The sequence below is a fragment of the Cyanistes caeruleus genome, chromosome 6 (genome assembly GCF_971803275.1).
Source record: "Cyanistes caeruleus chromosome 6, bCyaCae1.hap1.1, whole genome shotgun sequence".
NCBI lineage: Eukaryota > Metazoa > Chordata > Aves > Passeriformes > Paridae > Cyanistes > Cyanistes caeruleus.
In genome coordinates this window covers 38,953,875-39,025,963 of record NC_141706.1, presented here as the reverse complement: position 1 = coordinate 39,025,963, position 72,089 = coordinate 38,953,875, and the positions used below count along the sequence as shown (strand labels likewise).

At 38.0% G+C, this 72,089-nt stretch overlaps 2 protein-coding genes and 2 long non-coding RNA genes across 6 annotated transcripts; 1 reads left to right on the top strand and 3 right to left on the bottom strand.

The window, feature by feature from the left end:
* Positions 1-26,230: 26,230 nt before the first annotated feature.
* Positions 26,231-30,414, bottom strand: LOC111930052 (uncharacterized). 3 transcript variants are annotated; one of them, XR_015287923.1, is made up of 5 exons: positions 29,996-30,414; positions 29,793-29,929; positions 29,209-29,400; positions 28,743-28,815; positions 26,231-27,164 (listed from the first exon to the last, which is right to left on the bottom strand). It is a non-coding gene; the product is annotated as an uncharacterized LOC111930052 (long non-coding RNA). The 3 variants fall into 3 exon arrangements; XR_002865014.2 differs by having other exon boundaries at positions 30,266-30,353; XR_015287924.1 differs by lacking the exon at positions 29,793-29,929 and having other exon boundaries at positions 29,996-30,353.
* Positions 30,415-31,516: 1,102 nt separating this feature from the next.
* Positions 31,517-33,904, bottom strand: LOC111930334 (ciliary microtubule associated protein 1A-like). Its single transcript, XM_023928355.2, has 6 exons — positions 33,414-33,904; positions 33,092-33,292; positions 32,770-32,871; positions 32,294-32,415; positions 31,740-31,877; positions 31,517-31,629 (listed from the first exon to the last, which is right to left on the bottom strand). The coding sequence occupies exons 1-6, from the start codon at positions 33,517-33,519 to the stop codon at positions 31,534-31,536; spliced, it is 765 nt and encodes a 254-aa protein (XP_023784123.1). The 5' UTR covers positions 33,520-33,904; the 3' UTR covers positions 31,517-31,533.
* A 1,628-nt stretch (positions 33,905-35,532) lies between these two features.
* Positions 35,533-38,444, bottom strand: LOC111930337 (ciliary microtubule associated protein 1A-like). The gene is made up of 6 exons (XM_023928358.2): positions 37,428-38,444; positions 37,106-37,306; positions 36,784-36,885; positions 36,308-36,429; positions 35,754-35,891; positions 35,533-35,643 (listed from the first exon to the last, which is right to left on the bottom strand). The coding sequence occupies exons 1-6, from the start codon at positions 37,531-37,533 to the stop codon at positions 35,548-35,550; spliced, it is 765 nt and encodes a 254-aa protein (XP_023784126.2). The 5' UTR covers positions 37,534-38,444; the 3' UTR covers positions 35,533-35,547.
* Positions 38,445-54,805: 16,361 nt separating this feature from the next.
* On the top strand, positions 54,806-58,299 carry LOC111930338 (uncharacterized). Its single transcript, XR_002865123.2, has 3 exons — positions 54,806-54,889; positions 55,356-55,385; positions 56,431-58,299. It is a non-coding gene; the product is annotated as an uncharacterized LOC111930338 (long non-coding RNA).
* The last annotated feature ends 13,790 nt before the right edge of the window (positions 58,300-72,089 follow it).

The following is a 72,089-nucleotide window of genomic DNA, read 5'->3' as shown; positions in this document are numbered from 1 at the left end:
TAAAACTGAAAGCACACTTTTAAGAGTGTATATGTAGCATATATAAGAGAGTTTAAATTAAGCAGCACAAGCTCTCAAACGTGACAGACCCAGGATATGCAAAGGGACTGTTAGTCACTTCACCTGATCTCAAATTAATTTCATAAACTCTGCAAATTAGTCACACACCTGTTCCATTTAACAAGTCATGATGAAAAAAATGACATGTAAAGTTAGTCAACAGGCCATGCATTTGTCACATGTGTCAATGCAAGCAGTAATAATGTGTGTAAAGTGTGAGTCCAGGTGTGTGGAAAATTCTCTAGTTCTCTGGATTTTTTGTGAGTTCAGATCAGGCCAGGAGAGACAATGCTGTCACCAAAAAGCAGCACAGCCTGATTAAGGAGGTTGACTAGAAGTAGGCTGGTTCCCATTCCAGGTCTCACTGATTCCACATGCTCAGTCTGGTTGGTCCTCCCTACTGGTAAAGTCCAGAAGTCAAAATAGCAAATCCTCTCTTTTTCAGTTCTGATTCTATAAGCACTAAAGAACTAATTGGCAAAAATTCTGCAATTGAACACAAAATTCTGTTTATGTAAAATACCTCTATACATGATGAATAACACCCTAAATTGTGACAGCAGGTACATTCACTAGTTCACTAGTTCCAAATTTCAGACATTTTAATTCCATTTGAACCATTGAGCCCTGACTCAGTATATGACATCTAAATTTAACATGAAGTGTAAGTTTCCTTTACGAGTGACAGCAAATTGTTCTGAAATAGTCATGGTATCAGAAATAATATTAGGAAACCTTGTATTTGACCTCCCCTTTGACAAAAATGGGCAGCATTATGCAACAGTACTTTACAACTGAAAGTCTGCAGATCTTTGAAATTGTAACATAATTTTTCAAGTTCTCAAATAAATTATAGGATATATAAGCCCTGCTTTGGATTACTAAGAGTCTCAAAATTAAAATTTTTGTCCATTCCTTTGCATCACTGTTCCATCTTGTAGTGACTTCTTATAAACGAGTCAGAATCTTCTACATTATCTTAAAACTGCAAATATTATATTTGCACTTATTTGAAATGTAATCTGTAATGTTTCTGCTAGAGAAGATTTTCAAAAGTTAAATGATTGGACATGATCTGTAAAAGACTAAATTTCAAGGAAAAGTCAAAATATTTAAAATTTTGAAGGGCTCTGTGTCAGCATTCAGAAGCATAAGAGGAATTAAAAAAAACAAGTAGCAAATTATTTATTATTATTAATATTACTATTATTATTACTATACATTCTCATTAAATCATATTGATTGATTTATTCCAGCACATATATCTAAATCTTATATTTTTTTATTATATGAATTGTATGCTATAGACCATAAGTCAGAAACTACTTTAAATAAAGGCATCATTTGACATATCACATTTTTTCAATGTAGTATAAAACTTAATTTTAGACTGGAATTTTTCTCCCTATCTCTTCTTTTGCCTTGTTTGTTTTGTTTGTTTTTTTTAATTGGTATAACATCTATGCTAACTGATAATACTGTCTTGTTCTCCTTATGTTTTATCTAAATTAATTTTTTTTCTGTTTTCCTGACGTTTTCTTGCTGTTGCCTTCTTTACAATCTTCTTAGCATGGCTAAATCAAAATTCTTATCTCCTCCTTTGAATTTGTGTATACTCATGCATAATAATGGAGTTTCTTCATCTGAAATTTATCATTCCTTTCCACCAATATAATCAATCTGTGCATCAGCTGGGGTATCAATGAGCACCCCTGTACTTGTGTTTGGTGCACATCATCTTGCATTATTCCATACTGGCCAGTGTCACCTCTCGAGGCTTTTACTAAAAACTTCTTAGGGTGGCAATACCTTTTAAGGATTAAAATTTAACATGAGCTATTTCTGGCACTGGGTGTCTAACACACACTGCCTGCAGAATTGTTTTGCCTACTATCACTAGAAAGCAATAACTAAACCTTTCCCATTCTCCATTTACCTTTATTATGCTGATAGTATCCAAAAATGTCAAGGAAGCCATATAAAAATAGCTATCAATCTGTAATAAGGCTTTACAATGTATTACCCAAAATTATGACTTTTCCTAGTTATGGCCTGCTACAAAAACAATATACATTAAATAATGCATTCTTTTGGGAAAATGTGAAGTGATTATGAAATTTAAGACAAATATGTAAAAAGAGAGCTAGCAAAAAATAGCACATTACAAAATTCAGATAAAATTAGGGTAAGCTAGGTTGAAGCTTTCTTCCCAGAGGAAAAGTAACCACGAAAATGTAACTAAGAACCATAGCAAACTATATGAAAAGACCACTGAGAGGCATTATTTAGACTCCTGCTATTTTTGTACAAGTTATGGAAAAGTGAAGCATGGGAAGAAGGCAGAGCTACATATTTTTAGCATTTACTACTTCATTGCTCTTTCTGTCTTTCACTGCAATGTGTGCATACACATTTTAAAACCATTTAGAAGCATCATAGATTGGTTTGGGGCATAATGGAAGCTTTATAAACTGTATGTAACAGAAAATTACTAAAAATAATTTCCTTATGTGATCTCTTTATAATGTTCAGTAGCTCAGGGAGAGCACTTTCATGAGTTTTCTCACCTCCAACAAGGTAATTACTAGGGGAAAAAAAACCCATAAACAGATTTGAAATTATTTATTTGAAAATTCATACAACTGGAGACACAGGCTCTAGCAGCACCAAACACTGTAATCTCTGATTCTTGTGATTACCACTCCAGCTGCGCTGTTCTGTCCCAGCTTAAATAAAATCAGGAATGCATCCTGTCCATTGATCTGTGCTTGAAGTTCTGCAAAGACACTAACATTTTATGCAAATATACAACCTCTACATTTGAAGTTTTGTCCGTGGATATTGACATTATGTATCCAGGTAAAATGGCATCATCTGACCTCAATGAAATAGCTAATTTTGAAATTGTAGGTGTACAAGCTACTGGGGGAGAATTTTTTCACTTGTTTCTTTCTTAAATCTTTCTTAATCCCATGTTAGCTTAGGTTAGACAATATTCACATTAAAGCAACATTCTTGTTCATGAAAAAATGTTTTCCTGTGAAACAAGTGAGATTCTTTGTGATGGAAAACCCAAAAATTTTCCACCATTGGTAAAAATGGCTTTGCTCTTTGAATGCCATACATCATCATGCCTCCACAAAATACAGACAATGCACCCCACAGTATTGTTATACACTCTGATATCTTCTTACATTATTTCAGGCATTTTCAAGTGTGTGAAAAATGTTGCATTATTTCTCCTGCAAGTCATTTAGATGCAAGCATATAGAACCAGAAATAGTGTATCAGTGATGTGCTCTTTTCTGTTCATAGGGTTAATTTTTTGCCTTTTGCTGATTTTGAAAACAAAATAGATCACATTAGCACTGCATATATTCACTTAAATCTTGTCATGTACTCTCCAGTTCATCCTGTTCCCAATCCACAGAACTTTAAGTTTGCAATTGTTTCTGCTGGAGGAGGATTTATAATAAACCGAATTAAGTTTTTTTATTCAAGGAACAGTATTTTAATTGGTTTTATCTAGACCTTGTAGTAAGAGCTCACAGTGTCTTTTAAGGGAATGAAATGTGGAGTGAAAATGCTTGATTTTTGTCACACGTTTATGTGACCTGCTTATCTAGAATCATTACTGTAATTATTAGCACAACTGAAAGCCTTTCCTTTTAGGTTCATGTTTCTCCATGTGTAGCAGCTGTAAACCACAAGTGAAGTTTCTTATGTTAGACAAGGTGTAGCCATTAGTTCCGCTATAAAGCTCTAGCCACCAGTGCTCATTGATTTCTAGCTTCATATATCTTTAATGAGGAGATTAAATACTTGTTTAGGAAGTAGAGTCTGGCTTAAGTGGTGTTTGCTCATATAGCATGGACAGTCAAAGACCTCCCTAATATTTCCCTTTGGTAATAGAAGTGAAAAAACCTTTATTGCCCCAAATATAAACCATTTAGCTCATTCTGCAGCAGCATGGAATGTCTTATTATGGAAAAAATAATTAGAGATTAAATGCTGCAGAAAAAAAAAAGCGCACTTTCTAATTGATAATAGACCTTTTCTCCCTGTTCCTTTAATTCTTTATGAACACCAGGGAGTATGCTAAATTACCATTTCAAACCAATAAAAGTGAAAATAAATAAATAAATAAATAAATAGATAAATAAATAAATAAAATAAAATAAAAATCCCAAGTAAAGTTTTATTTTCTGGTCAGTCATTAAAAAGCATAAAGGCTCTGTCCCAGAAAATGAAGTTTAATGCAGTGAAAGAAGTGTGGAGATGCATCAACTAGGACTCACTGAGGATTTAGAGTGAGAAGAGTAAGGAAAGGTGGGACAGACACTACAGCAGGAAATACCTCCATAATGAGGGTCAAACAATAAGACCTGAGAAAAGCACAGAATCTCACTCTATGGATAAAAGCAATGAAAACATTCAGAATCTGATAGGCATACATGGAGAAAAAATGTAGGGCTGTCCTTCTGATTAGTTTGCTCTACTAATGTCAAGTTCCTTTGCTTAGGGTACCAAAAAGCTTTGGTAGTGACAAAAAGACCCCTGAGAAAATACCAGAATCCAAATATTACTTTTGTCTGTATTATTTGCCCCATACCACAGCACTTTTCAAATAGTATCAAGAGTAGAAAATTGGTAGGGGAGAGGATGAATCTTGGAGATCAGCATGCCACTAAATTGATACCATGTAAACACCATATAGTATTGGAAAACCACTGCTGGGGGTAAATGAAATGAATTCACTGGGGCATCTAATCCTATTTCTGGAACACTTAAAGTGTTTAAATGCACTGGAAAGCAAACAAACTTCAAAGTGATCATTATACCCCTGACACTAGTACTTGTGTGGCTGAAATCTTTATGAGATTAAACCCCTACAGAGAAAGGAGTTGAACACAGTCAAAACCACTTTGAAACTGTCAGGAGGATACCAGTTTGAGAGCTCAGTGTAAGTCAGAAATGAAGCTAAATGCTGAATATTAAAGATGGTTCAATATGCTGCGCAGACCTCCCTAATACACCTCCAAGAGCCATAGGCATTGAGTCACCTCCATGTCCGCATTTTGTTCCTTACTGATTCTGTAAATGCTAACATCAGCAAAGCCTGATGTAACATCAACAATTTCCTGCTAAGCAAGAAAGCTTCAATCACAGTTCAGACTAAATACACACATGAGCTACCCCACTGCAATTCAACACTCTTTCTGTGATGAAAAAGCTCAAAACTATACAGCCACCCCAGCTGAAAAGAAACTACTAAAACAGTTTAAAATCTTCCCACAGCATTAGAATTTCAATGCTAAAAGCATTCTCACCAAAGGCATAAATAAATTTAAATATTGAGTGTGTGGATTCTATGTTTTTAGCATGTGTGCATATATGTGTATATGCTAAAAAAACTACCACAGTTGTGAATAAAAGATATGTTTGCACCTTGGAAAACAATGAAACACTAGTTTATTTATTACTAGAAATCATGCTTCACACACTGTTTCCAACCTTTTAATGAACTGCATTTAATGTTCCTTTGGTTTTGTAGAGAGTGCTCTTTTTTGCTTTTCAGTCTGAAATCTTATCAATATTTGCCACTGCAGCAAAAAGTTTTACACAAATGAACTGGTGAAATGGAATGTTAGCCTATAATAAAAGTCTGTCACAAAACAGTCACACTGGAGGAGACCTACCATTGATTTTTCAATAAATACAGAGAACAGTGAAAAATACAGCACACATTCCTCAGCAGTAAATATCTTGGTGACTATTTTTCTTTTCTGCTATTTTCAGTTCCTTTGTCTTCTGGCAATACTTAATAAAATATGGTTTCTTTAAATATAACTTCTGCAATGTGACAACCAGTTGGGAGCTGTATGGCAAGAGGATAATTACCAAGCTATTCATACTGCAGGGATGTTTTGCACTTTCATTCATTGGCAAAGCAAAAAATAACAGATTGTCAGTGATGTGGATGGAATGTAAAAACAGAAAAATCATATTAACTATTCTAAAAAGGTAATTTAACTGTGAATAAGGATTGCAAAATTTTAGCTCTGATATAACAGATTTATACTTCTGAAAGCTGCGTATATGTATTTTTAAACATTTGGGACTATCTTCACTGATATACTATAGAAATAGTCTTGTATGCTTTTTTTTCATTTCCTGCTGTAGTGACTGCTGAAATGTTGGGGTGCAGATCCAAAACTCATTGAATCAATGAAAGATGGACTTAGACACACCTCAATGAGTGCAGATGTTGCTGCAGTCAGCCCCAGGTCCAGCCCCCAGTGCTTGGGCCCCATAACATGTCCACCTGCTCCTGGCCTCTCAGGGTCTCCTACAGCCTTGAAGAGTTCAGGAGCTCTAGAGGGCTTCTCCCATCGCTGAAACTCGTACTGTCAATGCAAATTCTAAATTTTGCAGGATGCCTCTGGCCCTGATTATTTCCATATTTGTGAATATTTGTGTAAACAAAGTGCATGGTGGGGCCATAGCAAAACTATTTTAGAGTGACAGCTCCATCGCTCTATATGCATGCATAACCAGCTGTGTACACACTGCTCTTGCACACACTGCTCCACAGATCCTCACTAGTCACACAGCTGAAGCTTATTTGAAGGCCTTCTAAAGTGGACAAAAAAGTAATTCTTTTAAAATATCTATAAATCTGTAATTAGTGTGTATTACTAAAGGTCCCAGTGTATGCTATGGTGTAATGCTGCTTGAAGTATGAGAATTTTGTTAGGTAATTTCCCTTAACAAGCAACACTTCTTTAAACTACACTTTAAGTGCATAAAGTGTCAGTAGAAGCATTCATTGCACAGGACTTGTTTTTCTATACGAAGAGGAAATATATTCTTTTAACAGGTTTGCTCTTCTGTAGCCTACTTGTTTAAGGGGTGTCCCATGGCATTCATTTAGCTACAATGCTTCATCATAAAAACACATGAAAACTGAGCCTCTTATTTACTATGAGGCCCTGGAGAGAGAAAACAAAACACAAGGGAACTACCATTAAGAAAACTTCTTATCACCATGGCACAAATAAACATTAAGGGTTGGCATCTCTTGGCAGACTTTGAAAATTAAGAGATGATTGATCAGAACCTATGTGTGTTGTCTGCAATTTAATTTCCTCAATATTCCCTGTATCTTCCAATTCAGTTGTGCATCATCTGTTTGTAATGATTAATTAAGATGAGTAGTGGCAGTAAGTGATAAGTCACAGAAATCTAATTAATGAAATAGAAAAAACACAGTTCTTTCAGAAATTCTGCAGCTGACTTTATCTTGGAAAAGCACTGATATACACAAGATCTTTCTTCAAATACAGTGGCCTCAGTCATTATTTCACCTCTTTAATTGATTTAATCTACATAGTAAATACTATGGTAGTCTATGCCAAGCATTCTTCCATTGCTTTGGAAGTTGGATTATTTGCAGTTGGATTATTCTGTAGTATATTTTGTAGTATAACATATTTAGGGGAAGACTAAATTGACATAACTGCTTTTGAAGCGATCCTTGCTGCTGTGACTATTCCCAAAGGCTAACCTCAGCCTAGAAAGGACAATTTCTCCAGGCTCCCTCTAGTATAAATAGGGAGAGATCATTTGCCTTAGAAGAAATAGTGCAGGAGCTTATATTTGAAATCATTTTCTAGAATAACCTGTCTGTCACCACTGACTGGAGGCTGAGGCTAGGCAGACTAGCAGCAGCACGCTGACTTGCGTCACTACGATCGTTTTAGCACTTGTGAATATAACTTCCTTTCTCCTGCCTCCAAAAGGGTAATTAAAAAAATATGAAACCTATCTTTATGTAAACTGGCAAACTTACACACATTGGTAGGCTTTGGAAGATAAGAAGTTGGTGGTGACAGAAAGCTTCACTGTTCAAAATCATGTAAACTTTTCCTTGCCTAGGGCATCCATCACTATTAGAGTGGAAATCATGGGCAAGCTGCGTGCCTGCTAAACAAATAAGAAAGCCATCTCGACCCAACTCATTGTTCTATACCTGAATGTAGAGGAAATGAGAGACTGACTTTTAATATCAAGATAAGAAGTGAAAAATCAAATCTCCTTAAAATTTGCAGCTCAGTAGGTGTTATGTTGCTTCTGGCCTCTAGTTTATTTGGGTAGAAGAGACTTCAGTGTTGGATGACCACAGTTCTTGAACATAAAATCCTGTTTGGAGCTAACCACCTAAGCTTAAAAGTTTTCATTTGGAAGAACTGTGTTACAAGACACATTTGTAATGCTGGTTACAAATGGTGGGTGGCAAATGAAAGCAAATTCTCTCTATTTCACAGGACATGTGCAGCATGATGTTCAAGTGTCCAGCGAAAGCACACAGCCCAATAACCTGGTAGCTGGCTTTCACTATTGCCATGCCTCACACACCACACAAGTCATCTTCTTTGCTATGCTGTCAAGCTACCTGCAGGTTTATTGTATGTCTTTTAATGCTGCAGAATTATTTCTAGAAAGTAGGCTCAAACCCAGAAGCCCATGGTGGGAAGACATGGTATTAATCAGATAAAGAGTGCCTCTGGCCTAGTGTTCTGCTTCTGCAGTAGTCAAAATCTTCTATTAATTCTGTAAAATTACTTTTATGGAATAACCTCTTTTTCAAAATCTGACAGTAGAATTAGTTCCATGAACTCATTCTGAAATCCTCCCATTACTACATTATCTATGCACATACAAAGCAAAAATCCTACTAAAATAATTCCTCATGAAAATGAGTTTCACAGAGCCTAGCATTTCACTATGTTTAGAAAAGAACTTCCAAAATAATTACTAAATGTATAAATTTAGGAAACAAAACCTGAGAAAAGGCGTATTTTTAAGGGTTTTTCAAATCCTCTTGCTTCTGGTTTTAAGCAGTGTCTGATATATCTTCCCTATTCTGTTCATTTCTGTACTTCTTTGTCTTTACAGAATTTTGCTGCATTTTAACAGTACACTCTAAAAGATTTCTTCCTTTTTTAGCTTTTAGGAGGGATGGTATCCAGACACAGATATTTAGCATGAAGCTGTGCCATCTATTTATTTATGTATTTGAGTATTTCTATTCCAATTTTTTCTCTCTTCTGAAAAGTAGTTCTTCATATATTGCTTGCTTTTAAAAATTTCACTGTATAAAGAATATTTTCAATCAGCTATTAAAATGATTGCATAGAGCACTCAATGCTAGTTCAAAAGCTCACTAAGCCTAGTGCTTGTTATATTTTTCAGTATGTTTTACATTTATGTTACAGCACTGCACTGCCCCTACCATCACATTATCATTCGAAGATCTTTTCAGTGTATTTTTTTTTCCTTTTTTGAGCCATTTAAAAATTATGTCAAATAAAAAACTTCCTGCTTCACTGGCAGTCCTTTCCAGTTTTCATCAGTCCTGAGATATGATTTTCATATTTTCATGTTTTAACTGTTTGTTGCAGCTCATGCTCTATTTCTTCACTTAGTCATGTTTCTGAATTGTTTAACTATGAGATTTTATCATAAGAAATTAAAAACTCCAAACAACCTACTTTTTAACCCATTCTCTTTTGAGTAGTTTTTCTACATTAATTTGCTTGCTTGTCTTTGTATTCTAAGCTATAATTTTGTTTAATTTTCCTGTACTTTTATTTTATTTATTTTTAACTTTTCTGTACTTTAATTTTCCTGTACCTTTTCACCTTTGTACAGCTGAAAAGCTGTTGATCTGTATTGCTCTGCATGATCCATCCTTCAGCTACAGGAGGATAAAAGCTGTTACCCTCTAGTCCTCTGGCATGGTGACCAGTTTAAATCAAAGACAATATATTTGTGTTAGCAGTTCAACAACTCAATCCTAAAATACTTTGGAATTCCTTCACGTACAGCATCCCATTGCAAGTACTTTTCTTCCTTTAAGTTATCTGCTTGATCCAGTATATTCCCAATTGAAAATCTGAATCCCTGGCAGGCCCTAATTTTTCTTAAATGGAAACATTAGTCCTAATACACTCTATCAAAAAAACTGTTTAGAATTTTTAATATTTTGATGCTCCTTAAAGTCATAGTTATGCAATTCGCAGGTCACCAACTCACAGTTTTAGCTTTGCTGTTTTTAATGCAGGCAGTCTTTAGTAAATACAGAATCCACGGAGAATATACAAATGAATCTCTAATTGACATCTATATTCAAATTTTTATTTTGATACAACTGTGTTACTGGTATTAGGGAGGTTCTGCTTCAAGGGAAGCATTATTTACTTTTAAGTGTTTTGTGCCAAGAAAGTGGAGGAAAAAATTAATCTAAACATGAGTCTGGGCTTACAAAAAAAAATTAGTTTGTGTTTTATTTTGCAATCCATAACATTCAGTATCTTTCTAATTTTCCAACTGCAATGAATGATGTATTTACCTAACAAAGCAAAATGTCATTCTAGCAGGTCAATCATGTTTTATGTGTCCTTGTCAAAAAATAGACCCACAGGTTTGTGTGGACACGTCAAGGTTTTCTTTTGTCCAAAGGAGTTGTAGGTCAGTTTGCAGTTGTGTTTTGGGGCAAAAAGGAGAATAGCCAGCATGAAAATAGTGAGTTATGTTCAAAATCGTTGTTCACAGCAGGGGAGGAACAGTTGCTGGTTTTCCGGTTCCTGATGAGTAGCCATGTGCAGATCACAGACCATAGTACCATGGTAAACCCAAAATTACAGATTCAACATGGCTTCCTTATCCGTTGCTGGTTTCCAAAACCAAGTCAAATTAGAGAAAATACCAGATACCAGAGTCCTCTAAACTACAGCATGACATTGAAATACTGCCTATAACACACGGCACACTAAAATTTTCAGACAGTTAATATTATCTATGAACAAGTCTAGAGTTAGTTTGAAGCATCAAAAAGATTCAGGAGTTCTGAAGTATCACCAAGAAAAGCTTAGTTTTTAAGGAGACATCATACAGAAGAATGCTGTACAGTATTTTTACTCCACATTTTAGTATTGTGGCCTTAAAGTGGAAGTTTTGCATTCTTTGCTTTTCATCTCCATTGTTTACTATCTAGAGCAAATTAGACAAGTCACTCATCATTTCCAGGACAGGTGACAAGGGAAACTGAGAGGTTTATTAATATTTGTTTGTAGAGAGATGTTATTTGGATTAACTTCTATCTTCCAATTTAAATAGGATTAAAAGGATTAGCTTGAATAATGAAAGCATGCAGCACATTACAAATACTTATGCTTCTTCTAATTAATAGGTTTGTATATGAACATAAGATACATCACATTATTCCAGAATAGTCCATAATTACGTTATTTTTAAATAATAGAAAAGAAACTCATGAGTCATTTATATGACTTTGGGAAAAGGCAAACTCATTCAGCAAATATAATGTTTTACAAGTCATATTTTCTATTTATATGTAGAGTTAATAACTTCTATTATGAAGTCTTCAACTTAGAAGCATGTGTTTGGTGAGAGAAGCACTTTAAAACAGAGATTTAATTACATGGTGTGAAACTCTCTTGGCAATATCAAGAGGGAAGAAGTAATTTTTGTTTTAATGAAATGTTCTGAAGGAAAGAAACTTTAGTTAAATACTACACAAGTTTCAAGCTGTAGAAAAAGCATTTGGACTTCAGTTTGCTCTTCCTGACATGTGCCAGCATAAAAATGACTAAAAACTATGCTATATTTACCATATTATGATGACTGCACAATTTTTGTCTTCTTTATTCTTCACTTCTTTTTTTTTTTCAAAATGGAAAGAGTAATGGTATCCTGAAAGACTGCTGGAGAGAGGAAAGTGTTCATTTTAAACAATCTCTAGAATGCTCTTACAAAGATTTTGTTAAACAAAGCAAGCGTAAGAAGAATATAGGAACCTGAGACTATAGGAACCTGAGACTATAGGAACCTGAGACTATAGGAACCTGAGAATATAGGAACCTGGATGTAAGATGGACATACCCATCTGTATTTTACTTTTTGTTAAAACATGGACATAGCTCCCTGTAAAGCATATTGAGAACAGCAGTGTCTACATCCGTATCTCAACATTAATTATATCTGTTTCACAGATATGAGAGTGACACAGTCAATATATTGTTATCTTGGCTAAGGTCATCCTAATCTTGGTTCCTTAGGTATTAATACTGCAGTTTGGCATTTGAAAATAATGTGATGGCTGTAATATGAAAGACAATGGTGAATTTCCTATGGTAGTGCCCAAGTGGGATTCTATTCTCTCTTCTGTTGCTCACAGGAGAAATAATAGAAGCTCTTGACAAACCATATTGCAGGGTGCTTCTCAATTCTAGCAGTCCTTTGCCAGAGTATCACTTTGAGATGGAAAACACATATATTAATGGATTTATGAAAGTAAAACTCATGTAAAAAGTGCATTTGGTTTAGAATAGCACGACTTTCCTCCACTGACTCACCACAACATCTTTCTTTTACTTTATATCAGCTTTAATTATCTTAAGAGATGTTGGAATAAGAGGCCTACTGTGAGTTAAGTGGGAGCAGGAGCAACATAAATTTTTTACACCATCCAAACCATCTGTTTCAATTCTGCTCAGGCAACATCAGGGGATCAAGAGAAGGATTAGTCCATTCTTCATGTCCTTCTATCTTCTGAAATTTCAAAGTTGTCACTTAGTGTTAGCTCTGGCGGAAGCTCATGGTGTGGTGAATTGTGCAGTAGTAAATGCATCAACATCATCAGAAGATTTCATGAAATAACCAGAACAGATGGAAAAAAAATTCAATCACTACTGATCTATGCTGGTTTTGAACCACTGAGCTAAAAATAGAAGGAACACAGTTTCCTTAACTATTTAGCTCCCTTTAACATCCCTTTTTGTCTGTATATTTATTATGAGGAATCACTCGGTTTAATAATGTGATGACTACAGCTGACAATGAAAGTAGTTTCAAGGAGGTGGCTTACCTTTTCTTTCTTCCACCATTACTGCTTTCTCCACTTAGGTGCTGTGCAGCCCTTCATAAGGACCTTGACAGAGAATCACAGAATGGATTGAGTGGGAAAAGATCTTTAAGACCATCTAGTTCCAACCCACCTGCCATGGGCAGGGACAACTTCTGCTAGAACCGGTTTCTCAGAGCCTCATCCAGCCTGGCCTTGAATATTTCCAGGGATGAGGCAGCTCTCAATAGCCATTGAATGTTATGTGTGGATGCAATAGTGTGCATTTCACTGAGAGCTCATTAGCTGTTGTGTCTTCATTTGAAACACAGCACTCAATAAAATGTGTAATAAAATGTAATAAATTGTGTAAAAATGCAAGACTGTGTGGGCATGCACAGATGCTCACATGCATGCACGTTCATGCATACACACATGCAGTGTCCATTTTGTATTTCTATTGATTCTCAGATCACACTGCCATGCATTTTTGCATTAAGTAATAAATACTTTTTGAAATTCCTTGGATTCAGGTAAAAGAAGTTTATTTTAAAATTACAAGCAAATGGTTGTGGCATTCCCATTGGTTTTAAATATAGACTAAAAAGTGGACAGTGTATGGGGAAAAAATTCTCTGCTGGAAAAAACACCTATTATGATTTTGCCAAGTTTTAACCCAGAGGGAATTTTAGCCCTAAGTTATAAATTCCAGAAAATAGGGGCCCATAATAGAAACACTGACAGAACCTTAACTATAGCATTGCTAAAGGCAACACTGCAATAAAATGGAATGACCTGTGAGATAAAATGTTTAATCTTTTGAGTGAGATGTGGCCTAATAACTCAGAAGCGGAGATGGGGGAGGATTCAGGCTCTTCCTTGCAGCCTCTTATATGCCCTTTATGAAATTCACTGTCACTCTCAGCTGCTTTTCCTTTTCAGGCTGAATCTTGTTTCACTCCATAACCAAATGGACTAGAAGGGTCATAAAGAACCAATTTATGGTCCCTAACTTTTCAGCAAAAACTATTTTTCAGAATGTAAATTAATGGCAATAGAAGTGGAAGGATCAGTAAAAACGCCTTTGCACATGACACAAATAACAGAGAGAGAGAAATGGAAAGTACAGGTGTAGGTTTGTATTTCTCTACTGTTCCTCAGCAGTGCCTTTCCGAAAGACAAAAACTAACATTTTCATCTTTCTTTATTTCAGTGAAAGCAGTTCTGTGAAACTTTCTTCTCAAGATCTAACTCTTGTTTTTGTGCTATTTTTATGTCACAGAGAGGGCAAATAAAATCCCAGCATATTAAAAGATTCTTGAATTACATGATTGATATTAATTTTATATGACATATTTGCCTGTGCTAGCAAGTGGAACTGGGCATAATGACATAGGAGGTCTTTTCAAATGCTATGTCTCATCAAATAAAGAAAGATGTAATCACTAGGCCTGTAGTGATCTCTCTCTGGTCAAAAATCTCAAATTAGTTAGAGTTTTGCTTATTCAAACAGTGCCCCAGGCCAGGATAACAGAATGCCACCAACATTACACTGGCAGATTTATATGTAAATTTTTTTGCTGGAAGTAGGTAAAGAAAAACCTACTCTGTCTTGGTTGCGTCTAATTCACTGAACGCTTCTACCTGAAGAAGCGAGGTCATATGAAAGTAAATTCTTTGAAAGTTTGTGGGCAATTTTTCAACTCAGTACATAAGGAATCATTATTATAATCATGATTCCATCCCATTAAGAACAGCTGGAATTATATATGTAATTCCTTGCATACCACCCAGAAAATTTACCCATAGCCTCTAGTCACTTCTGTTCCCCAAACTTCCCTTGGGCTAAAATCACTATGAAGAACATCTGGGCTCTGTTCTCTGGGGACTTCCATTTTATTCTATCAATATTTTCCCTTGTTTTAACAAATGAAAATTGTAATTAGATATTTCCATATTCGGTATATAGGAACATCCATTGCAGATGATGCTCCCAGGAAAAACTGGTTTGTGAATCTCCTGTGCTGGCCATTATTATATCTGTCATTTCTGATTCAGTAGCATTTTGCACCTGTCAGTCATAGCTAAATGAGGCACTACATATTGAGGATGCATTTGGTTTCTGTCCCAATGCTTACATGTTGCTGGATTGCACTGGCCTCCACGGGAATGACTTACAAACTCCCAAAATATTTAACTCTCCAAATGCTCCCAAATATTTAAAGCAAAAAAACAACCAAACAAAAAACCAAGCAAAAACAACAACAAAAGTCACTCAGTGGTATCTGTAAATGGGGAAAAGAATGAGGCTAAAGAGGCTAAAAATAAAGATTATACTCTTGATTTTGTATTAACTACAAGAGTAAATTTATAAAAAAAAGTAACAAAGAGAATTGAAAAGATGGAGGATTCATAAGTGGTCAATAATTGTTCCTAAGTATTCATATACCTGGAAGTATATTTTCAATATGCATTTGCATGTATATATATGCATATATGTTAAAATACACTTTCTTTATCTGAGCCCCTTTACTATAACTGACCTGTAATTAACTCTGGAGATCGCTTTACTACAATTATACTAATTTCTTCTGCTACTTGGTTAGAAGACTTGACTAGACATAATGTCAGTGGAAGGAGCCCAGTTTTTACCCTACTCACTCAGAAAAACAGAATTGGGTCTTATTATACATAGGTAAAGGTAAAATTTTAGCTGTCTAAAAAGGAAATTTTTTCTAAAGGGGACAAGCTGCAGCTGAATCTATACTAACATTTGCCATTCCCTTAAATTTGAGTAAGATAGTGTTGGAATTATGATTTAAAATACATAGATGGACCTATTTTGATCAGCATTCTGTGTTTTCTTCCTTTGTGTACTTAAAAATAAAATAATGCCAAAAGCCAGTTCTAATTAACGTCAATGTTTTTATTTCTCAGTTATGCAGACCAGTGTGTTATTCATCTGTGAAGATCTGATTGGAAGTGATTTCTGATTTTACCTGATGAAAAGGAAAAAAATACATAATTTATTTGCTTTCAGATTACAGCTTTCAGATCAGTTGGTTGTTGTTTTGCCTCTTGTTTTCAAATTTTTAAAAAAATGTACATTTTGAAATTATGATTTATAGGTGTTCTAAAATTATATTTAGAATTTTATCATAGTTGGCCTTGGAGCAAAATGTTTTAAAATTAAAAAGTTTGCACTGATGGACATCACATAAAAAATTTCATTGTTGTCTGTAATAAGATTGTGTGTTTTCAGCCAATAAATGTTATCATACCTGAACCTCAAAGTTCACCTCCAGTCTGATATGCTATCCAAATTCTCTCCAAGCATTGTACATGTAAGTATAACATGTATACATATTGGTGTTATGTGGATATCATTAATATATTATTGTATTAATATTGACTTCTACATCTAGTGACACTTTATTTGATATACATGACTCTGAAATGAATATGGAAAAATACCAAGCTATGGAAATAGAACGTAACCATGGCAGTCATAGAAAAATCTTGTAACTATATTTTGTAAAATTCCTCTGTTCAGCAAGGACCTTGTGCAGCACAGCTCAACATATTCTCTACCTCAGAAAGCAGTTTTTTATTAAGGTTACATGGAATCTTCTGAAATGAACCGTGTATGTGTGTTTGTACGCACACATTGGTGTGCTACACAGACAGGTTTTTGTATGAGCTTGGTATATTGCTTGTGGCAAGCTGCTGAAACATGAATAAAGACAGTAGGAAAAAGGCAATGCACATCCTACCGGTAATCTAGGGAAGGGATTGCTGCACACTTGCCTTGTGCCAAATCTCAAGGTTCACCCAGAAACTCCCAAGATCATCTCTCAGCCCCTAGATTTTCATGTTGAATTATCTGTCTTGTTTGCTAAATGAACCTGCTTCTTATTTTATTTAAAACACATGAGGTAGGTGTATCTGACTTCCTAGTAGGGAATGAAATACTTAATTTTAGTATGCACAGCTGTGAAAAGGTGAAGTATATTTTGTGAACATAATTTGGGGTAATTTTAAATGGCATAGCTTTTCCTCCAGTTCCTTTCCACAGCCTGAAGCTGGAAACATAAAGTGTGGCTCATATGCTCTTTACAATTTACTCCTGAGAAACACTGACCACAAAAGTCAGTAAACATTCATCATGAGCTTTAGGCTACTTTCCTTGGATTTGGCCTCAGGCTAAGCTGAGGGCTAAAAACATTTCATGAGGGGGTTACGGTTTTAAGAAAAATAAATATATTCCTAGTACAGCATGGTTACTCAGCTTGGTCTCATGCTGTAAAAATTCCTTCTCCCAATAAATACACAAGATTTTATGTTATCCATCTACCACTTTATAACTGATACTGTGGTTTTAAATCACCAATATGCTAATCAACAGAGCTGTTGTGACCTACTTACCACATATTTCTGCCAGAGCTTCCCATAACATGTCACATTGAATCCTCTCTGAGAAGTACAAACCAAATCTACTTCAACCCATTTAGCACAAAGATTCTGGGGAAGGAAAAAAAAAACCAGAAAGATAAAAAAAGGAGCAAAGCAAAAAAAGCTAGGTCAAGTTCTCTTGTTTATCCTGGGCCTCTGTGACATAAAGCCATGTTTGCCACCATCTACTGTCATAAGTAATGACATGATTTCTCATGAAAAGGGCTACAAATGCAGAGGACAAAACCCCCATCTAATACCATTTCCCATATTGCAGAGCAAACTTGGAAGATTCCTCACTAAGTGGTTTGTTGTCTTAGTGCAGTTACTGATCTCTTTCAGCTTAAAAATGCTGGTAATAAACGAATTGATACTTTAAAAATATCATCTTGCAATTTTTGTTTAGTAAAAAAGAAAACCCTATATAAGGAAGCTCTCTTTTACTTGAATGAAAAATAATGAGGAAGAATTATGTGAAAATATATCATATTAATTTTTCTAGAGACTTTAATAATGTCCCCATAAAGTATTTTAATTGTTCTGGGGGGAGTTTCGCAATGTTTTTCTTTTTTATTTTTAAGTCTAATATATTTTGTTTTCATTATGTATTATTAATATAAGAATATAATATGTCATTAGAATAGCATACATAGAATACATTGATCAATAATTATCTTACTGTTAATATTCAGTTTAGACAGTAACATCAGTACATTGACCTTACATCATGAGGAAAATCAGCTAAAACGAATTATAAAATGGAGTGTTACATCAGATCACCCAACTGATGTTGCTGCAGACCCTCACATTGTTCTGTTTTCAGTCACTGTCTAGGATATTACAGATGTCTAGGATGGAATACTTTATCCTAGTTGAAATGAAAGAAGAACTTGAAAGTTTCTATCTGCAGGGAAGATTCCCTAGACCATTTTCACAGGACATATCTTTAAACCTGCTTCCCTAGACAAATTCTAGCCTAGAGAGCTAGATCCTCCTTTCCTGAGTTCTGAGTTACCATGGTGCTCATGCAAGAAGTGCAGAATAGAATGTATTTATACAAAATTTAATAGAATTGGAAACACTGTTATTGCAAAAGAATATCTGAAAATACTAATTTCAACTTAAAAGTCACTATGTCTAAAGAGAACTAACTGATGTACAGTTCCTCTCCAAGTAATTTCTTATTCTGGCCTTGATGGTCAGCCTCAGTGTTGTGGGGTCAAGTGCTGTTTTCAACTGCAGACATATGATTTCTAGTGAAAAGAAAGAGTGTTACTTAGGCAGCCAAAAGCAGAACTTGTCTCTGTCACAAACTGAGTGCTTTAAACTACACTGCAATAATCACAGATGCTCTGCTCTTGGCACAATGAGAAAAGCTTGATAAAGATTCACAAAATAGCTCCATTAAGTAAAGACGCCATCAGTCTTTATTACCACTATTATCATAAAACAAATTTCACCTAACACAATAACAAATTAAACTTACAAAAAGAATGAGGAGGAAGCTATGAATTAATATGAAATGACTAAGAACTGAGGCCCAGGGAGCTTAAACCCTTATCAACACCAAAGCAAAGACAGGAATCAAAGATGTAGAGCGCCATGGTAATTTGTTCCTGTGTTGACTAGAGCAGCAAAAGTAACAGTCTATCATGTCAGCATCTGCTAGTGAGTTTAAATGCCTGTAAGCATAGTTTATAGTTGACATTTGTTCAAAGTAGGTTTTTTTAAAGGAGATAGTTTAATATTTCAACTTTGCCCTCCTAGCTCTAATTTCACAGATTATATCCAACTTCATCAGACCTTTTTCCCTTCTGCTTTAAAGACAAAACTGTATGGTATATTACTTTCAAAAGCTCTACTTATTTTTTAAGTTAAATAAAATTGCTGTTTTTTGGAAAAAACAATTTTTTCACTCCAATGGTCATTATCATGAGATAATTTCCCATGTGGCCTTAAAGAATGTTCTAGGATTTGCTGAACTATGGGACAAGACTTGCCTGTCTTGCCCTATTTTCTGAAAAGTAAATAGCATACCTTATATATGGTTTGATGGGGAATAGAAGATTCTTTGAAAGTGGAGGCAACACAAAATCATTTGTGAAACACTCCCTTATGATTGTGTCATTTTCAGTTGCCATTAAAGAACCTCAGTTCATGAAAGTAAGTCATTGTAAGAATACAAGTCTTCCCTCAAGACTTAGAATCCTAAATAACACTTGTAATTTTTTTTTAAAAATCATTTATTTTAAACAAAGAAAAGTAAAAAACTTTTTTTTCCCTGAAAACAAAACAAAAAAAAAAATCACTGACACACTCCAACACCTTGCCTGGGAGCAAATATCAGAAGAAAAAGAATCCATATTCTGCTCAAGGTCTTCTCTGGAATCCTACTTTTTCTGTATCTCTGAAAGGTGCTGTAATTGTAGCATAAACAAAAGAAGCAATCTTGAACACTTTCAATTTTGTTTTCTACTGATAGCCCAAATGATGTTCCAACATCTTAGAAGAGTTAGAAGTCTTCCATCACAGGCAACTTTCATGAAGAGCAAAAAATATACTTTGGCCTGAACACCTCAGAATCCACAATTCTACATCAGCTCATGTTTCCAGTTACACACTGGCTGTGTGCTAATCAAGCCACAATTATTTAAACAGGTCTTACTGCTGAATTTCCACTCATGAAAAATAAGGTGAAGCAAAATTTAAAGTGGTGGTAATTAATGGGTGAACTTCCATAAGCATAAATGTTGTGAAGTTTATCTATGCTTGCTGAGGCTGCAAGGACCTGAGGAATAATACTTACTTTGCAGAGTTGATTAAACATTTTCTGACATAAAGTCTTTGTATAAATTCAAACAGGGGGGCCGTGAAGAACATACCAGTGGGATCTATCACACATTTTGTATTTTGAACAGTGCACCTAGTCATATCAAAGCTCACACATGGTGTTCTTGAGTCTGTGTATGTGATAGAGTACCATTATTCTCATGAGAAAACAGCTCTAATGATACCTAGATTGCTCAGTCTTACTAGACATATGGTATAAAATAATGTGTCTGAGCCTTGGGATATGATTTTACTCATTCCTACCTCCATTAGTAAGAAAGAACTCTGGCAATCTTCCTTCGAAGATGAACAAATATTAAAGGGAACATACTACATGCCAGACAAATAGCCTTAGCTTAAAGTCCTGCCAGATTAATATGTTGCCTTTTATCGATCTGAAATGCCTTTTAAATCCACAGCACCATATTACAATCTCAAGAAGGTAACCATGGATTGGTATCACATAAGTAGTATTACCACTATGTCTTGTGCACACTAAAGCTACCAAGACTGACTGAGACAAGTAAAGGACTGCAGAGTCTTAAAATACTATATTGAAAAGCTTTACTGCACTGTCCAAAATTCAGACCTTTAGTACGAAGAATGATGAGATTAAAGAAAAATATATCAAGATATTTTCCTCAGGTAAATTATGAACATGAATGTCTATTTATACAATAAAAATGCTATAGGGATGCAAACCTTGATCTGCACTTGCTTAACTGAATTTGAATATTCCAGTGGCTTATTTTCATTTGCTCTGTTTTTTGAAAATTAAAAAGGCAGATAGAAGGGCAAAAATAACCTTTATCCAAACCTTTTGAAATGATACTGTTTCAGTCACATCTCAAATACAAATTAAACACCTTATGTGGCAGGTGTGGAAGTCTTGAAAAGAGTTAGTATAGCATCCTGAAGTTTATGAAAATCAGGCATTTTGTGTACATTCCATAAAAAACCTCAGTCCTTATATATGAACACATATCTAAACCTCATATTTTGCAAAGAATTAACTTAATAAACTGATATAAATAAAGAAACATCATTAAAATACCCTTTTACAGAGCAACAGCTGGGTCATACTTGGTATGGAGAGCAAGAATATATTTGAAATGTTGGATTACCATAGCGCTAGGACAACCCTGTTATATGGAGTGCTTTCACTACAGGCAATCTAGCCCTGGACAGTGAAACCTTCTGTCCTAAATCTGTAGCAGCCCCTTTGGCAAAGTCAACCCAGAGCTGCAGATCCTGGAAATCTTCCATCCTGGCTTTGGTTAAACCACAACACCTGCAAAACATGACAGGCAAACTCTGTAAAATCTAGATACCTTCAGGCTATGATACATTATTAAAGCAAACTTAAATAACCATTCTCTGGGTTTTAAACCAAACACCATGGCATGGTGTGTGTTTATGGAACCAAACTCCCTCTCTTCTGCTACAATAATTTCTCATCTACTACAATGCCCAGCACACTCTCTCTTCCCTGGCCCCATGTAATTCCCAAACCTTGCCCAGATCCTGACTAGGAAACTGCATTTTTTTTGGACTAAAACCATGCCAGGGACCTTGTCTACAATTAAACAGTCTAAATGATTGCTAAATAATGAACAAACACGTCCCAGCCTTGTTTAATTTATTAGTATACGGAAGTTTATAGTCACAGAGACATCAGGGTTTCCAAAGCCATAAGTCTACAAGTGCTGCCTTGAGTCAGAGCTCTACAGGCTTCCATGCATCCTGATATGTACCAGGAAAGGTGCCAAGAGGAAATCCAGGAGTGTCTGGGTAATCTGAGTGGTAAGTGTGCCCCAAGAGCTCAGACTTTTGACTCAGAACTTCATGGGATAAAGAGTGACTTATGGTCTACAAACTTGTCTGTGCTAGTCATTCCAAGGGGTTCCAAAAGCCCTAGCTTGGCTGTTTTTACTTCTCACCACTTTTTGGCTCCCAGCAGTGGAAATACAAATTCAGTTCACCAATTGTCAAACATATTGGCTTCTATTATTTTCCTCTTTTTTTAATCTTTTTTTTTGTCATAAAAAAACAAACAAACAGCCCACAAACAAAACAATAAAGCAGCATTTCCTTGCATATTCTGTTGCTAGCTCACTTCTTAGCATGAAATATGTTTGTTTCTCCTGATTGAAAATGAAAGTGTGAATCATTAATCATGAAAAATAAAACTTTTTCAAAAGACTGATGCAAGTCTGGGAAACTAGCAAGAACACAGTTTTAAAGCAGGATGTTAATACTAGCCAGATGGCCTCAACAAGAAATCTCGACCTGTGTCTGAATATGAAGAATAGCTTTATTTAAAGCCAGATCTCTTACAAAGAAAGGATGCACCTCTGTTCAGCAATCCAATTGACCCAAAGACTTTCTTCACAAACATTTTGGTTTGTGCTCAACTTCACAAATGTATTTACATTTTACACACCAGTGAATACCAATAGAACTTCTTAAATCACTGCACCATAATCCTCATCATTTTCAACCAACATACCACCTCACCACCACAAGATTACTGTAGTCAAACTGCAGTACTTCATTAACTACTCTTTTGTAAGTACATTCCTCCATTTAACCATTTGTGTTCTCTCAAGACCCAATTCTGCAATCCTTAATTGAGAAAAACTTCTATTAGCAGCAATATATTTTTTGTGGGCAGTGAATTGGGCCATATATTCTATCTGTGTGAGGAATGTTGACTGCTGTCTTCTTTCTCTGGCTTTAAATGCAAAAAAATTTCTGAAACTCTCTTCAAGCTAGTATTATCTTGATCTTGCGTATATCTCCAAAGATACCAGTCTTTTCCCACCACTTCACTGCAAACAACCTTTTTTTTAATGGAACATAACACAGACTACATTGATTTGTCCTTGAACTGCACTATAGGCATGTGTCCTGGTTTCACCCAGGAAAAGGTTAATTTTTTACAGTAGCTGTGAGACAATACCTAGGTTGCTGCTCTGTACCACTTCACCTCATTACTGGTGGACAGAGGGAAGGGACTCTCATTTCCAATAAGAAGGTGGACATGGCTTGTGGTCAGGGGAAAGCATGGCATGCAGAGGAGCTGTCCACCATTGTTTATCATTGTCCTGGGCCTGGTGAGCATTTTTGAGTGTAAATCACCCTTTCTTTGTACACTTTTGCTATAAATATTCTTTCTGTTTCTTATTTCCTTGCTGTTTCCAGCAAATCTTCCTTTCTCAACCCATAATTTCTGCCTGTTTCCCACTAGAACAGTGGGGGTGGGGAGAATGTAGTTTTCCATTTAAATTGGGCAGTACTGTTCCAAAACCATGGCAGCCTTAATAGGAGTCCATTGTAGGAGTAGGAAGGGCTGAGGTAACAACACTTGTTCAGAGGGGAGGTTCAAACACGCTTGGAGGTGCCCAGTGCCCCAGAAAATTTCCCATACTATCCCACACACCCCACCACTCAGAACTATCCAATATTTGGTCAGAGCTCTGGATTATGTTTTTAATGAATTGGTCTGACCTTAAACAAGACCTAAACCATATGCAGCAACATGCTGGCTCCCCGTAAAAGGACCGGGCTGGTTGCAAAGATGTTTAAACATTATCCAAAATATTTAAAATTCTCAAACACTATGTAATCAGCCTGCGGAAGGGAGGGAGGGAGGCAGGCAAGCAGGCAGGAAGGCAGGGCGGAAGGACGGAGGGAAGAGTGGAGGGAAGGAAGGGCAGAAGGAAGGAGGGAGGGAAGGAGGCAGGGAAGGAGGGAAGGAAGGAATGTCCCCTGTAAATTGTCTCTCTGAGAAGAAAAGGCCTTTTCCCTAAGAGAAAAAATTGTGATCAATTGTTCCCTGTAGGTCACTCCCAGAAAATTGAGGTGTCTGCAATACTGAATTCATACAACAGATTGTTTTCCCAGCCAGCAATGCTATCAGATCATAATCCAATGCTAGAAAGTACCTACAGTGATAGTCTTAGCCCAGGCCCCAAAGGCAATTATCACCATAGGGAACACATACTGCAGGTAAGGCATTACAGGTATTCCAGGACACAACCCTAAGAGCAAGCACAGCTGTGAGAGCAAAGAAATCAACATTGTAACCAACTTTGTCTATTAAACCAAGATAATCAATGTTTATAACAAATTTCTTTTAACACATTCCAGCCAGACCGGTACTTATTTCAACCTTTCTGCCAGCTAAGCACTACACAGCTGCTCACTAAATCCAAATTCCACACCCCCACTCAGTGGAATGGGGAGAAGCAAAAGTGAAACTTCTGGGCTGACATAACAGTTAAATGATTGAAAAAAAAATTATAACAGTAAAGTAAAAGAGAGATAGCATTCAATAAAAAAAACTTATCAAATGATGCAAAATGTAATTGCTCACCACCTGCTAACCGATGGCAAACGCTGATTGATTTATTACTCATTTCCATGCACCAATGCTTTAAATAGACAACTTCCATTGAGTATAAAAAATTTCCTAAGGTTTTGAAGGAGATCTTGGCTTTAGGGAAGAAGGTTGGACAGACTGCAGTTCCATGGTACCTGTCAATCAAAGGGGCCAACACCTCTATTTTAGAAACCCTTCAACATTTTCACTGTCCAATTATAACAAGGAACTGAAGCTGTTGTCTGTGAGTGATTTATGACAAATAACTGAAGTACTGCTGTGTTCCTTGGTTGTGACAATTGTTATTTTTAGGGCTAAAGGACAGAAAAGAAGGCGTTGCAGTTATTTTAAGAGAGATTTAGTTTAAACAGTGAAGCTGTGGCTGTATATGGATAACCCGTTTTTCAGATCTAAAAATAGAAAGGTCACATTAACCAGATATTTTTAATTAATGCACTTTAGTACAAAGAGTAGAAATTTATGGACAATTCTTTGAAGAATGAAGGGGTCATTCAAAGAATGTGTGCATATGTGTGCACACTCTTAAGATGTTCCCAGACTGGCCCATGATTTCAGCAAAGCCTTGAGAAATTTGAAAAATGTGTGCTTTGTTAGAGAAGACTAATAGACAGTCTTGAGATATTTCATGGTACTGTGACACTTGATGTTGAATTTTCCTCCTTTGAGGATGCTAAAAAGCAGGAGGAAGAACAGAGCTTTTTGGTTTGTTTTCTTTTCAAAGGAGGTCTTCGTCTGTACTTACATTATCTCTGTAATTCAGTGCAGAACATTTACTTGCATGTATCAGCCCAGCTGCAGAAATTCCCTGACTATGATCTGTTACCTGTTGTACTTCTGCCTTTCAAGGAAGAAGATTTTGCAGGAAGAAATGTCAGGTGTTCTAAGGATGATATTTTTTTGATTCTTTCATTCGGGCAAAAAAATTAAAACCATTACCAGCTTTTGAAGTAAACAAAGATGGGAAGACCAAAAAGTCTCTCTGAAATCAAATAATTACTATTTTTCCTTACTGTACAGCATTTGCTCATCCTTGAAAGCAAGTTATTCATGGGAACATTATGCACCTTAGTGACAAAAAGTAATTGGAGGGCTGGGTCAAGAAACTCCTATGGAATTTCAACACTCCTGACTACGAGGGTGTATTACATGCATATGTTTGTAGCTTAAGGCAGGGAAAAATCAGCTCTTTCTCGTAAGGGCTGAATTCAATAGGAATTCCTATTTTGCTTTGGGATAACATCTTTCATTGATTTAATCCCTTCCTGTATGTACTTGCATCATATGAGGTAGTTGTGGTTTTCATTTTACATTCAAGTCTACAGTATGATGAATAGCTATTGTCAGGTTTACTTCACCCTGACCAGTGGTTGCACCAGTGGAGGTAGGCTAGGGTCAAGGAGATGGCCTCAAATAATCTACAATTTTCCTAACCCTATCCCTATCCCCCCTTCCTTAAGCCTTCCTTTATTTATATTTTTCTTTTTTTCTTTCTCTTTTAGAGCCTTGTCTATCTTGCAGCTTATTGAGGCTGGAACTCTGACTAGAAACGACAGATCACTTCATACGTCACACTTTATTGTTTTTTGCACTTTTATCACATTTCCAGAATCTTCTTTCAAAATCAATCCAACTCTGAGGTATATGTTTCTAATTTGTATTACAGAAAAATGCTGCCTCTTTTCTTCACTCAGGTATTTCCCTTTAGTTCAATGGATTATTTACAGCGTAGTGGAATCCACCACTTCAAGTACTGACTTCATATGATTTACTACACAGTAGTGTTATTACTGTATTAATAAACTTGTAAAACCTGGCCTTGACAGTATGTGATTGCAGACAATTTTTTCTAGAAGTTCTTGACCAAGAAAGTTACAGGTCTTCTTAGAATAAAAGTAAGGATAAATTCACTGCATATAGCTATTGGCAATTTTCAGTGAGAAACCAGGAATAAAAGCAAAAATATAACATAAAGCATAGACAGGTAGGAGTGGGAAGGGGAGGGAATAATAATTAAGGAGCATGACTTGTTAGAGGAGGTATATACTGTGAATTTGAGACTGGAAATTCAGATGGTTAAAGCTTGGACTTTTTTGGTGAGAAGGTTGAGAGGAAATGAACAAGCTATTTTGAGTAGGCTGGACAGGTAAGACAACAGTGCAAAGGGCTGCAGTGGGGGAAATCCTCATCCCACTGAACAGCACTCTTCTTTTTATGAAACTCAGGGTAAAATTTGCCTCCTGGGCTGCACACACACATTGCTGGCTCATATCTCATTTTTCATCCAGCAGTATAGCTAGGTCTCAGCTCTGCAGGGCTGCTCTCAATCCATTCACCACCCAGCCTGTAGTGAAAATGATGATTGCTCCAATCTAGGTGTGTGACCTTTCACTTGTCCTTGGTGAACTTCAGGAGGTTCACACTGGCCCACTTCTCAAGCATGTGAAGGTATCTCTTCCCTCAAGTGCGTATCAGTTGGATGAGCAGCGATGCCTTGTGAGATAAAAAAGGGGCTCTTCAACTTCAGACCATTAGAACTCATTGAGACAGACCTAAAGCAGACTGAAAGAGCCTTCTTGCCATTGTCAGAACTGGGATTTAAAAATGTACCATAAACATAATAAGAAATAATTTGCATATACGCTGAAAAGATAATATTTTTCTATACATATGTGAACTGTGCCTATATACTAATCATCAAGCATCCTAGTCAGGCTCAAACAGCCCACGTAAAAATGCTGAATCCTAGATAAGAAGCAAAAGGATTACTGGGAAATTAAAGAAAGATAATTGGCTAAACATACTTCTGAGGTCTGCAATATAAGTGTCACTATTTTATTGGATAAGTAAAATACCAGACCTTGTTCATTTTGAGCTACCTGACAAACTAGCTGCAGTTCTAGCTGTTAATCACTGCCTTTAATGGTTTTGATACAGATTCTCTCCTGCAGCCAAGTGTTACAGATATTGAAACTGTTGAGCAGCTAGTCACATTTTCTGATTCTGAGGAACTTATTTGCAGCTTTGGCCCAGACATGAGCAAAACCAGGCAAGGAGCTGCATTAATTTATGCCACTGTCAGACTCTCTCACGGTCTCTCTACCACTGGAGTTCCTCTCTGCCACAACCTTTCATGCTCTGACTAGGGATTTCCCATGCAAAAATATACATATGTGCAATGCACAGATGGTTTGCATATGCGCAGTAGGCTTAACATAGCTGATTTACTGTGTATGCACAGACCATCTGTGCAGCACATGTGCAGCAGGTCTGATGTGTACTGGACACATTGGACTTACTGTGCATGTGCTACACAGTTAATCTGCACACACACAGTAGCCACAGCTCTGACTGAGTTGCCAGACATCCAGATGGCCAGAGTCCTTAAATCCCTTCCAGAGAAAAAATGAAGATGGAATAAGGATGTTTGGTTTTGCTTGTTTTTTCTTCTGGTATAACATAGCTTATCCTTTATTCTCAAATGCAGGAACATATTAAAGTGGATATACCAGCTCATCATATTTCAGTCTAAAAAATAATTTCCCCCTGATAGAGAGCAATTCCCTCTGGTCATGCATGTCCAAAAACAACTACAGAAAAAAAACCAGAGCTGTGATAAAGATTCTTCTCTGTAAAGTTTTACAGAAAAAGCAAATCCATAACAAGCAAACTACACAGGCTTCTCTCAAAGAGGATTGGCAGCCACTTCAGATTTTCTGACTATAAAAATCTTTTCAATCTAGAAATATTTAAATTATTCAGGTTAATGCTCAGAACACTCAGCAACCCTGATCAATCACAAGCCACAGTCTCAGGAAGAGAGCTAGCTGTCTTGTGCCTTGCCTTTTGGGTGGTTGAGATTCAGTGTCTTAGACTTTACATGCTGCTTGCTTTCCCATTAAGACTGTGAACTAATAACACTGTCACTAATGTTTTTGGCAAATTTCCCATCAATAACTCTTCCCTTAAACTTAAACACAAAAGTAACTTATTAGACCCACCAATATTTTTGATAATTGCTAAACACACTGGCAGTTCCAATGTATGGAAAATTTATCTATATTTACTTACTGGGAAGAAGTCTGAAAACACTCTGCATCTGTGGCTGGCATGCAGCTTCTTTTGCATGACCTGAAAATGCACACTGTAATCTGCTCAGTTTCTTCTGCACTCTGGGGAAAGGACTCTCACATTTATTTGCACGCTCAGGCTGCCAAACTCCCAAAAGTGGCAGGAAGAGGTGCTTCTAAGCATTATTTTCAGCAGAAAATTCTGCTTACAAACACCAGCCCAAATAACCCTCTCCAGGAAAAAAATATAAATTAAGGGACCACTGAAAAATAAGACACGAAACAGAAGTTTCAGGTGTTCAAACATGCATTCATATTATGTGACCCAAAACTACAAGAACATATAGCTTTTAGATTAACAAAAAAAATCACATTGTTTTTTTCTCTTATTGCATGTTTCTGCCTTGCAGATATCATCAAGGTCTGTTTGTTGTGTTTTCAAGAGGAAATCATATTAGGTGCCTTACCCATAGGCACCAGGTTGTGAGGTGCATCAAGGCCTTCTCTACTCCATTCTGAGCCAGTCCCATTCACACTGACCTTCCTTGCCTCCCCTGAGCCTCTTAAGTTTGCCACCTGTCTCCAGGAACCCAGAGGGGGCATAATGCCTGAATGAGGCCTAATGAGTGCTGAGCAGAGTGGAATCACCCTTGAACCTTCTGGAAATAAGAGAAAACAGGAAAAGACCCCTCAGGGCTCCTGTGTGGCACTGGGCCTGGAAATGCTGCAGTCCCAGGCTCATATTCTTGCTGTAGGCTTTGTATCCACCAACATGGATGGAGCCTGGAGGTTTTATCACCCGTGTGGCCACATCATGGCAGAGTTCACCACCCTGGGATTCACATACACAATCCCTGAGATGACAGGTAAACCAGGATTAATGGAGGATGGGGCAGGGGCAGAGGAGGGAGGGGAAGAGTTGGGGGATCACAGCATATCTGCTGCTTCCACTTAAAAAACTGCGTAAGTTTAACACGTTGCAAGGAACCAAGCATCCCATCACAGACAGCTGCTCTGCAGATACTCCGCACTACCTTCATCCCTGTATCACCTTGAGTGGGAAGGACTCAGCTCCACCACTGCACATCTGTGGATGTCTCAGTATGAAGACCAAGGTCACTCTGAGTACCATTTCTCCAGCCCTTCTTCCAGGTGAGTCAAGCAACATTACTCATGGGTGCCCAAAACCTGCCCGGAAAGAAATCTGTCTGCTGCTGCCTCAGCACTGCTCCCATAGACCACCGCATCACTGACCTCATCTGTGAACGCAGGTAGGACGAAATTCCTTATGTAAATTAAAAAACAAGTTCTAAAATTTTCCTGCACCACAAAGGACTCAACATCCAGTCTGTTAACTAAAGCTTCATTTGCCTTTGTCCCTCCCCTGCAACAGCAACTTTTAACAAATATTTTCCTATTCTAACTTGGCCTTCTCTTGTAATCTTTCTAACTCAGATCTTCATGTAAGTTTAGCTAAAATATTTCCCATTAACCACAAGCGTTTCAAAATGAAGAGAAGGGCACCTAAAGCCCTGACAAGGAAGATGCCTGCTCGGGGTTGGACTGAGAGGAGCCGCAGGCAAACAAGGTCCCCAAGGCCCTTCCTCAGCAGGAAAACACGAACGGAAAACAAGGAGTAAAAAGCTCGTGAATGGAGATAACGACGCGTGAAACGGATTCGGCTGGAGGAAATTAGTGTAATTTACTGCTATTTATTCAGATAGCGAGGAAATTAAACCCCACTACCACCCACCCAGCGCTCCCTTTGTCGCCGTCGGAGCTGCCCCTCACGGCTGCCGGGTCCCGCCCGGAGCCGCCGCAGGAGCGCCTGGGCCCGCTCTGCCCAGGCTGCCGGCGCTGCAGCTCCTCGGCACACCATGTTCCAGCTCGGCACCGCCGGGGATGCGGCGGGACTGTGTGCCGCGGTGCCGGGAACTTGCCTTCTCCCCCATGCACAGACACCCAGCACAGCCCTTTCTAGTCCAGTGGTGCCTGAGCACAGGGCTTTTGTCAAATGGAGTAAGCCTGACCGAAGTGCTGGCTACAGAGCTGAGAGAGGCTCCTGCCTTGGAGCACTTGTGAGAGCTGCCCGCTCCAGTTCCCATCCTGTTCCCTAGGAATCAGAGACAAATCCTTTTGTTATCGCCAAATTGCCAGACGGGAGAAACAGCCTCCCTGGGGTGCAGTAGAGTCCCATCACTGGGCACAGTCAAGTTTGCAGTTGGCTGGGTGCTGGCTAGTCTCTTCTAGGTTGCCTTTCCCACACGAAGGCTGGATGAGGTCACCTTCCAAGGTCCCTTCCCACCTGGGCTGTTGCAGGATCCTATGATGATTGCATTTTCAGACTGGGAATAATGGTCCTTTCTCCTCAGCTGTCTGTGGTCTGGGGACTTGTCTGTGGAAATGAGCCTGTGGCAGGATCTGCTGCAGGGCAGCTGTGTTTCTGGGTACACCCTGGGCAGATGCCACCTGTGTGCACTGAAAAGGGGGATGCTGAGATGGGCTTTGTCCTTGGGGTCGGCATGGACTGTGGGGTGGACTGTGTAAGGCAGGGCTGGACAGCTTTCACAGTGTTTTGCTCTGGTTAGGTGAAATGGTGCTATTGGAGATGTCAGCCTGGCACATGCTCTTACCTCACTGCTCTCCCCTCTTCCTTATCCTGACAAGTTTTAACTGAGCCATAGACATGAAACAGTGAGAGCCATTGATCTGCACCCATGCACACCTATGCACACCTATCCCCACCCTGCCACAAAGGAGGAACAGAAAAAGGTCTCTACTGATATCTGTCTTTAATCAAGATGTGTTTCAGGTATTAAAGAAGCTTTGTAGATAGAATGTCGCAGTCCAAAAGTGTAAGCAGGGTCCCGGGCCTTGGTCACTGACAACTGGAAGGGAAAAATAGGAAGAAAAGAGTTGAAGATGATGCCTCAGTCTCCAGAGTTGAACTCAAGTGAAGGCTGTCCAGCATAACATGTTGGTGGCAAGGCTGTCTTACCTTTCCCAGGGTGTACTCTGCTGGACTTGGAACCCCATCCTTGCCAGCAAGTTTGGTTCTAAGTCCCATTGTATACTTGGGAGCCCTGGTTTTGTAGACATCCAGTTCCACCCTGTTAAACGCTGCAGGACCTGGTGTCTGCAAGAGAAGCAATGAGGTTGGTGGGTAAAAGAGGCAGTGGGGATTCTTGCTTGGGTGCTCATGAGTACTGAGCTGCTTCTGGTCAGAGGAGCAGAGTGGGAGGTCTGGGGCCTTAAGAAGAGAGGGCTCCTTGGGAGGAAAGGGTGATTTCTCAGAGGATTGAGGAGATTAGTGCTACTAGTGCCAGTGAACTGGACCGTGCCAAAGCTGCTGGTGTGGAAAAGTGAGGGACGGCAGGTATTGGTGTTACTGGTAATAGCAGAGCCAGAGGACTTGTGGCTTCTTGGGCTTTGCTGCAAGTGCAAGGAAGCGTGTGCTATGTGGGGATATGGCAAGCACTGGGGCCCTTCTGCCCTGAGGAGAACACCTAAGCTTCTGCTGCTGTAGTCAGAGAACAGAAAAGCATAGCTCACCCTTGCAAAGTCTTGAAAAGCGCTCTGGTATTGACTCTTCCCTTTCAAGGAGTAGCATGGTTCAGCACGGGTGTATGCTGTGTGGGGTCCCAGAATCCTGGGCAGGGTGTAGGTGGCAGGACCTGGAAATGGAATAGGAAGAGAGTGTGTAGGTCAGTCCTATGGAAAAGGTTGCAATGCCTGGGTGGAAGAGAGTCAGCCTGCCAAGCTGGCTGTGAGGAGCAGGAAGAGTATCCTGCCCCTCATCCCAGTGCTTCTGGCCTCTGTTGCATGTGGTGGGCATTGGCTGTTTGAAGCTAGAGCTGTTGGTTCCTCTGTGAGATGGAAGAATTTGGTGCTCTGGGACAGCAAGAAGCTTGTTGAGCACACATTATGTCCTGCTGCCTAGGCATTTTGCTAGGCCTGTTGAAGAAGCTGCAGATGCTCCCCAGAGGACACGCAGGCTGTAAGAGTGTCTGTTTCCCCAGGTTCTGTACCTGGCGTTTGGAAGCCTTTTATGTCCTTGGGTCGGGACTTCAGGCTGTTCGCCTGTGCAGTTTGGTAGATGTGTTTGTTGGCAGGATCCGTGGTATAGTCACCTGGGACAGAGAAGAGGCAGAAGAAGAAGTGAAGCTTGGGACCTAACTTAAACTGAAGAGGAGAAGTAAGAAGGAGGTGCTCAGTCTTGCTTGTTTTCTGCCTGGAACTCTCTGAAGCCCATTCAGGGCTTGAGCAGAGAGTTTTGTGCCCAGGTGGCACATGGCAACAGTAAGGCATGCTTGCCTGGCCTGGAAGAAGGACTGCAGAAATGCTACTCACTGGGTCCAGGGGTGACTTCTATCTTGGTCTTGGGACGTGAAGTCATTTGTGCTGATGGAGCTTCATGCTTCCCAGTTTTGGTGATGGATGGATGGATGTAGTACCGAGGACCTGGTGAGCAGCTGTATTCGGCGGGACATTTGGTCCCTCGAAATGAGTATGCAGGAGCTCTGTACTTGGTAGGATCATGAGCTGCATGACCTGGGAAGACAAGCCTGTGAAAGGACCTGTGCCTGCAACTGTGTAGTGAAAGGAAGTTTCTAAGTGGAAGTAAGCGGTGTGCTGTGCCTCCTGCTGCCACTGCTTCCCTGTGATAATTTACCTGTTGTCCCAGGGAGCCAGTACTTGGGACCTGGGGTAGCGAACTCTGCAAGGATTGGGCCCCGTCGGGTATGAGGTCTCCAATTTCCTACCCAGGGTCCCTCCATGCTCGTGGCTAAATAAACTACAGGAAAAACAGGAAAGCTACCAAGGTCTTTCCTGACACAGCCCTGGTACGGAGCTTTCCTGTAGCCCAGAGTAGGAAGAAAGTGAAACTAGCATCACGGAGTAAATTGATAGAAAGTGAAGAATAAGATGTAGCAGATGGAGGAGAAGGAGGAATAGGGGAGAAACAGCAAGTTAGAAGCAAAGATTCAGCAAAAACTCCTGCTGTGCCTTCAGGCAGTAATTGTTGGCCAGGCAAGCAGCAGTGGAGAAGCGCAGTGCTGGCCTGGCAGGGAGGAAGTCTCTGGCACGTATACACATCAACTTGGTCAGCTGGAGTGTGGTGCTGCCTGGGTGTGGTGCTAGCAGGGACACCAGCTCCTCCGTGACATCATAATCCATTGCTAGGTGGATCCATCCTCATTGATGTCCATAGCCAGGTGATATCCCAAAGGGCCATTCTCACCCAGTGATGAGCAAAGCCCACTGTGATGCTGAGACCCCTGCAGCTGTTCGTGCTGCAGTGCTGCCGTATTGCCTGTATGGCTCCTCTGGGGCTGGGCAGGGGGCAGCCATGGAACTGGCTCAGTCTGTTGTGGGGCAGCCCCAGTTTGTCCTCACACACCCCACATGTGCACAGACATCCAGCACAGCCTTTTCTAGTCCAGTGGTGCCTGAGCAAAGGGCTTTTTTCACCAAACAGGATGAAAGAAACTTATCCAGCGCCAATTTGTTGTGAATTAGCAGACACTTCTTTATTTCAGTGCCAGGAACATTGGAGATGACTCCTCCAAATTTATTCTAATTAGCAAAAAAATTTCATCCATTTTATATGCTTTTTTCTGCTGTGTCAAGTTTACATAAGTTCTTTTACATACTATGCACAATATGACCATTCTTAAATTTAACCTTTAAAACTATTTGTTTCACTAGTTATATAACTTCAATAATACTGCTACCCCAAGACAAACACTGGCCGTATCTATTTAGATCTACTGACTGGAATCCTTGATATTCAAACTAAGATGAGGAGGGTAGGGGGTTTCCAAGCAGTCTAACTGGTGTGCATGAAAATTTCCATAGCTTCTTGAACAAGGCATAAAATATCTGCTAAATTTGTAAGATTTCACTGGTTGAATACTTCAAAAACAGCACTCCTAACATTCCTATACCATATGCTTAATGATTTTCTACTCTCAATCATAACGAAAAATTTTTCTTATTACATCATTTTTTTTATCACTATATTTATAACAGGCTGAATAGACTGAAGTGCTGGCTACAGAGCTGAGAGAGGCTCCTGCCTTGGAGCACTTGTGAGAGCTGCCCGCTCCAGTTCCCATCCTGTTCCCTAGGAATCAGAGACAAATCCTTTTGTTATCGCCAAATTGCCAGACGGGAGAAACAGCCTCCCTGGGGTGCAGTAGAGTCCCATCACTGGGCACAGTCAAGTTTGCAGTTGGCTGGGTGCTGGCTAGTCTCTTCTAGGTTGCCTTTCCCACACGAAGGCTGGATGAGGTCACCTTCCAAGGTCCCTTCCCACCTGGGCTGTTGCAGGATCCTATGATGATTGCATTTTCAGACTGGGAATAATGGTTCTTTCTCCTCAGCTGTCTGTGGTCTGGGGACTTGTCTGTGGAAATGAGCCTGTGGCAGGATCTGCTGCAGGGCAGCTGTGTTTCTGGGTACACCCTGGGCAGATGCCACCTGTGTGCACTGAAAAGGGGGATGCTGAGATGGGCTTTGTCCTTGGGGCTGGCATGGACTGTGGGGTGGACTGTGTAAGGCAGGGCTGGACAGCTTTCACAGTGTTTTGCTCTGGTTAGGTGAAATGGTGCTATTGGAGATGTCAGCCTGGCACATGCTCTTACCTCACTGCTCTCCCCTCTTCCTTATCCTGACAAGTTTTAACTGAGCCATAGACATGAAACAGTGAGAGCCATTGATCTGCACCCATGCACACCTATGCACACCTATCCCCACCCTGCCACAAAGGAGGAACAGAAAAAGATCTCTGCAGGTGTCTGTCTTTAATTAAGATGTGTTTCAGGTATTAAAGAAGCTTTGTAGAGAGAATGTCGCAGTCCAAAAGTGTAAGCAGGGTCCCGGGCCTTGATCACTGACAACTGGAAGGGAAAAATAGGAAGAAAAGAGTTGAAGATGATGCCTCAGTCTCCAGAGTTGAACTCAAATGAAGGCTGTCCAGCATAACATGTTGGTGGCAAGGCTGTCTTACCTTTCCCAGGCTGTAGTCGGCTGGACCCGGAAACACACCCTTGCCAGCAAGTTTGGTTTTTAGACCCATTGTATACTTGGGAGCCCTGGTTTTGTAGACGTCCAGTTCCACCCTGTTAAACGCTGCAGGACCTGGTGTCTGCAAGAGAAGCAATGAGTTTGGTGAGTAAAAGAGGCAGTGGGGATTCTTGCTTGGGTGCTCATGAGTACTGAACTGCTTCTGGTCAGAGGAGCAGAGTGGGAGGTCTGGGGCCTTAAGAAGAGAGGGCTCCTTGGGAGGAAAGGGTGATTTCTCAGAGGATTGAGGAGATTAGTGCTACTAGTGCCAGTGAACTGGACCGTGCCAAAGCTGCTGGTGTGGAAAAGTGAGGGACGGCAGGTATTGGTGTTACTGGTAATAGCAGAGCCAGAGGACTTGTGGCTTCTTGGGCTTTGCTGCAAGTGCAAGGAAGCGTGTGCTATGTGGGGATATGGCAAGCACTGGGGCCCTTCTGCCCTGAGGAGAACACCTGAGCTTCTGCTGCTGTAGTAAGAGAACAGAAAAGCATAGCTCACATTTGTCGGCTCTTGAAAAGCGCTCTGGTATAGACTCTTCCCTTTCATGGAATAGCATGGTTCAGCATGGGTGTACACTGTGTGGGGTCCCAGAATCCTGGGCAGGGTGTAGGTGGCAGGACCTGGAAATGGAATAGGAAGAGAGTGTGTAGGTCAGTCCTATGGAAAAGGTTGCAATGCCTGGGTGGAAGAGAGTCAGCCTGCCAAGCTGGCTGTGAGGAGCAGGAAGAGCATCCTGCCCCTCATCCCAATGTTTCTGGCTTCTGTTGCATGTGGTGGGCATTGGCTGTTTGAAGCTAGAGCTGTTGGTTCCTCTGTGAGATGGAAGAATTTGGTGCTCTGGGACAGCAAGAAGCTTGTTGAGCACACATTATGTCCTGCTGCCTAGGCATTTTGCTAGGCCTGTTGAAGAAGCTGCAGATGCTCCCCAGAGGACACGCAGGCTGTAAGAGTGTCTGTTTCCCCAGGTTCTGTACCTGGCGTTCTGTAAGCTTTCAAGTCCTTGGGTCGGAACACCATCGTCTGTGCCGGCGCAGTATGGTAGATGTGTTTGTTGGCAGGATCCGTGGAATAGTCACCTGGGACAGAGAAGAGGCAGAAGAAGAAGTGAAGCTTGGGACCTAACTTAAACTGAAGAGGAGAAGTAAGAAGGAGGTGCTCAGTCTTGCTTGTTTTCTGCCTGGAACTCTCTGAAGCCCATTCAGGGCTTGAGCAGAGAGTTTTGTGCCCAGGTGGCACAGGACAACAGTAAGGCATGCTTGCCTGGCCTGGAAGAAGGACTGCAGAAATGCTACTCACTGGGTCCAGGGGTGACCTCAGTCTTGGTCTTTGGACGTCCCATCATATGTGCAGATGGACCCACATACTTCCCAGTCTTGCTGATGGATGGATGGATGTAGTACCGAGGACCTGGTGAGCAGCTGTATTCAACGGGACATTTGGTCCCTCGAAATGAGTATGCAGGGGCTCTGTCCCTGGTAGGATCATGAGCTGCATGACCTGGGAAGACAAGCCTGTGAAAGGACCTGTGCCTGCAACTGTGTAGTGAAAGGAAGTTTCTAAGTGGAAGTAAGCGGTGTGCTGTGGCTCCTGCTGCCACTGCTTCCCTGTGATAATTTACCTGTTGTCCCAGGAATCCAGTACTTGGGACCTGGGGTGTTGAACTCTGCAAGGACTGGGCCCCGTCGGGGATGAGGTCTCCAACTGCCTACCCAGGGTCCCTGCATGCTGGTGGCTAAATAAACTACAGGAAAAACAGGAGAGCTACCAAGGTCTTTCCTGACACAGCCCTGGTACGGAGCTTTCCTGTAGCCCAGAGTAGGAAGAAAGTGAAGCTAGCATCACGGAGCAAAGTGAAAGAAAGTGAAGATGTGAAAGATGGAAGAGAAGGCGGAATGGAAGCAAAGCAGCAAGTTAGAAGCAAAGATGCAGAAAATCTCCCTGCTGTGCCTTCAGGCAGTAATTGTTGGCCAGGCCAGCAGCAGTGGAGAAGCGCAGAGCTGGCCTGGCAGGATGGTAGCCCCCAGCGTGTGTGCACGCAAACTTGGTCAGCTGGAGTGTGGTGCTGACTGGGTGTGGTTCTTGCAGGGACACCAGCTCCTCCGTGACATCATAATCCATTGCTAGGTGGATCCATCCTCATTGATGTCCATAGCCAGGTGATATCCCAAAGGGCCATTCTCACCCAGTGATGAGCAAAGCCCACTGTGATGCTGAGACCCCTGCAGCTGTTCGTGCTGCAGTGCTGCCGTATTGCCTGTATGGCTCCTCTGGGGCTGGGCAGGGGGCAGCCATGGAACTGGCTCAGTCTGTTGTGGGGCAGCCCCAGTTTGTCCTCACACACCCCACATGTGCACAGACATCCAGCACAGCCTTTTCTAGTCCAGTGGTGCCTGAGCAAAGGGCTTTTGTCAAATGAGCTCTATCACCCTGAACTGCTGGCCACAGAGCTGAGAGAGCTGAACTGCTCAGAGCTGACAGAGGCTTCTGCTTCAAGGCATCCTTGAGAGCTGCCCACTCTAATTCTCACCCCATTCTCTGGAAATCCAAGGAGAATCCTTTTTATATCACCGCTTTGCCAGGGGGGAAAAGACAACCTCCCCAATAATTGGAAGTAAACATGCCCTGTCTCAAACTTGCACTTCCTTGCTTCAGCCCTTCCATTAACAGGAGCTCTGGGGGGAACAGAGTGAGTAAACTGCTGATGTGGCTTAACTTCTGTCCAGTCTCAACAGCTAGTTTTCAAATTCTTATTTAGCAACAATGTAAGAATAGCCTTATTTGGGGGTGAAAAAATGTTGAGAGTTAGCTGTAACTGCCACTTACTGTGCCTGCAGGCATTTACAATGGGACATCTGAAACGAGACGGGGAGTTGATAGTGTCCAATGCTTGTGCTTAGTATCTTTTTATGCTTTTTCAAGGTCTCTGTGCTATTAGAGAGGAGAGAGAGAGCAAAGCTATCAGTAATCTCAGTTGTTCTTGCCTCTACATTTGAGGGCCCCCAGTGTCTGCATCACTCCTCAGATGCTACAGATGTCTTCAAGCAGATTTCTCCCTTTAATTCCCACTTCTCCAGGTTGTTTTGGGAGTTCATGGTCACCAGGATTTTCAGTGTTGATGCTTCAGGAACACATGAACTCTTTCAAGGTTTCCCTGGGAGGGTTAAAGACAGAGTTAAGTTTAATTAATCTGATTTTTCCAGTAGTGGATGAATGTCTATGCCTACAATATGCGTCCTCCTGCCAGGTTTTTCTGTCCCCAGATTTCATGACTCTTTGTTAGCACTGCCAGTCATTACCCATGCTTTGTTTTAGTGACTCTTTAAAGTTTTCAGTCTCCAAGTTTTTATGGTTTGAGACTCTTATGGCTTTTCTTTCATTGCTGTGCTACATGGGCTGTGGTTAATATAGCACCAGTTAGGAAACACATTCTGAAGCAGATAAATTGTGATTTAAATGGAGATGCTGTGGGTGATGTAAAATAATGGAGTGGTGTAGCAGTTTAGGTTTGTCAATTTGAGTTTCCTGGGCAATGCACCAAATAATATAGTGGGTTATAGTGGGTCACTGGCTGAAATCATCAATGCACCTACGAGAATTATTTACTCATTTTTTGATGTGAGATATGAGTTAGGAAGAGAACAAAGCAGGTTCAAAACTTAAAAGGTATAAAGAAAACTTTATTAACAGAACTAAAAGAATAATAAGAATCATAATAAAACCTTCAGAACATTTTTCCTCTCCCTGCCTGAGTTCTTTCCCAACTGACAACATAGAGACAAAACCTGGGATTTTTAATCAGTTACCAACTCTACAATAGTCATTCATCAGTTCTTCTAGGGATAGGAGTTTTCTCTCACCATGACATGGAGACTTCTCCACAAGAAACAGTTCTCTTGTAGCTTTTTAATTTTCACAAATAACAGCTGCCTGGAAAATTTGCAATAGTGAAGTTCTTCCCATTTTCACAGCCTTCCCACCACTGAGTTAATGGGTCATGTCAACTTATGGGGTACTTTATTTAAGGATGAGCTGTTCAAAAGCAAAGGTTCTCTTCATCTATCTCTGTGACCACCTTCATCTCTGGAAACGGAGGTCTTCTTTCCCTGGAGGCAAGCACCCTGTTATCTCTTCAACGCCGGAAGCAAGAGAGATATTTCCCAGGCTTGCCCATCTTTAAAATGTGGATTTCACAGAGACAGACCCAGCATCTAAATGGTTCAATAGGTTGTCAATTCTCAGAGCTAGCCAGCTATTGGTTTTTGCTAAGCACAGCTTAGCAGCTCCTCCCAGAAAAATCATCTCTGTGGGTGGCTTCATCCCTCCTCGCCAAATGTCAATTCATCCAAAACCAGCACAAGTGGCAAACCAGTTTAGAAGATATAAGAGTCCCTTAGCACAAGCTGATCTGTAGAGTGAAGGGCACTTAAACTTCAAAGACACACACACAGATAGAATTTTCTTCCATTGGTCAAGTACTCATGCAGTGGTAACCAGCAGTTTTCATAACACTTTCAGTCTTTGATACACTAAAAAAATTATATATGAACTTTCTCTCTCACCATAGGTGAAGCAGATATTGAGAAGACTGGCAAGAGTTAATACATTACCAGTGCAGCTGGCTAATCACATTTCTTGTTGGATTATATTAAAAATGCCAGCATTAGTTGATGAGGCCTAACCAGTTCTTGTGTTCTTGGTGGCATTCATCTGAATCTTTTGCATCCATTTTTTAACTCCTGCGTTCCTCTGTGTCCTGTATCAGTGCAAAGCTAACAATTTAGTTTTGTTTAGATGATGCTTTGGAGCCTACTGATGGCAGCTCCTCCAGACTTGGGGCATTGTCTTCACTCAGGAAACTTAAAAAACAGCCATTCCAGTAAACAGCCTTCTTGGGTGATGGCATGTTAACTCTGAAGCCTACTGATAACAGCTACAGAGGAAAGCTTTGCAGTGGGTTGGAGGTGTTAAAGTTGGAGAATAATGATAACAGCCCCCCAGAAGCATCCCACAGAAGGGGCATTTACCCTGGTGCCTATTAATAGCGATCCCAAAAACCATCCCTTGTGCAGAACATTTAAAAAATGAGGGGACAGCCCTCAGCCCAAAGGTTGCTTCCCAAAGTTGCCATCTGCAGGCTCCAGAGCCTAGAATGAATGAAAGCTAGAAGTTTATTCACATAGTCTGTGAATAGTGATAGGCAATGACTTGCAGAACGGGGTAATTTGCTGGTATTGAAACTGACAGTGGGCGTAACGTACTTGGCACATTTTTAATATACTTAGCATATTTTATTTCAAACTTCTTAAAAGGATATGCTGTAATTGATCTGTTTTTAGTGAGAGTATGGAAGAATGTTGCTGGAAGCCTGTATCAACAGAAAAGGATGGCAGAATTAAAAGATGCCTATTAAAACTGATTAAACTCTTCAATAGTAATTACTGTGTATGATATATTATCCACAAATAACTGGATACCTATACATTTTCACTGCATGTTACAAGATCTTTGGACAGTACACTTTAGGAAGTAAAACAGTTGGCTTAATTAAAACAAAAAATAGTATAACAGATTTTACATGTATGCTTCAGACATAATTTCAGTGATGTGGAGGATCCCTGCTGTACCCACAGCTTCCAGCACAATACATGTTGGTGCAGTCAAATATCAAATGGTATGAGCTCTAGTGTATGCCACACTAGATGCCTTCTTTTAACAGATAAAAGGAAAAAAAAAAAGTTAAAAATGTCAGCAATTAAGTTTGATGTAGTTTCATCTTTTGGTTTTAAAAGAGATGGAGGTTTAAATACCTATAAATTTGAAGGCTTTCATATCTGTGCAGTTTCCATTCTGATTCAGTTAAGGATGGAATTTGAGTCTACCCCTCATCAGCAAGGTCATCTTAACAATTAATGAAAATGCTTAGATAAATTTGTCTGGTTTTCTTTTTTTTCTGTTACTCCACTGCAGACCTTTAACAGTAGCGCTCCAATGCTAAGAAATATTAGTCAAAAGTTTAATTGCATGGAAGTGGCAAGAACCCTCACCATGAGTGTTATTTTGGTTCAGAGAACACAGACTAGACTTATCAGACTCCATTGTACCTCTGTTTTTTAAAATAATGTTAAACATTTCCATTGACATCGATTCCAGTAATGTGTTTGGTGTCAAGTATGTAAATGCACTTAGAGGTCCTGAGGCTGTCTCTATAAGCCCTTCAAAACTGTAGAACTGCTGCTTCAGTCTAGGGACTCATACATGGAATTCTTGCTGGACCAAACAGTCTGACAGATGTTTTTTGACATCAAAATGAAAAATAAAAGAGACATAAACTCCAAATCACTAATTACTTTTTTTTTTTTTTAGAATGTATGATGATAACTATATGTTCATAGGAGAAACTAATTTGATTTACAGCTCTCATAATTAAATTAATGCCATGTATTTAATAAATCCAAAACAAGCCTTTAAAACAAAAATTTGAGATTGCACAGGCATCAAAATCTATGGTATCACATAACTTATGGTTTATACAGTCAGGAACTGGCTTGTACAGCTCTAATCCTTCAAGGAAGATCATGGTATATGTGGAATAACTGTGAAAAGCAGCATGGGATGGGAGAATGTGTTCTATAGAAGGGCTGTGTTTCTGTGTTTTCTAGAGAAAGGTGTAACTGAGGCCCCTTCCTCTTAACCTTTTATTGAGCTGAACAGAGCTGCTCACTGAGGAATGTCATGCCAAATATAGCTTGGCTCTAGTTTACCCCAGAGCAAGGGGATAACTCCCACAGGAGTCTCACTGTGCAGCATCTTTATCAGAGCTTATAGCTAGTTTATACCAAAGAAACCATTACATTTTTACATTAAGTTAAAATGTTAACTTTAATTCTTCTGTTACCTTAGTGGAATGAACTATTATTTTTTTTATTTTCAAGTAAGACAACATAGGCTTGAAATTAAGTCTGTGATAGGTAATTTGGGGTTTTTTTAATAATAATAAATTTATTAATGAACTTTTCAAACAAAAAGAAGAATAAGAATAGTATCTTATAAAGAATATTATCTAAGGAAAAAAAAATATTTGCAAGGAGAGTATTACCTCCTATTTTTGGAATTTCTCTAAGATTCATGTCTTGGCTGTATTTCAAGAATCTGTCTATAGGTTGCATTCCTGAGCCTATCAGCCTTACAGATCGGTTAATAAAAGTCAATCAGTGATTGTTTAACTTGCCTGCTACTGCCTGAAGCAGAATTACAAAAGCCAAATGTGTTCAAAACTCCACCAGGAGTTTCTGTCATCTTAAAACTCCAAGTGTATGACCTCATGGCAACTAAAAAATAAATATTCCACAACAGCTTGAAGAAACTTGCAGTTACTATGCATTCATGTCAACAAAATAAGAAATCACACTTGAGGAATAGCAATGTTTTCACTTTCTGCTCTTGGAATAATTCATTTAGAAATGGAAACTAATGGCAAAAGCACCATGAATATGAAACAACTGACAAGGAGAAACTAACAAATGCAATTAATTAGAAAATAGTAATGTGATTGCTAAGTGAGAAGGTTTATAAGCAACATAGAATTGTCATGTGCATTAATCAGGTTCACTGCAGTTACAATTAACTATTCAATATTAAGCTTCCTCACATATTCTGAATATCCTGACTGATTTACCATGAATTTCTATGTAGTCCTGACTTTGAACTTTCATTAGTGTTCTTTCTTCTGTATACTCAGCTAGGGTATATTTTGTTTCATGAAGATGACTTTCAAATGCACTAAAGTAATTTGTTAATGCAAATTGTTTTTCTTTCATGAAATCACACACAATTTTAGTTAAATGTGAGGTGAAACACTCTAAGTAATTGCTATAGAAACAAATATGCAATCAGCTTTCATTAATTTTTAAGTGAATTGGGGGTGTTATTCTTATAATGAAACAGTATTATATCTTCTTAATCCATTGATCTAATTCATAACTTAGACCTAAGAATTAGTGAGAATATTTTACTTGTGTAATGGGAATTGAAGCTAGCAAATAAAGTGATTTTTTTTAGTTCAATCAGGAATTTTAGTTCAACTGTTTTAGCAATAGTATTTTCATATGCATTTTCTTTCAAAAATAGCATTTCTTCTCACAAATACATGTTCTAGAATCTTTAAGATTATATAAATACAGCTTTAAGATGTAAAAATTGGGAATAAATTCTGTCTCCTGGTTCCACAACCAGAAAGCTACATGCCATTTGCCTCAAAGTCTAAGAAAATTAGCTGCTGACCATTTTACAGTAAGTTTAGCAGTACAATTGTGAAAGACTGGGCAATAACACAATTCATCCAATTTGTACACAGTCTTCCTTCAAAGATTGAGCAGTTTTTGCAACTTCAAGGGTTTACATGCCTAGCAATGGGGATGTGGCACCGTTGCAAAATTGTCTGGGAAATGCAGCAGTGGACTTGGCCAAGGAGGTGTATCTAGCCTTGGCCACTGGAGACCAGCAGTACTATCATTAGGAGAATATTAGGCACATTTTACAACGTAATCTGAGATCAATTTCTTAAAACTACTTCACATGCTCTTTCTATTTTTCAAAGTTCATGATGGATCACGGTCTTGAATTTAAAGGACATACATGTGAGAAGAGCTCAGGTTTTAGAAGAAGCATGGATCTGAACTTACATTAGAGAAATACTGAAGTCTGTGTTGATTTTAATTAGCATGGATTATTTAATCTGTGGAAAGTTAGAGTTTAATATTAGAAAAGTGAGACTTGAAAACACACACTCCTGTGAAATTCTGCAAAATGAAGAGTCAGATTTGGGCTTTAGTTTCTCATCAGTTTCTTGTTGATAGGCATAGTGATTTCCACAGTCGATGTGGACTTACTTATACAGATTAATTTCAGAATGCATAGTTCAATGCAAAAGGAGATTAGAATATCAACCAGTATCAGTGCAGGGCTTTTTTGGGTTTTTTTTTAAATATTTGGCTTGTTAGCAGTAGGATTTTTGAAAAAAAACATCCTTACAGTAAGCTCCTTGGTAAGCAGAGCTTATGAAGGCTATCAAGAAATAGCCTTGCACTTCAACAGAAATATTTTCATTTGGTATCAGCAATCAGCCTAACTCCTCTGAAGGCCTCAGAATTGGTTCTGCTAGCTTTTCTCTTTCCTCTGGTTCATTCCTCAGGAATTTTGAAGGAGTATCAGCCAAACTGGTGCTACTGGTTCATTTTCACTTGAAGCTTTCAAAGGAAACTGCTGAAATAGATCGGGCCACGTGCAGTCTTGTTTTACACAGTTACCAGACTTGTACCATTAGAAAATGCGGTGCATTTATTTTAAAGCATCCTTTCCACTGCAGTTGTGTGGAACAATGATCTGCTGAATTTAATTCACAGATCAAAGAGGGAGGAAATTAACCAACACAGTAAATTGATTATTTCATGGGTGACATAACCAAGGCAATGATTTATCTTAATAAAGAGCAACATCCCTCTAGTCCTTAACTGAATTCCAGCCAATGCAATAATACTCAGTTGTTAATGACTTTGATGTTGATGTGGAAAAGTGAATGACTGTATAATCACTGAAATGAGACCTCATCACAGTTGGAAATGTTTAAGCCAAATCATTTTGGACTGTGAAAAGAGCCCTGAGTGGTATAGATTGGCTGGGTCCCAGATTTTCAGCCTTAACTAAACAGGGTCTGAAAACTTTATCATACTGCCATGCCTCAGGCTGGTCTGCAATTCTGACAGCCCCAGAGAATTACAGTTTAATGTGTATGTGTGGACTCACTGCAGAAAAAGAATTCAGAATTTACAGAATGCCACGGCGGTACAGGAAACCCACCTCATGCAGGTTGAGGTTGAGGTTAATGAACTCAGACTTTGACTCCCAAGCAAATCCAATGGCCAAAACCGGCAAAGCGGGGCAAGCACGACATGCTGGTGCCGCTGAGCGGGCTCCAGGCTCGGGGCGCGGGGAGCTCCGGCCCTGAGGCGCGGGCAGAGCCGGCGGCGGCAGCTCGGCCCCGGGCAGAGCTCCCCTGGCCCTGCGCTGCCAGCCAAGGCCCAGCCCGGCACAGGGGCTGCCCTGGGCCGCTCCAGCTGCCGGCATCCATGGGGATCCACACGGCCGGGATCCACACGGCCGGGATCCACACGGCCGGGATCCACACGGCCGGGATCCACACGGCCGGGATCCATACGGCCGGGATCCACACGGATCCACACGGCCGGGATCCACACGGCCAGGATCCATGGGGATCCACACGGCCGGGATCCATGGGCATCCACACGGGGGAACGGGCCAGACAGCCGCAAAATGCTGGGATCGGCCCTAGGGGGAGCTGGGCGTGCCTGCCGCACAGCGCCAGCAATAAATACCTGCCTAGCTGCAGCTGTCTTTGGGAGAAGGAACAGAAGAAAGGAAACAGAAGCCAAATAGGAAAACTTGTACTGAGAGCTTATGTTTATATCCTACATCACTAAATATGGCTTAGGACGCTGAAATGCAGCATTAGTCATTTGTAGCAGCCTTCACCTCCCCCTTTACCCTTCCCTACGAACTCTTACAATAACAAACCAGACTAAAATTAGAGCTGCTTTATAGTACATTCATTTGATTATCATTGTCTCGGTACTGATTGAAGACCTAACATCAGTAGGAGGGATACCCTTTACATCGAGCTTCCCTGTTGCTGATGCTCAGCTCTGGGATCCAAGGAGGAAGTCAGGTCCTATTTTTTCTGCTCAGGTTTCCTTCACAGCCACTCAGTTCCCAGAGAAAGATTCCTGGCATTGACTTTACCCCGTCCATGCCTTGTTAACTTTTCTTATTTTTTAAAAAAGACGGGAAGAACATTTTGCATCCTCCCAGCCTGGCATTGCCCCATACACACTGAGAGAAATCAAGAGGAGATGAGGGAGGAAGAATATGATGGCAAATTACGAAGTTTGCAAGTCCAGCTTTTCTAAGCTCAGCAGAGAGGCAGAGGCAGCTGCAGGTAGGTTTGGAGGAATTTCAAGAACTCACCCTATTTGAATACCACACAGCCTCCAGGCTCCAGAAACATGATACCCTGATGCTGATCATTTAAGGAGAAAAAGGGCTAAGGATTATTAAACTGCTCATCCAGGCCTGCAGCTGGGGGTGACTCAGAGTGCAGAGTTGGAAAAATGCCCATGTGGCAAGATTAGAAACTCATTTGTGTAGTTTATGTGGCCTTGCCAGGAGCCTCCGTTTTTTTTCCAAACCTTCAGTTTATTAACTTTAAAAGCACTCCTTTCCTGTTGGGGATCTGGCATGGCTGCAGCCCGGCAGCTCTTTCTCCTTTTGCATTAACAACACTTAAAGGCTTTCTTTCCTTTTCAAAATCGACTGTGTGAGATCATCTGGAATTTTCAAATGTGCTCGCTCTTTCTTTTCATTTCTTTCTTTGTCCCAGGGTTCAATTTAAATCCAAGTGCTTTTAAACTAACTGTATTCAGCCAGCCAGCACTTTCAGGAGTATATGTTATGAAAGCAGGAAAAGAAAAGGCCTTCTTGTCATCAAAACCATAATAATTATGTGTCAAATGTAATTACTGCTCTGTGGGTAATACATCTAATACTCGGTGACAGAGTAAGCAGCCTGCAGAAGTAGAAAGTAACTGGTGGCAGGATCAAATTTGGTATAAAATTAACCATCATGCTTAAATACTCTGTCTTATAAAGTTCTACCAAAAATGCAAAGGCAAGGAAAAAAGGGGTTTTTTTCTTCATCTAAAATTGTTAATGTGCAAAAGCTCAGTTCTCTCCACCTCCATACAATGAATCACAGCTCTTTTAAAATAAGAAACACTGCTATAAATGTGTACATTACAAGGATCACACTCTTGTGAAGGAGCTCATCTAACAGGAAGGAATTAAGTGTGGGAGTTCTCTCCTCTTAACCCATTATGTTTCCTCATTATTACCTTCACACTGCACGCTTGATTCATTCGATAAGAAACAAGCTTTCCACATTTCCCTACCTTCTTTAAAATACACAAACTAATGAGCAGCTGGTGAGACTGACATGTGCCTGTGAATTTGAAGACTACTGAAATGTGTAGTCATATTCTGAAGGAGCAAAAAAGTGCTATGTCAGGAAACAGTATTCTAAATATGACAGCAAGTGTGAGAAACTTGTCCAGTTTAAAAAATACATGTCCTCTCCTCTCTAACACTCTTCCAAGTAGACTTAAAAAACCTAACATAGTCAAAAAACACTTTAAAAAGGTAACGATTTGCTAATGTGAGTCTAGATTCTGAAAATAATCATCAATAACCATGTTTAGAAGTTATATTCTGAGTAAAATTAATTAATCTAATTGTTACCTAAAGGCATAAGTTTTTTGTAGGAATGATGTTTTTTACTAGAGTTAACATTACATATACATGTGTCTTTACTAATTTGTGTAGGCCTATATAAGGGTAAATTTGAGAATAATAAGTATACACTAAGTGGCTCTACATTCTAGTCCTTAGTTTTACATGCTCTTGCATGATAATCAGAAAACCAGGATTTCTGTACCTTTTCATTTCAACTTTATTAACATGCTTTGATTTTCTTTACATTTGCTTTGTCTTTCTATTTCAGGAATGTTTCCTAGCAGACATATTTAATGAAATATTAATAATATTAGAGATCTTTGAAAAGTTTGAAAGATTTTCAAAATGTCTTTACATCTGAATTAATTTTCTCAATCTAAACTTTCTTTGAAATTTTGTAACTCAAAATACTCGTCAAGTAACTATAATGCTTCATTATATAAGAAAGATTCATGGTTATAATTTATTATATTGGAAGCCTGATTTTAAAGATCACAGTCATCCAATTAAACAGTAGTGTTCTATCAAAGAATTAAAATCAGGTTTTTAAAAATCCAGCACTTAAAAAGGTGCTCCCAAATGAGGAATTGACCGATATTTTGTGATTTTTAAATTGCACACTTGGGAAAAAAGAAACTGGAAAATGCTGGACAAACCACCAGCTTTTAAAGATTTAGTATGGGATATTTATTCTTTTCTCTCTAGGCCTATTCCTTTTTCCACATATCAAAAAAAAAGCCCCAGATAAATTTTTTTACAATTTTTGGGTGCTCCAAATATTCTAGTAAAAACTAGTTGTTAAGTGAAACCCAAAGTTTGTCTCCAGTATTAGGTGTGAGAAAATGAAGGTACCTCATGGACTTGTTTTTGCCTGGTCAATAGGCATGTTCAAATACTATTCTGCTTTGTAATAAGACTTCGGCACACATTTCACTGACTACCAAACTATGCATATAGAGGCATATTTAGCAGCATTTTCTAGCAGCCTCAGGGCAAGATTGTTTGTAAAAGTTATTGGTATTACCTAGAACAGGTAGATTATAGGAAAGTATTTCCACTAATTAGCCTCCGTGTTCTCATGTGTTTATTTCTTGAAAAGATACCACAATTCTGTCTCCTATAAATGGCTAATTGGCACCAACTTTAATTTATGGAAAGTAAGTGCTAGAAGAGCTCCACATTCAAGTTAGCAGTGAGAAACTGATTGTACCATAATGAAAGAGCAGTGGTGCTTAACAAGGGTTATTTCCTCAAAAAAAAAATTCATCCTAATGGATAAAATATTTGGGGTTTATCTGGTACACATACCTTGGGTATACTAAGGGTGCTTCCTGTAAATTTCAGTAATCCCAGTTCCACTAGGTGTACTATGTAGTAGAAGCAGTGCTGTCTGTACACGTAATTATCAGCACTTGAGGAACACAGGCCCCAAAGCATTCTCTGGCTTTCTTTGGATAAATAAGATTGTTGAAAAGAATGGCTCAGAACTGCCAGGTTTGGTTATGCTTTCTGAAGAATTAAGTCAACGTGAAAGAAATCATGTTTTCAAACAGTATTGCATTCTTTAGAATGATACCCCAATTTATTGAACTGTACTTACTGGGTCCCAGGTTCAAATGCTACTTCTGCTCATCAGTCACCGCTTGTTGCTTGAACTAAACAACAAATCTGTAATTTTGAACTTGACAAGAATTAGGTCCCAAAAGAAAAAAAAAATTCAAATACTTATGACTGGCTTCCAAATTGGAAACACTTGTAAGAGTTATATATTTTCCTGAAATAAATTAGTGATGAGGAGTTCAGATAGGAGCTACATAGACAAAAATAAAATAGTACAATAAGTATTTCAGGTACCAGAAAAGGGATTGCTGCAAGTAGATAGGTATAAGAGGAAAGAATATGTGACCTCAGCCTGCTGACTTCCTATAACACCAAAATAGATGCTTGATACCTCTGTTGTGTTAACCAGAAAATGACTGCCTGAAGCAAGATCAAATGTCTCATTAGCACTTATAATCGCTTCCATAAGATGAAAACAGATGAAAGAAGAAAGGATGAAATTCAAACAGCAGAGCAAAAAAAATGGATCACTTTTGTTCTGTGGTGTGCCTTCTCTCTCAGATGGGCCTCTTATAATTAACCTGAGTTCAACAAAGTCATTATAAATGGAGTTCCAGAAAATCTGATCCCACTTTTCACAGTGTTCATAAATACAGGGGATGGTTCATTGTATAACCACGAGTAATTACAATAAAGGATAAAATTTCTTCCTGAACAAAATTTTAATAATAGATTTATTACTACCTTCCAAACTGATGACAGCATGTTCTCTCACTTCCATATCTCTATGTTTTCACTATGGCAAAGAAATCAGCCTTAACTACTAGAAAAGTAATATTCTTCCAGAATTCTAGAAATCCACCTTGATTCCTTCTCATCAGGGAAGTTATCACTTAATTTTTTCTAACCTATGGGCTGTGCTAGCCTATGAGATTGCTGTTGATGATGCATGAAGAATAATATTGATTCATATTGCAGTTGCATAAATTTGATACGTGGAAAGACCTACCCGTGCACTGAATACATGAAATAAAGGATAGCTACATGCATTTGCTTGGCTACATTTAATGACTTCTGACATGTTCAGGAGCAGAATGCTAATAAGAAGTAGTTTTTAAGAAGTGATGCTGAAGAGATGGAGAGGCTGCTACAGTCACTCTACAGAGTGCAACATGGTAAGGACCACCAGGTTTCACCTTCAAGAAAAGATGACTGACAGGCTAATGACTATTCCAGGTTATGATAGGTGATGTTATTTTTCCATGCTTCTGTTTCTCTTGATTATAACATTTAATATTTAGTGAGGCAGCCAGTTCTGTGACATTACTTACCAGAAAGTACAGGCTCAGAACAGTGTGCTGTTATGAGAGAAAGTAGTTGTAAGAATCCATTGTTTCCTCCCATTTAATTAGTCATGGTTTAGTAAAACACAGTATGTTAGATGAATGTAGGTATGAACCCTTTTACTTTCTTGGTGCTTAGATTGCTGGTACTAGTTTATATCCACAAGTATAATAATTCAAATCTACTGACTTGACAATGTGCAAGTATTGTGTATTTGGACATAAGTGCAATAAGACCAAGAAAGATCAGAAACAGTTTGAATATTAGCATTCCCTTATAATTTTTCTGTCTTCCACTTAAAAAAAAAAAGTCCTCAAATATCTCTGATGGAGGCTCACAAGGAAGAAGGTCTAGTAAAATCAAAATAAATAATTTGCATTTAAGGATAAGGGTAATATGTATGAAAGAGATGGATATCTTTCTTCATATGATTTCTTTGGTGATGGTGGTATTTACCTCCAGGTTCTCTAAATCAGTATTGTTATTAATGATTTATGAACAAAATGAGCTTTCAAAGGGACTGGGTAGCACCCTACTGAAAAATTCTTTATGGGGTAGATACTAAGTAGTAGTGGGTAGATACTAACTTCAGTTTCACGAACTGAAGTGGATATCATGACAACAAAGTTGGGTTTTATCAGAGTTTAAAGTGACTTGCAAATTATAAAAGTCTGAGAGTGTTCTCTGTGAAGAAAATGTCTCTGTCATATTTACATAGCCACATTTATTTTGGTGACACCAGGTAAGCACAGTCTTCTGAAGTGAAGCAAAACGAAAAGTTATGACATGTAGGATGACATGGAATAGTGTGAAAGTCACAGCATTTGCTTCACTGGATACTCACAATGTAGATCCAAGAATTACTCACAATCTTAACTGGTCAGTATCCTTTATCAGCAGCTGTGAAAAATCCCACACACTGATGAAAATGCTGCAGAAAATGCACAACAGGTTCTGTGGAAGGTTGATGTTTTGCTGGTTTCCCACTTAGATGAATAGCTTCTGATTGAAAGATGAATGTAATGCATGATCTCCACAGTGGGAAGTTGTTCTTTTGGTGTACTATGTTTTTCATGCTAACTTAGATGTTTCTTTCATTCAAGCAATATGCTTATAGCAACTGCAAGATCAAGCTGTAACTGCAATGACCAGGGCTAAATTTAAGTAGCAAAAATGTTGCCTCTGTTTTCCACAAAGAAGAAAATGTTGATTTTAAAAGTAACCTTCAGTTTATATCTCCCCATCTCTCACCACTATTTAAATTTTCTAAAATCCTCTTCCTTCCCTGTGCAATTGTTCAGAATTTCTCCCATCCACTTTCTTCCTACATACAACAAATATGGCTTTAATATTGAATTTGCTGTACTTAATAATTATTAACACAGTGGAATTAAAAAATACATGCCAATTATCAAATTATTTTTCTTTCGCAGTTGTCTTAAAATTTTTCCTACCTTCATTTCCTGCCTTTAAAATCTTCCTCTTTGTGAGAAATTGTATATGTATAATAACTAAATCAAGACAGAGATGACTATGAGGCATTAAGCAAGTATCAGTTTTGCCCCTTAGTTCCACCATCTGCTGTGATACACACAGTGCACTTCCAAAAGAAAAATATTCTCTGCATTAAGCTCATTATAGAACTGACAAACTTTGATAAGAAAATAATAATTCTCTACATTGTCGCTTTTGCTATTTCAACATTTACTATCAACTGCTACTTAAATTCAGCTCATTACAACGGACACTGCACAATCTACTACACAAAAATACACATCAGCATTCAATCAATTTGGTTTGAAGTAAGAAACACAAAGGACTACCAAGATATACCTTGGGCTGTAAAGCCAAGGTTATCAGGTTCATAGGAAACCTGAAGTCAATTACACTTAGAGTGTTCTCCATCTTTCTTCAAGTCAAAAAATTAATGCAATTTTTTAAATCATGAAAATGTGTTAAATGTACAAAAGTAATAGAGATCCAAACCTTGTATATGAGATAAATATGCATTTTCCCACAAAGAACCTATGGTTTCATTTTTATGGAGACAACATCTTAACAGAACTAGCAAGAAAAAATACTGACACTGATAAGCATGATAAAATATTACTACCATACTCTATTTTTGTACAACAGCAATATATTACACACACATAAAATTAACTTAACCAGGAAGGCACATTTTTCAGAAGTTCAGGGAAACAAATTCAGTTTTATAAATAGTATTATCATGAAGTCATTCAAAACAATGGACCTTTCTCTCAACTATAAAAAGCTTCTAGATATGTTTTCTAATGTATCTTTATAAAACCAGGTTAAAAAAATAAAGGGAAAGGGATGAAAACTTTTTATTGAATGTATGCTACTCATGCTGCTTCTTGTACCTTTACAGATATACTGTACACATATGAAGATAAATTAGAATACATAGAGATGCACAGGAACCAAAAATTAATTATGATTAACATAATTATGATTAACATTTATTATAAAGTATATACCTATACTTTGGTAAAAGCACTGGTATGACTTTTTGCATGGTGACATTCTGTGCTCTGTCTGGAATTCACCCCTTACAAGCTTTAGGAAATGCTGAAAAACATGTGGTTACTCACCATCAAGTTTATATAACCTTGCCCTGCATGAGAACTGCAACTGTCCCCTCCAAAATAAAAACAAAATAAGGAAGGGATACAGGGGTTCCCCTCCCCCTTTGCCAAATGAATACATTTCTGTGTCCTGTCCAGGCTCCAAGAGAAGGAAGTTGGGTTCAGTTGTCAGAGTGCCAACGCCATGGCTCAGGAGAATAGAGCTCCATTGCCTGTTCTTGCGCTGACGTCCTGTGTGAACCCGGGTAGCTCACAGTTCCCTCCCTTCCCCCGAAAAATGAGAATAGCACTGTCCTAAAGCCAGCTGTGGCACTGATAAATAAATATGAGGCTGAAAGATATCCAGGTTGTGTGAGGGGTGGGAGCACAGGCACAGCAATACAATCATTTCTCTTCTTTCGTTGGCTCACAGAATATTGCTGCACGACATACCTGGAATATACAAATGCATTTTCTCTTTCAAATTATCCAACACAGATAAAGATGTCTGATTCTAACCATTTCAACATTCAACCATTTCAGAAAACTGAGAATAACAAAGTCTGGGGGTTTGACATTGTGACATCACAGCCTAACATTACCCATCCATTTAGCCATTGTTATTAGACAGTAAATGTTACCACTCTTATTACTGGAATAGCCACAGACATAACAATGTTAGAGTATCCTAAACCAAATATTTTTGGATCTAGGGATTTGAGACATTTTTTAAATGTATAAGGGAATAATACTTAGGAGGGTAGTGGTATTGCTTGTACATAACCTACACTTGATGATGTGTGTTGTACTGTTCCAGGCAGAACAGCTTTACTGAACTCAGTGATCCATCTTTGATTTTTGTGATTCTGTCTTTCCTTCCACACATTCTCCTTTCAATTTATTTAAAAAAATAATACCTGATTTATTTAATTGGAACGTATTCCTTTAATTAAACTTGGAAATACTGTTGAGAGTGGAAATACTCTTGAGAAAAATACTAACTGTATTTCCTAGATTAGCTTATTACTTTTTATGGGAACTTGCAAAAGAGGAAAAAAAAGCTAACTAACAACCATTTGAAATGAAATCACTTAGTCTTCATGCATAAGTATTTTCCTGTAAATATTTGATTCTCCATTTACCCACCGTATGTCCAGTAAAAACAAGGGATGGAAAGTGGCCATTTCGGTGACCTTGTGTCCCTCCCTTAGAGGAAGGCAGCTGACAGGTAGATATATGAACAGTTTGTTATTGCAGATTCCAGATCTTGTGATTATCTCTGACTCAACTTCTGGGGTTTTATCTGGAATTCCTGTGCCAGGTCAACTTGTGTACTACTCCTTGTCTTTACCTTGTAGCGACCCCAGGTTAAAAATACACCTTACAATAATACATAACAGTTTCCAAAATTACTGGTTGAATTGAAATAATGATGGCAAGCTCCAGACTAAGAATGATCCAAAAGATATGTCTCAAAATGTAGACTTCAGTTTATCCGTGAAGATATTGTCATTATGTTATTATGCTATCATTTATCTATACTTTTGTTGGTTTAGTTTTCAGATTTACTTGATGCAGTAGATACAGTAGATAATTACCATTCATTTTCTTATTTAATAAACCATATCAATTATATAATCTTTCAGCATATTATGTGATACTGCCAGATGACATATTTTTAAATTCCTTTTTAGAATTGCTTGTGAATTATTTGATGAGGAAAGGTAAGTATTTACATTTAAATCTCTTTTATGTGTGTAGGATATAGTTCTATATTTATTCACTGTAAAATAAGCAAAATATAACTTATGAATCAGTGTCACTAATATTTATAAAGTACTCTAAGTTCCTCTGGTAAATATTTTGGCAAGAATGTGGCACACATTGGCAAATTTTGTCTAAATCTTCCTGATCCTTTATCCAATATCAGGTTATATTTCCTTGCCTCCCCTAAATAAATTTCAAATTCTGCTGATGTCATGTCCTTTGCTAATATTTTTTGCCACATTAGGCCTCTTCAAAAGTTTTATTATTTTCCTCATCAACAGAAAAAGAAAAACCACTTCAAATTTTTGAAAGTTATGGATGTCTTATTTTTGAAATACATCTTAGTAACCTAGGATAAGGTCATCTCTGGCTTTTCTCACAGCAAAAAATAAATGCATTTTATTCCTCTTCCCCATCATTCACTTCCTCCTGTAGATAGCATAGATGTTCTGGCAGAGATTTGCTGACATTTTGCTTCCTTCTCATTAATCTCTATCTTCTGAGCCCTCACCACAGCACACCTATCATTCTTAGGGTAATGTTGCAGGATTTCTCCAATTTCCTGTGGGAATATCTTTCTAGCAAGATGCAGAAGCCAGGAGAGAATTGTGACAATGCACTATAAAGTGAACAATGCACATGTTATTGCAGAACTAAGGGAGGAACAGGGGACAAGAGTTCTGCTATTTTTGTTCATGTCTCAACACAAGATTAGCCTTCCCTGCACGTAAACACAGGAAAACAGGACATCTTCTCCTTCAAACTTGGACTTCAAACTGAAAGTTAGAGCAAGTACCTAGATTTGGGTGGTTTGCCATGGCTCAGTCCTGTCTCTGTGCTATGATTTGTTGTTTCTCAGTAGTACTGGCTCACTTAGATTTCCTGAAAGGTGCACAGGTACCAAGAAATATAGCAAAATAAATGGATCTGAAAAACAATAAAAAGCACTTCATTAGAGATTGAATTTATAATGCAGAAATATGTTTTGGTTTTTTTTTTCAGTTACAGTGTTGCACAACCTTTGTAACCAGGTTTGGATAAAATAAGCAAGAAGGAAATACATAAAGGAGTCTGCTGCCTCAACAAAGGCATGTGGATGTAGCTGTTGAGTAGATCTCTACCATTTTAGATCCTCTGTGGTATCAGCCTTGCCTCCAGCCACCACTCCAGAAGTAACCAATATTTCCATACATCTTACAGCACATGTTCTGTGTGCACATGAATATGCCAGGTATCTCAGAACACCTCAGATGACACCAGATGTTTAACTTGGAAACTGGGGACCACCCTTCACACCTGCATGCTTGTGAGCCTGTTGAATCTGAACTAAATAAATACACTACAAGTCTCTCTTACTGTGCAGGCAATGTATACCCAACTTCAGAATCAGTCTTTTTATGCTTCTTAAAGAATAATTCCCTCACTCCAAAGCTTTAGACTGATATTCTTTATCTTCTCTTGGTATGGGATGTTAAAGACAAAAATTGCATAATAACATAATGATATGTTAAAGCAGAAATGCTTTGGAAATTGATATCCATGCTCCTTAAGCCAGCACTTCCCTTCATTGCTTCCAGTTTTCTCAGCTGCCAAAGAGGACAGGTTTTTTTTTACCTCCTCCCCATTTTTTCCATATGCCTGTGCATTACACTATCTATAGGGTAACAAATTTGGAGTGCACACAAAGAATTAACATATTTAATTTTTAGAGAATACACACACATAACAATTCTTTGTTTGATTTAGAAGAGTGATTATAGCCAAAGTGGCATTATACCAATTACTAGCTCTTTCCCAGAAAAATTAACAATAGATTTAAATCCAAACTGTTTAGAGAAAACACACTGCTAGATGACCTGGGAAGCTCACTGTTGTGAATGTGGCTCTAGAATTATTTTCTTTTTGACACCATACCTCACTGGAGAAGTTAAAGTGCTGCTATGTCATGGATGTTGACATAAGTGGAAAAATTGAAAAGAAAAATTAGTTTATGAAACAAGTTATTTGGCATTTAATGGTGAATGGTGGAAGGTTAAAGATGTTAAGATCATAGCTGATAACAGAAAACTAGAAAACAAAAGAAGTAGCCTATGACCTATGGCTTTCAGGCATATAGGAAAATAAACATCTGACTTGAAAGGTTTAATCCTTAACCCCTTTACATTTTGCAAGGGAAGCTGCTTATAGTTGGACATTTTGCATTTCCACTCAACAGGCCACCATGCTGGCATACAGTGTCTGAATCAGAAATATGGATTCTAACCAAAATGTACTGCTGAACATGAGGATCCTCGATTCTGCTCAGGTTATCAATTTCTTTTCAGCTTATTTGTTACATCTATGGAAACAATAACCTATTGTGTCAATAATTTTATTCTAATGATGGAACAATTGAACAATTATCAGGAAAATAAACATTTTCAAAACAGACTGGCTACAGGGAAGGAAATAAAACATCATATAAATAATGATTACATAATATCTTCCGTTTGATAGTCTGAGTTACTGCTCTTCCTTCACTTGTAAAATGTTCTCTCCAGTTTTGTTCCTTCGTACAAAATATCCTAAGTCTGTTTACAGGAAAAATAATTCAACTTACATTGTAACTGCCAGCTTCTTTTAAAAGTGTCTATAATGCACATATTTGCATAACTCTGCATGTTTTCAGGTGCAAAACATTATGGCTTCTGAATCAAAACACCCCCTAAAAAATGCTTAAGACTATCCTTACCCAAGAAATATCTTCACTGAGGTTTAAATAAAAGCAAAAGGAGATGATTTTGTGAATTGAAGCATGACACATAGGCATTTTTTAAAATATTCTGTAACAAATAAGAGTGCAAATAAAAAATTAGGACATTTTCTTATTGACATAACTTGTGCTGTCATAATTTCAAAATGCCTCATTGAACTGAGGAGCCTGTTGCTACAGATAATATGCAGATGAAGTAGGAAGCAGACATATCTCATGTCTGCTTAAGCAAAGCAGACTGTACCAAAATATACAGAAATAGCTGCATGGAAGCATTAAGTACCTTACCAGCATGTCAGTGAAAGAGTAAGCTTAAATTGGTGGGTTACATGATGAGAATTTTGAAGTTCTGAAGACCTCAGACCTAGCTAGATGTATGCTTTTTCTGTCCATTCAATAATTTTCTCTGCTTTTATCTGTTCTGCTCATACAGCACACATCCACATGGCAAACGATGGCTCCATTCTGGTCAACAGAAAAATGAAATATCTGCTGTATAGGTAAAATAAATGTTTCTCCAAAGAAAAGGATGTGGCTTTTATGGTTGCATCTATTCATTCAGAGTCACCGTTAAGGTCATAAAATTGACAACTCTCTTTTGTCAAGATTTGCAAATGAAAGATTAGCAATGTGAGTGCCCAGACTCTTTTACAGAGTGCAGAGTTTCCTCAGTATTATTGACACAACTAATAAAAAATATTAGTAAAAGACTAATGATTGGAAGGTACTAAACACCTGCTTCTGTAAAACAAGCTTATTCAAGACAAGGAAAAATCTGACACTTTCCAAATAATTTCTTAAATCTTATCAAAACTATATCTCTAACACAAATCACAAAACAGAAGTTAAAAACTCTGATTGTATAAGAGCAAGAGATGCTTAACAAAGTCACATGAAAGCTACTTTTCACAAACTAAATTTAACTAAGTGCAGAAAATCTGGAGTGGTTCCTCTCCAGCGACACAGTGGGTGTTAATTTATTAATCACTCTTCTTTTGCTAACATCATCCCTAGGACATTATACCCCCCATATTCTTAAACAGGCAAGGGAGACTAACTGGACATTATACGTGGCAGCTAACAAAATAAGTCATTAAATGCCTAGGAAAAAACAGACTTGAATAGATGGTATGCAACAGAGAAAGACAGTTGACAAAATATGGATTTTGCAAACATCCATTAATCAAATAAATTCAAATATTTGTTTAGAAAATTGTCTTTCACAGATCAAAATGAGTGAACTAGTATTGTCAAACAACACAAATTGAGCATTTGGCTTGACATCAAAACAATTACTGAGAAACAGTCAGTGTAGTCTTTATTCAGATTCAGGGCATCTTCCTTTTTCAGGACTCCCATTCCTGTTTCTAGGGCCATCCAGAGAGGCAGATGCAGAGCAAAGGAAATGGGTACAGTTCAGTTTGCTCCTTGCTATCTTAGCTGGTATTTGGTGTGCCATTACCTTATGCTAGGAAAAACAAATCAAAACAGGACATGTTGCCAGCAGATGAATTCATAGTTAAAGGAACAGCTAACAGTTGTAAGATGTTTATCAGCTCTGCTTGCTCGTTTTGCAGATGTATCCATACTTTCTGTCATATTATGTTCTTTTTTTTTTTTTTCACTGTAATGTGGTAGAGACATCCCAATGGTCAGGATTCTCTGTGCCAGCAAATTCTAAAAGATATTCTTAAAACAAATTCACGATGAATGACAAGTGGCAGTAGAAATCCATATGCTACCCAGAGGATAATGCAGCAGTGTTTCCTGAACAGCCTCCATGCTCCTTTATGATAGAGATTAGATGGAACCAGAATTTAATCTGCCTGGCAGCAATCACAAATGAGGGATTCAGCAAAAATTCGGGTCTTCAAAATAGAGGATTATGCTCACACATGTGTGCATACTCTGGGAAAAAAGAACTTACAGTATGTAGTATATATGCTTTAAAAATTAATCATTCATTAAAATGTATTAGTCTTTCCTCCCCATAATTTCTTCTTTTCAATTGGTATTCCTTCTGTATAAAAGTACTAGAAAACTTGTAAAAAATCAAAAATAAATAACCTCTATTTTTTATATTTTGTCTTTCTGAAACTATCTTTACCTCAAAATGCCTCCACTGAAAGTTCCACAAAATATTTGCATAATCCATATAAATAAATCTTGATTTTAAAACCTGAAATATATGAAACAAATTTTATGTGTTTCTGCTTTTTTGCTTCACTGTGCTCAAAAAGTTAAGTATTTTTAAGTGTAAACTTAAAAAAAAATAGGCTGTTAATATAAATTTAGATTGATAAAACAAAATGCAATGTCCAAAACTTAGAAAAAAATATTTTTTGAAAACAAATTCATACTATTTCTTCAAAACCTGGGTCTTGTCTTACAATACATAAAATATAAAGCTGATAGAACCATTGAAGGTTGCTTTTAAAGAAGGGGGTTTTTAATTTAGTTATTTATTTCACTCTCTGTTTTTTATTCTTTATTATTTAAATTAACTATTTATTTATTGTTACCTCTATCAGTTGAGCAAATAAAATTTAAATCACGTACTCATATATTCTTTTGCTGTCATTGGCAGCAGGGAAAAGCAGGACTATGTTTTGTAGGGTGTCATTTTTTCTTACGCTGCACTGAATGAAAGTGCTGCTCTAAGAATAGAATAGAATAGAATAGAATAGAATAGAATAGGAATAGGAATAGGAATAGGAATAGGAATAGGAATAGGAATAGGAATAGGAATAGGAATAGGTCTTCCTTCAGTTGGAAGGGACTTAAAACAATCATCTAACCCATCTAATTAACCACTTCAGGGCTGACCAAGTCAGACCATGATAAGGGCCAAGGGGACCAACTGCCTTTCCAGGAATGTTCCAGTGTTTGACCAACTCTCCAGAGCTCCAGTCTGAACCTCCCCTGGTGCAGCTTTGAACCATTCCCACATATCCTCTCACTGGATACTAGAGAGAAGGGATCAGCACTGCCCTCTCCTCATTCTCTGTCCTCAGGGCTGTCCTCCAGACACTCCTCTCCTCATTTATACTTGTGCCCAGTATTACTCTGTGTTAGATACAGAATCCAGCACTTGGACTTGTTAAATTTCACCCCATTAATTATTCCCAGTGATTTAATCTGTGTCGATCCCTCTGTAGTGTTTCGTGTCCTTTAAGAGAACCAAAAGCACCTCTCAGTTTGGTGTCATCAGCAAACTTGCTAACAGTGCATTCAACTTCTGCATCCAGATTAGTGATAATTATATTGACCAGCATGGGCCCTATAACTGAACCCTGAGGAACACCCCTGATGACCAGTCACCACGTATTTGCAGCCCCATTCACCAGAACATTTTCAGCCCTACTGTTCAGCCAGCACACCACAAACCCACTCATCCCACAGCTGGCCAACTTATCCAGAAGGGACAGTTGTGTAAGAGGCCATATCAAAAGCCTTACTAAAATCCAGAAAAACTACATTCACCACCCTTCATCCATTAGGCAGGTGACCTTATTATAAAAGGATATCAGATTATTTAAACAGGAGTTACCTTTTGTGAACCCATGTTGTCTCTGCCTGACAACTGCATCATTCTTTAAATGCCTTTCCATGCTACCTAGTATAATCTCCAGTATAATTTTCACAGTGACTGTGGTTAGGCTAACATGTATGTCATTCCCAGGTCTTCCCTCAAATCCTTTTTTGTAAATTGGCTAGCTTCCAGTCAGCAGGGACATTCCCGGACTCCCAAGATATCTGGCAGATGATGAAGATGGGTATTACTGTAACATCTGCTAACTCCTTCATTGCTCTACGATGTATCTCTTAAGGATATGTGAACATTCAGCTGATAGAATCAGTCATAGAAGCACGGAATGGTTTGAGCTGGAAAGGATCTTAAGGATCATTTAATTCCATTTAATGCCATGGGCAGGGACATCTTTCCCTAGGACAGGTTGCTCAAAGTTACATCCAGCCTAGCCCAGAATAATTCAGTAATGGGGCATCCACAACTTCTCTGGGAAACATATTCCAGTGTCTCACCACTTTCACAGTAACAAATTTCTTCCTAACTTCTAATATAAACTTAGTCTTTTTCAGTTTAAGGCCATTACCTCTCGTCCTATCACTAAATGCAGGTGTTAAATGTCCTTTTCCAATTTTATTATAGGTCCCCTTCAGGTACTGGAAGTTGCTGTAAGGTCTCCCTGGAGCCTTCTCTTCTCGAGGCTGAACAACCTCTACTTTTTCAGCCTGTCTTCATAGGAGAGGTGCTCTAGTCCTGTGATCATCATTATATGAACTACTGGAATTTGACAGCAATAGATAATATTTTTATCTAATTCACAAAGACGATGAAACATGAATTATATCTTACCAAAAAAAATCCCCTTGTGTAGATGAAATTGTAGAAAAACAAAAAAAAACTTGACTTTCTGAAAACTATATCTAGATTTTTTTTTTAAACCTCTTTCTTCACTATTGCCTTCATATACAACCCTAAGAGCTCTGTAAATTTCAATGTGCATTGATTAATGTGTATGATGTATTATTTTGACCTGTACCAGCTCCTGTCAAGCATGCAACTGGAGCGTCTCTATATTCCATTTGTTAAAAAAAAAATAAAAAGCATTGGAATTTTTAGTTAACATAAAGAACCAACACTAGCTAATTAAAGGGACTGGTTAAAACCATATACAGGCCTGTTTGTTAGTCTAAGCTCAGTTTCTGCAAAAATATTCAGGACAGAAAAAATTGGAGAGGAGGCCTGCCTCAAACTCTTAAAGTTTGGAAGAGTTCAATAATTTTTAGATTATCTATCCCACATGTTAAATGAAGTTTCATAAGAACTCCATCTATAGATTACAGTTTATCAAAAGACAGAACTGGAGCTACACCTGCAGAGAGTGGAAGAGCTTTTTCTTCTTCATTTACTGCAGGAATTGGAGCACCAGCAGTAGAGGTGGGTGCTGAGCCCACAGTAGGTGTTTTCATGTGGCTTCTTCTCCCTCTCACCACTACTTCTGTAAAAGTACAGAAGCAAGCCAATGACAAGATCCAGCAGAAGAAAGTAGAAATGGCCAAAGAAGGTCATTTTTCTTTGGTTACAAATATGGTTAGATGTTTGGTTCTAACTTGTCCTTCCTCTATAGTGGTTTATCTCAGCTTTTCTTGACACCGATATCGGTCACCCTTTTCTCCATTTCTGCACCTTTCTAGTCCCCAAACAGAGCTGCAGGAGCAATTTGGAGGTGGGGAAGGAAGTGTGCAGCCATGAGGCTACACTGACCCCTTCCTCTTTGCTTCCAGCAAGAAATTATGGAACTATTGCAACGTTTGCTGCCATCATATTGTTGACACTACTGTTTTATGTTCTGCCTCGTCATTCACCCTGTTGATTTAGATTATAAATTCTGCAGAGGTGGGAGCATCTGGTATTCTCTCTTTGTAAAGAGCTTAGCACAATGAGACCTTGTTCTGGACTGGCACACGCAACCATAACAAAAAACCCCAATAATAAATAGTTATATCTCACCAGTTGATTATTTTTTTAATTCTCAGTGGACACTTTGCTGTAATAGGGATATTCAAAACAAAAGGGAAAATGAAAAGACAAGATGAGGAACAAATTCAGATTATCCTCTACCTAGTCACCTTTCATCCTATGAAGTCTCCCATTTTCTATTCACACAATAAATAACAGCTTTAATATATTGGTTGGATGCAATCAAATATGAGTTTATTTCCTCCATGTTTTACATTCAGAGGGGAAGATTCTACTAAAACACATAGAATCCACACTGAAAAATACAGTCATGAGTAATTAATTACAGCATAAGGTTAGACAATAATATAATTTTGCTAATTACAGCTCGGGGCCGATTTTTCAGTACAGCGGACAACAACATGTGTTTATTCCCCATAATAACAATAATGGGATACATCATTAACCCTATTTTATTCTTTCTTAATTTTTATAATACCAATAACAAAGATCATTAACCTCTGTTCTGTTTAACATCTAATCAGCCATTTTAGTTAAATAAATATAATATGAAACATCAAACATCGCTTTGTTTAGCTAGATTTCCTCTCAGGAGGCAAAATTCTCCTAATGTTATATTAATACCGGTTGACTCAACAAGTGTTAAAACTCCAGGGGCAACATGGTAAAAGATCCATTGCAACACTCAGTGTTTAAATGAAATCTGTTTAATCATAATTTCTTGATAAACATTTTCTTAAAAAAAGGACAACTTTTCTGTTAAATCATATATTGAATATATTTAATAAATTTGCCTTTTGATCATTCTGTTATGTTTTGGAATTCAAATATCACTTAAATTCAGGTATTTATAGATGTAAGGTTTTTGTTCAGTCCTATAAATCATCCTCTCATTACAATCATCTTTTCATTACAATCATCATTTTTTTACAAAGGTAAGAGTAAAATCTACCTCTGATAGTGAGAGTAATTAAGAAATTTAAAGAATTAAATTAAGAAGAGGAAAAAGACTATATTTCCACTTTGGAAAGTCCATTTTACATAAATGTCCCAAGGGGCAACACAATAATAGAAGTATACCCGTATAATCAATATTTCGAATCACTATTTCTAGTGATTATAAAAGATAAAAGAGGAAAATGGTGATAAATTAGTAACCAAGAGGTATGGTTTTGAATTTCAAGCTTTCTTATTGAAATGTATTTGTTTACAAGGTATAAGGGTAATATTGACTAAGACCTTAGTTTTTTAGGTGAGTAGCCACAACAAGGAAGTAGGGAGAAGTAAACTAAAACAGGATTAAATTATGTAATTTTGGAAATTCCAAAAATTTCATACTAAAAAAGATTAGAGTAATTCTGAATGTTGCTGTTGAAACTGGTGGACCCCAAGTCTTTTCTTGTATTTATTTATGTATGAGTGCTGCTAGCCAAGATCATCTTTTAGAGTGATGTCACGTACAGATCGATAATCAGTTGATTTGAAGAGAGCATCTGTGAAGCTTACACATTTAATATAAGGGTTATGGGATATTACTTATTTAGAAGTGATCCAACAGGAATACATAACCATTTGTCATTTTAAGGCCATAGAGAGTTCCCAAATGCTCAGATCTATGGGAACATGTTGACATTAAAATCCTATGTGATTTTTGATGAATATCTGTTGGGTCTGGATGTGGTACCTCTCTGCCTTAAATTAGATATATTGATTTTTTCCACACTTCTGCAGAACTTCTGTAATATTTATTCTGTATTAGGCACAAGCAGTCCTCCACAAATTAAGCATTCAGAAAATCAAAAATTGTTATAAGAGGTCACAATTAGAGAAGAATAGAAAAGGGCATCATGAATTACAAACCTCAATTTTGAGCTTCTTTCTGCTATATTTAAGAATGCTAAAGGCAGCACCTAAGTTTGAGTTAAGCTATGAATCACAAAATAAACATTTGCCTGTTTGTCTACATTTCTTGAATTTAATGAGATTTGAAACTAATTTCAGTCTAACATTTAAATACTTTCACTGCAAGTCTTGTATATTCTGAACAGTTTTAAGTAAGACTTCAGATTAAGAAGAACAACATTTGCAATTATATCAACATAAGAAGAGACTGCTTTAATTCTGTCACAAATGTTAGCTACAAATCTTATGAGAAAGGAAATAGAAGATGTTCTAACTCAAAGATACTATTTAGTTCAAGATGCCATTTAAATATTCCATCCAGCTGCCACTGAGTTAGAATTCTTTTCAAGGCGGTACTGCTTTACCCTTACATTAGGTTAAAAATATCCTATCCCTTTACTGCAATTCCTTGGTCCAAAATGTTTGTCCAAGCAAGCATGAAATCTGCATCCTTACTTCCACCAAACAATTGAAAATGCATACAGCATTCCTCAAAATTAACATGAAAAATACAGTTAGGTGATGCATTTAGAAAGAAGGAGGAATTAGAACTTTCAGTGTATTTCTAAAACTAGAGACACACGGTCAATGCGTATTTTTCCTGTGACTGAGATTCCTTTAACTGTAGATTGTTGGTTTTGCAAGGAAAAGGGACATACCAGTTTTTCTACAGCTCTACCATTTGATTCCTAATTATTCTAAACACAGCTATGGGGATGAATAATTGATCTTCTCCTATGTTATCTACAACATAATTTTATCCACAATTTATGTAAGCAGACGACTGACTTAGAAGTCATCAAATGTCTTGAAGATCATTGTACAAAATGACTGTAGCAAGCCAAACACAAGCTGATTTCTGAGGTTCTAAGGGTTCTTGGTTTTCTTAATTTTAATGGAATTTTATACAAATCCTAGGAGATAACTTCATGCAGAGCCATGACTCTATGCTAATCGTTTTCCATTCTCCCACTTCTCCACACAGCTACTACACTGGAAAAAAACATCAAGCTACAATAAAGCTAAGTTGTGTACCTGTCTTCTCCTCCTCCTTTTTCTTTCTTTAAAGAATAGGAGTGGCAATCTCCACCTTCAGCTGGACAGTTTTTCTTGCTGGTTTGATCTTTATGAACAGCTTGTGAGAAAAATACTAAACAGCATTTTATTACAGGTTAAAATACAGGTAAAGAAAATTATTGCAATTTCTGCTCTTCTTAGGAGGAATGCAAGAACAAGAGTTTCTGCTTAATAAAATGAAAATATAGACATCAAATGTTTTGTTATAGGAAACCAAATATTAACCAAGGATTATGGGTTTATTTGGTGGGTTGGAATTTTTTTCTGTTTTTTTTGTTCACTGATGATTCAGCACTCTTCTGTAACACCATACTCCCTCACCTTTGCATTATAAGAGAAGATTATGATTAGCTGTCTGATAAAAGAGTGGTTTAGAATGCTTTATTTCAAAAGAAAGAAGAAAGGATTAAGAGCTGGCTGTGATTTAATACAACCCCAAGCTCTATCAATCAATGTTACTCACTATTAATGTGAAAAACCAAAAGGCAACAAAGCCTTTACAATTGGTTTAATTTAATTAATCTGTCTCTTGTAAAAATACCTGTTGCAAGAAGTTTTCTGAAAAGTGAAACTTATGAATAAAAGGTAATTCTAAGTGTTCTTTAGACTTTATTTTTATCAAAAACTGAGAATTACATGTAGACATTACATATGCATAAAACAGAAGATTGTTTCAATCAAATGACCCCCAGAAAATTAAAAGCATTATGTAAATCTCATTTTATAAATAAAAATTCAAATCATCAAATTTTATAACAAAATAATTTTTATAACATTTTGATTGATTCTCATTGCTGAAAATCACACTTAAAAATTAAATTGTACATTAAGTTATTCAATATACCACCAAAAAAGGGGTAATTAAGTATGAAGACAATCTAAATGGTTCTCTGAATGAACCAGTACTCATTCATTTAGTTAACAAATGCGGATACATATCTCTGCACTTGCAAGCAGTTAATATTTTTGCTTTTATCCTGGGAAGTATCACTATTTGGATCAGTTCTCTCCAGGAAAAAAAGACAGTAAAGTGGGTATGTCTACACATCAAGTGCAATTTGCTTTGTTTACACATAGCCATCTGTCCTGTAGCGGAGACATACACACAGCATTTAGACTATTTTTTAACAAGAATTATAGGATGACATAAATGGCCAGTTTCTCAAGGGCCAGTCTCAACATCAAGGTCAAACCCAAAGCTTACATGATTCTCTCTGTAGAAGATAGTGCAAAAACTTGCAAGTACATACATTTCTTCTCAGTCCTGTTTGCCCAATTGTTTCAAAAAGGTGTGTAGCAACCACAAAATGTATTTCATATTATCTGAGAAGTCCAGTTAGGCATGAAGTGTGCTCCTCTATCTACAGTGCTCCACTCAGCTATGCTCTTTGTAATGAATGCTTATTTCTGCCTCTGCATTTCCATTCATTAACCTGGATGTGCCCTTTACACATACAACAAAGCTGACAAGCAGGTGCAATTGGATTTCCCACATAGCATCAAAACTGTACTCCTGGTTTTCAAAATAAGGGCAGATGAAAGGCAAGCAGCACCTCTGCATACTTTTTCTATTGTAAGCTAAAATACAAAATACTGAGAAGAAAACTGTGTACATCAATTTCCACTTTTTTTCCCTCAAATGCTAAACTACCACATCAATTATCATGGAAGATTCATAGAAGAACTATTGTGCAGCATCAGTATCTTGTGTTTATTTTAATGGGTGTATGTTTCATATTGAACAGGAAATTCACAAAAATGCAGTATTCATACTGATAAAGACAGTGTTTGTAAAAAATAAGCTAGTGTTAGCAAAAATCAGCTTCTTTGTTAAATGATTGCATACCTGCTGAGGAGAGAACTGAAAGTGGACACAAATGGGGGAGTAATAGAAGATGCACTAAACACCACTACCAGAAACTGCTGAAATAACTTTGCAGCAATGGCAGGAGTAGAGTTTTAGGGTTTATTGCAAGCACTATTACTATTATAATTCAATAGAAGAATATAAACAAAAGAAACCGTACATTCTAAACCCGTGAAAATACAACAAACCTAGCTGCCTATTTACACAGAAGAAATGAAATACTTTCTTGAACCCTTTTTGTTCAGTTTGTGTAAGAGCATAGGTATGTAATCAGGTGGTTTTAATGTGATACATTGTTCTATTTGTTTACTGTCTTTTTAAATCCTTAGCTTAGTTACTTGTGCATTTGACCTGAACAAGCCACAACTGCTGAGGCTTAGTATCTTCTTTCTAGGTGATAAATCCTTTTCCATTTATTTCACTAAGGACAACTCTCATGCATACCTTAGGAAGGATCACTTTCCAGAGCTCAGTGTACAATTATTCACTTTCCTCCAAAAATCTGTGTAGATTTATGAGTCTTTTGCATATGATTCAATCTCTTTCTGGTGTGTAGCTTTTTTAAACCTCCACATACAAAACTGTGTGTTTTGACATTCATTCTTTTTATGGTAGTTAAAAGTTTCATGCATAATACTAATCCTTCAAGATGAGCCTGTCTCCCATCTCTGACCTTTAAGAAAGAAAACAGTCCATAATTTGCAGTGTCTTCTCATGTGAAGACCTCCTATTTTTAATTGTAATAATGCATATGGAGTAAAGCAGGAAGTTCATGTTCCATTTTGCCTATGGAAGCTTGCTGTATTTGTTGCAGCCTTAATTTTGTCTATATGTGAATTAATATACACTAATTTTCTTTACATTTCCTATTCGTCACATTTGTATTCCTATCTTGAACGGGCTGCAGATGACTATGATGCACTTTGTAGTACTGAAATTTTTATTGAAATTTATAAACTTGGAAAATTACAGTTAACTTGACCTATAAATTGAAAATTCTTAGTACATTCCTCTAGGCAAATTTACTAAGGTCTCTCCAGAAGTTATTTTACTTCGTGGGAGGGGTTGTTAAGCAGTGCAGGAAACCTACATAGGGATTATTACATTGAACTCTCCTAAGGAGAGATTAGCATATTTTATAAATTATTTTCTTCTTTTTTTTTTTTTAATTTATTGCTATTTTCAATTTTATTAATAATATTCTCTACTATGAAATAAAAGAAATTTCCTAGAAATTGTGTGTCTTTGCCTGAAGTTCCCCATCAGTAACCTGCATTAATTCTGTACTGCTGAACAATGTGGACAGAGATTGAGATCTACCTTATCATTGTATCCAGAAGTAAAGTGACCAGAAACAAAAATGTTTGTAAATTAATGAGATATTATAGATGTTAAAAATGAAGATGTGAAAAATAAAAATATTTCTCTGTTCTTGATAGGAAAACAAACACAAGTAACTCACAGTCACACAGATAGTAAATAGTTTATGAAAAAAATTCAAAATGCAAGTATGTAAATCCAAGGACATAAAATTACAAAAGAATGTTCTTAAAAATATCACTGTAGATCAGATTTTCCTCTAATTCTTAAAGTGAGTTGATTGTTTCATATCACGGGAGAAGATATTTCATTGCTTAGCATTTCCATCCTTACTATTTTTATTATCATTCTGGTCCTGAAATAACAGATAAGCAATAGTCAATTAACAATAGTTCACAAAGAGTTCTTTCAAATCTTGGGCAAAGTCTATAAATAGACACAAATAACAGAAAAAGCTCCTTCTTTTTCTTTGAAATGCTGTACATAATGACCTAAATAGCACATGTGGAAGTAATTTCAGTATTTTATACTTGTAGCTCTTTATAGATGCGCCCTTTGGGCGCAATCCAGCAAAGCTTTGCACATATGCTTAAGTTTATGCATTTTGAGTAGTCCCAAGGCTTTTGTTTGTACTGTTTGTACAAATGCCACATGATTGTTCTCTTTCATGTAATACCTTTAAGGAAAAAAAACACAAGGAAAGAAAGGAAAGAGGCTCCCTTATTCTTGGTCCATAGTAGTTTGAAACCTCTAACACTCATAGTCACTCAAGTCATTGTAGAATTTGGGGGGTTTTAAGAAAATGAGAGGAACTGTTTTAGGTCCAATTATGGGAAAAATCAGACTTGATATTGATGAATTTTCTGTGTCTTGTTCAAACTAGTTTAATTAACTGCAGTATTTACCTAGCAGCTCTATGAGAACAGACTTTGTGTGAGATTTCTTATGCTCTTTAAGCCAATGTGTGTACAAGAATGCAAGACCAACACTTTTAATTTTACCTTGGCCCTTGACTCAGAGAACCAAATACAACTAGGAAGTGCAGAGGAACAAGAAAATAGGAAATATTTTTTGAAGCCTTTGACAAGTTCACTTCTGCTTTAGTTTGAATTCTGGGCACTAATTCAGGTTACCTCTTATTTTAGCCAAATCTGGAGGCCAAACCTTTGCTGGTTTTGTTCAACCTCTGCCCTTTCTTCCTGTCCCACAGTCCCCAGTTAACAGGCTACCTGTGAATCTATTTTGACAGCTGTATTTTTCCAGCAGGAAAACACTTTACACATATGTGGTAATTTCAGACTCAGAACATGCATCTCCCTCTCTTACCTCAATATGCCTCCCCTTCTACTCAGCTGTGCCTGTGCAGGCTCAGCCTAGCACACAGCAGATAATCTCACCAGTGTAAAGACACACCAAAGACAAAGAGTGTATCTAATTATTTTTGTATATTGCCTAAACTTGTAATATATTGCCTTGGGTGCATCTTGGAGTCAGGGAAAGGAAGCTAAAAAAACAGGCTTTTCCGCTTGGAAATCTCTTCCAAAGGTTTTAGACAGCTTTTGGTGTAAAGTAAAAAGATGTTATTGCAAAAGTGGTGGGAAATGAGCAGTGATTTTAATTTACTTTCATGTTGTTTCCCCACTAAGTTCAATCTAAGGTGAAACATCGTGTTGATGTCAAATTTTGCTTCAAGCAAAACAATAGAAGAGCTCTAAAATTAATGTAGGTGTCCAGTCAGAGGCCTTATACAGCCATTAACGGCAGTACCAGCTTGAGATAATGCATTATAAGCATGAAAAATTCAACAGTCATTGCTGTGTTCTGATCTCTCTCCCTTTCTCTTACTTTGTTTCCTACAGAATCTGCTGCACATTCCCAAACTGGTCTTTCTGCTAGTTTACCCCAAAGAAATGCACTGGATCTGGATCATTATGACTAATGAAATTGCTGAGAAGTGATTTTTTTTTTTTTGTCAAAATATAATGCCACTCTAGAACTTTCACCATACATTAGGACTCTGTAACAAGGGCTTATGGTTGCCTGAGGCATAACTTTGATACAGCTTCACTCCATCTTTAACCACCCAGTTCAATGCACTATTGTAAGATGAGCTGAATACTGAAATTCAGTGCAACTGGGAGACGAATGCGATTTTATAGCTATATACTGTAAAATTGTTAGGTCTTTTGTTATCATCTATTGACTTTCAAAAAATATGAAAAAGGTCTCCAAGCCCA

Bases quoted from the DNA above. Each gene is read 5' to 3' on its own strand.
- LOC111930334 (XM_023928355.2), bottom strand. From the start codon at position 33,519: ATGGAGGGACCCTGGGTAGGAAATTGGAGACCTCATACCCGACGGGGC. The intron at 32,416-32,769 runs GTACAGAACCTG...TTCCATTTCCAG, and splicing joins AAAAGGCTTCCAAACGCCAG to GTCCTGCCACCTACACCCTG. The intron at 31,878-32,293 runs GTGAGCTATGCT...CTTCTCTTGCAG, and splicing joins CTTTTCAAGACTTTGCAAGG to ACACCAGGTCCTGCAGCGTT.
- LOC111930337 (XM_023928358.2), bottom strand. From the start codon at position 37,533: ATGCAGGGACCCTGGGTAGGCAGTTGGAGACCTCATCCCCGACGGGGC. The intron at 35,892-36,307 runs GTGAGCTATGCT...CTTCTCTTGCAG, and splicing joins CTTTTCAAGAGCCGACAAAT to ACACCAGGTCCTGCAGCGTT. The intron at 35,644-35,753 runs GTAAGACAGCCT...TTTCCCTTCCAG, and splicing joins CCGACTACAGCCTGGGAAAG to TTGTCAGTGATCAAGGCCCG.